At 44.4% G+C, this 72,089-nt stretch overlaps 3 protein-coding genes across 4 annotated transcripts; 1 reads left to right on the forward strand and 2 right to left on the reverse strand.

Annotated features, from left to right (window-relative positions):
- The first annotated feature begins 18,947 nt into the window (after positions 1-18,947).
- Positions 18,948-23,387, forward strand: LOC147975945 (Lung seven transmembrane receptor family protein). Its single transcript, XM_087518463.1, has 5 exons — positions 18,948-19,359; positions 20,219-21,152; positions 21,632-21,727; positions 22,011-22,147; positions 22,975-23,387. Exons 1-5 carry the CDS (start codon positions 19,148-19,150, stop codon positions 23,099-23,101), a joined length of 1,506 nt encoding a protein of 501 aa, XP_087374589.1. The 5' UTR covers positions 18,948-19,147; the 3' UTR covers positions 23,102-23,387.
- Positions 23,388-26,678: 3,291 nt separating this feature from the next.
- LOC147975946 (phospholipid-transporting ATPase 1-like) lies at positions 26,679-34,156 on the reverse strand. Of its 2 annotated transcripts, none has more exons than XM_087518466.1 (9): positions 33,766-34,156; positions 31,409-33,327; positions 30,768-31,098; positions 29,777-30,626; positions 29,431-29,554; positions 28,557-28,776; positions 27,925-28,383; positions 27,555-27,842; positions 26,679-27,175 (listed from the first exon to the last, which is right to left on the reverse strand). In XM_087518466.1, exons 2-8 carry the CDS (start codon positions 33,162-33,164, stop codon positions 27,641-27,643), a joined length of 3,942 nt encoding a protein of 1,313 aa, XP_087374592.1. In that variant the 5' UTR covers positions 33,165-33,327; positions 33,766-34,156; the 3' UTR covers positions 26,679-27,175; positions 27,555-27,640. The 2 variants fall into 2 exon arrangements, with proteins under 2 accessions (XP_087374592.1, XP_087374591.1); XM_087518465.1 differs by having other exon boundaries at positions 31,409-33,330.
- Positions 34,157-35,420: 1,264 nt separating this feature from the next.
- Positions 35,421-35,930, reverse strand: LOC147975947 (uncharacterized). Its single transcript, XM_087520660.1, has one exon. It carries the CDS (start codon positions 35,928-35,930, stop codon positions 35,421-35,423), a length of 510 nt encoding a protein of 169 aa, XP_087376786.1.
- Positions 35,931-72,089: the final 36,159 nt, after the last annotated feature.

Here is a 72,089-nt window from a genome sequence, read left to right on the forward strand (position 1 = left end):
GTGTAAATCCCGTATTCTCATCAATCCACCAAAAAGGGGGAGATTGTAAGGGAATATTTCTCCCTAAGTGGTTTTGGTGATTGATGACAATGCATTTGCGAACTAATCGTGTGCATTGAGCATTTCAGATATCTCATGTCTAGGCACAAGACGATTCGGTGCCCCTCGGAGCTTATCGAAGACGACGTTTCTCTATGTTTCTTTTCGGTGGATTTGAGTCGTAGGAAAGTCGTACTATTAAGAGGGGGTCTACTTCGGAAAGGTTAGGGTGGAATCAACACGTACACATATGTTCCTTTGCACCACCTTTCCTTCGCTTCTTTACAGCACGGATCGTTTCCCTTGTCGTTGCAAAGATGAAGACTTCCAAGTGCTACTTTTCTGTGGAGTGCAGTAGTACCGCTCAAGGGAGCAGTAGTACCGCAGTGGCCCACGGTAGTACTTCCCATGGCAGCGGTAGTACCTCGTGGTGCGGTAGTACCGCTCCTAGCACACGGTAGTGATGTCAGCTAGGACTACGTCGGTATTTCCCCAAAGAGGAAGGGATGATGCAGCACATCGACGGTAGGTATTTCCCTCGGTGAAGAAACCAAGGTTATCGAACCAGTAGGAGAACCAAGCAACACAACGTAAATAGGCCCTGCACACAAATAACAACCACTCGCAACCAGATGTGTTAAAGGGGTTGTCAATCCCTTTCGGGTAGCGGCGCTAGAGATTGGTGCGCGAACGGGATAAAGTTGTAATAGATTGAATAAATAGATCGCAAATAGAATAAAGTGCAGCAAAGTATTTTTGTATTTTTGGATTAATAGATATGAAAATAAATGGCAAATAAAAGTAGATCGCAAAGGCAAATATATGAGAAAGAGACCCGGGGGCCATAGGTTTCACTAGTGGCTTCTCTCGAGAAAAATAGCAAACGGTGGGTAAACAAATTACTGTTGGGCAATTGATATAACTTCAAATAATCATGACGATATCCAGGCAAAGATCATTACATAGGCATCACGTCCAAGATTAGTATACCGACTCCTGCCTGCATCTACTACTATTACTCCACACATCGATCGCTATCCAGCATGCATCTAGTGTATTAAGTTCATGGAGAAACAGAGTAATGCAATAAGAACGATGACATGATGTAGACAAGATCTATCTATGTAGAGATAGACCCCATCATTTTATCCTTAGTAGTAACGATACATACGTGTCGGTTCCCCTTTGTCACTGGGATCAAGCACCGCAAGATCGAACCCACTACAAAGCACCTCTTCCCATTGCAAGATAAATAGATCAAGTTGGCCAAACAAAACCCAAATATTGGAGAAGAAATATGAGGCTATAAGTGATCATGCATAAAAGAGATCAAAGAAACTCAAATACTTTCATGGATATAAAAAGATAGATCTGATCATAAACTCAAAGTTCATCCGATCCCAACAAACACACCGCAAAAAGAGTTACATCATATGGATCTCCAAGAGACCATTTTTGAGAAATCAGCAAGAGAGAGGAAGCCATCTAGCTACTAACTACGGACCCGAAGGTCTACAAAGAACTACTCACGCATCATCAGAGAGGCACCAATGGAGGTGGTGAACCCCATATGAGATGGTGTCTAGATTGGATCTGGTGGTTCTAGACTCTGCGGCGGCTGGATCAATATTTCGTTGACTCCCCTAGAGTATTGGGAATATTGGGGTATTTATAGAGCAAAGAGGCGGTCCGGGGGGTACCCGAGGTGGGCACAACCCACCAGGGCGCGCCTGGGCCTCCTGGCGCGCCCTGGTGGGTTGCGCTCTCCTCGGAGCACCCCCTAGGCGCAGCCAGGGCCCATTAGGTGTCTTCTGGTCCATAAAAAATCTTCGTAAAGTTTCGTGGCATTTGGACTCTGTTTGGTATTGATTTTCTGCTATGTAAAAAACATGGAAAAAATAGCACCTTGCACTTGGCACTGTTTCAATAGGTTAGTACCAAAAAATGATATAAATGGTTATAAAGCATCCAAGATTGATAATATAATAGCATGGAACAATAAAAAATTATAGATATGTTGGAGACGTATCAGCATCCCAAGCTTAACTCCTACTCGTCCTCGAGTAGGTAAGTGATAAAAACAGAATTTTTTATGTGGAATGCTGCCTAACATGTCATATCATATTCTTTTCTTTATAGCATGGACATTTGGACTTTTATATTGTTGAAAGCAATAGTCTAGTTTTAACATGATAATTTAAATACTCAAGCATATCAACAAGCAACCATGTCTTTCAAAATATCAATGCTAAAATAAGTTATCCCTAGTCCATCATGCTCAATCATTGATCCATTCATGAAACACACTCGCATATTAACTACACCCAATACTCAAGTACGATCATATTGCCTCCTAGTTGGTGCTTTTGTAAGAGAAGATGGAGACTCAAATTCAAAAATAAAAATTGCATAAAGTAAAAGAAATGCCCTTCGCAGAGGGAAGTAGGGATTTGTAGAGGTGCCAGACCTCAAAGCGAAAAAATAGAGATAAAAAACATTTTAGGAGGTGTATCCAACCCACCAACGAAAACGACTTAGAGTTCCCAACACTTCCCATGCTAGATATATCATAGGTGGTTCCCAAACAGAAAATAAAGTTTATTCCTTTTTCAACCATAATTTCACTTTCCATGGCTAGCCGTATCCACGGTTGCCCTCCATACCAACACTTTCCAAGGAATTTATTATTTGACAACATAAAGTAAATTCATTTTTCATTTCAGGACTGGGACTCCCTAATACCTTTGCCTTACTCTTGTGCAATGACAAGTGAATAAACACTCATCGTGAGAATAACACATCTAGCATGGAAAATATTAGCCACCCCTCACCGCTCCGCAAGCGAAACAAACACACAAAAGAGAAGTTTATTTTGAAAATTAGATATGGCACATACAAATTTGCTTAGAATGACGAAAGAATACCGCATATAGGTAGATATAGTGGACTCATGTGGCAAAACTGGTTTAAAGGTTTTTGGATGCACAAGTAGAGATCATACTTAGTGCAAAATGAAGGCTAGCAAAAGATTGAGAAGCGACCAACCAAGAAACGACTAATCTCATAAGCAAGCATTAAGCATAATTGACACCAAATAATGCACCACAAGTAGGATATAATTTCGTTGCATAATTATTGACTTTTGTGCTTGCATAGGGAATCACAAACCTTAACACCAATATTCTTACTAAAGCATAATTACTCATCAACATAATTCACATATCACATCATCATATCTCAAAACTATTACTAAGAATCAAGTTTATTTTGTCCAATGATCTTCATGAAAGTTTTTATCATATCCTTCATGGATATCTATCACTTTGGCACTAATTTTCATATGTTGCTTTTGATAAGCTCAAACAAATATAAGTGAAGATCAAGAGCATAATTTTTCTTTCTCTCAAAATAATTTAAGTGAAGCAAGAGAGAATTTCTTGAAAATTTTATTAACTCTCAAATAAATCTAAGTGAAGCAAGAGAGTATTTCTTCAAAAATACTAAAGCACACCATGCTCAAAAAGATATAAGTGGAGCACTAGAGCAAGTCCATAGCTCATAAAAAAATTAAGTGAAGCATAGAGAGCAATTCTAACAAGTCATGACATAATTTTGGCTCTCTCAAATAGGTGTGTCCAGCAAGGAATCAAGACTTAAAACACAAAATAAAACAAGCAAAGACTCATATCATACAAGACGCTCCAAGAAAAACACATAGTATGTGACGAATAAAAATATAGCTTCGAGTAAAATACCGATGGTCGTTAGAAGAAAGAGGGGATGCCACTCAGGGGCATCCCCAAGCTTAGTTGCTTGCTCTCTTTTGGATAATAGCAGGGGATGTCGGGGCATCCCCAAGCTTAGGCTCTTCTTACTCCTTATTCCTTCATCCATCGTAAGATAACCCAAAACTTGAAAACTTCAATCACACAAAACTCAACAAAACCTTCGTGAGATCCGTTAGTATAAGAAAAATAAACCACTACTATAAGTGTTGTATCAAACCAATTCATATTTTGTTCTTGCATTATATCTACTGTATTCCAACTTTTCTATGGCAAAAACTCATCAAAGAAAAACATAGAGCCATCAAAACAAGCACACAACGCAAAGGAAACAGAATCTGTCAAAACAGAACAGTCTGTAGCAATCTGACTATTTAGAATACTTATGTAACTCCAAAAATTCTGAAAAATTATGATGGCCTGAGAAATTTGTATATTGATGTACTGCAAAAGGAATGGGTATTTTATTGCTCTATGGTTAAAAATGAGAATTATTTTCGTGAAAGCAAAAGTTTCTGTTTTTTCAGCAAGATCAAACAACTATCACCCAAGAAGATCCTAAAGGCTTTACTTGGCACAAACACTAATTAAAACATAAAAACACAATCATAACAGTAGAATAATTGTTCTAACACTCAAAAATAGGAATCAAAAAGCAAAAATAAATTTTATTCATTGGGTTGCCTCCCAACAAGTGCTATAGTTTTACGCCCTTAGCTAGGCATAAAGCAATGGTCTAAGTTTTGTCATCCTTGTCGCGAGATCCATAAGATGATCTCATGATTGATTCATATGGTGGCCTAATTATTGATCTAGGAAAGTGTTCCATACCCTTCCTCGAAGGAAATTGGAACTTAATATTGCCTTCTTTCATATCAATCGTGGCACCAATAGTGCGTAAAAACGGTCTACTAAGAATAATTAGACAAGACGGATTGCAATCAATATCAAGAAAAATAAAATCTATGGGCACATAATTCCTATTTGAAAGAATAAGAACATCAGTAATTCTTTCCATAGGCTTTTTAATAGTAGAATCCGCCAAGTGCAAATTTAAAGAACATGATTCAAGATCGGTAAGACCAAGCACATCACATAAAGATTTCAGAATTGTGGAAACACTAGCACCCAACTCACACAAAGCAAAACACTCATAATTTTTAATATTGACTTTGATAGTAGGTTCCCATTCATCATGCAATTTTCTAGGAATTGATACGTCTAATTCCAACTTTTCTTCTAAAGCTTTCATCATAGCATCAACAATATGTTTAGTAAAAGCTTTATTTTGTTCATAAGCATGGGGTGAATTTATCATGGATTGCAAAAAATAAATACAATCAATCAAAGAGCAAATATCATAATTGAAGACTTTGTAATCCAAAAGAGTGGGCACATCACTAGCTAAAGTTTTGACCTCTTCAAACCCACTTTTATCAATTTTCTCAACAAGATTCTCACCCTCCGAAATATTGGGACGCCTTCTAACTAAAGTTGACTCTTCTTCGGTCCCTTTTTCATCAATCTTAACTTTAATAAACAAGGAATAAATAGAAGAAACGCCAATCATTTTAAGATCTTCATCACTTTTGCGAAAGTAATCACTAGAAAATGTTTTTTTCTAAAAATTCTCTTTTAGCTCTAAGCATAGAGATTCTTTTCTTACTTTCATCCATAGAGACATAAAGAGCTTTAATTGATTCATCAACCTTAGGCACAAAAAAATTCATCTTGAGATTTTCCACATCATGAGAAATTCTATCAACACTTATAGACAAATCATCAATCTTACTCAACTTTTCTTCTATGGAAGTGTTGAAAACTTTTTGCGTATTGATAAATTCTTTAATATTATTCTCAAGATCAGAGGTGTTCCTATTATTATTATAAGATTGATTTCCATAGGAATTGCCATAATTATTAGAGGAATTACTAGGAAAAGGCCTAGGATTAAAATCAGGGGCGGAGCTGGAGCAAATGTTACCCGATGCACCACTTTAACAAGGCATAAATTTCTTAAGCTAAGATGTATTACTTCTATCACACATTATTGAATATAATCAAATGCAATTTGTAAACACAAAATGTAGCCATGAAAATGCTTACACTAATGATAAACAAGGGACATAATTACTTGAAAAGGATGTCTTGCATTTCCAAATTCCAACATACATCGTTAGACAACAAGGTTCGGTAACCTACAAGATACAGATAGAATTAAACTTACTAGTTGAACATAATAAACTGCCCAAATAAAAGTACTTAGATGGCTAAAAATCTGAAAATTACCTTTAGTACATTCTATTCCTTCGAGCCATGAAATAATCAACCACTTGAGCATTGGTGACCTTTTTCATTTATTCTTTCACCACACAAAAAATTAAATCATCACCTAAAATTTCATCATCGAGGCGATTGCGCAAGCAAGTTTTGACCAGATTCATAGGTGATAAGCATTTGTGATGGTGCTTTTCTTTTGAGAAGAAACTTGTCCATAGTTTCTACATTACAAATACAAATTACAAATGTGAATTGTACAAATAAAAAAATACACCCTAATTAGAAGTTATAACCCTAGAAAATTCCCCACGCTTTGTCAAACATAGTGATCTCTATTACATTCGCTACAATTTTAGACAAGATTGTTGCAGTTTGTAAACAAATTCAGGAGAAGTAGGACAAAGCCGCTACCTAAATTGTGCCATTTTCTAATCTATATGGACGGAAAACAGGCCTGATGGAGATGAAGATTCAAGACGGAAAGGTTGCCAAATTAGTTACCGAGCACCGGACCGGCCAACGGAGTGCAGCGCTCGCGTGCGTCACATCATCACCGTGCGACTGTTCGAGGAGAGGACCAAGGCTGCGTGACCGGCGGCCAGGGCGCTGCTGCTGCCGCCTGTATATGCGACGGCGACGCGTACGGTAGGATTGCTTCGTACGTGTAAGGCATCTACAGAATCGATCGATGGATGATGGATAGATTAGATTTATAATGGAAATCTGGATCGATTAGGACGCGCACGCATGTGAGGAGTGGATCGGCAGGCTGTTGCTTTGGGCCATTGCGGAGGCCGGACATGAGGACATGCACCCTGATGCACTACTCTTGGGCTACCCTGATGCACTGGGCCTTTTTAATATATAGGTACAACTAGCAAATTTTTCTACCCGTATTCCTATGCATACGGGCCAGCCCAATGGGCTCCGCCCCTGATTAAAATTACCTCTATAAGCATTGTCGTTGAAATTATTTCGAGAAATAAAATTCACATCTATAGCATCACTATTTTTCTCAATCAAAGTAGACAAAGGCATATCACTAAAATCAATAGGAGCACTTTTACTAGCAACCAATTTCATAAGAGCATCAACTTTTTCACTCAAAGAAGAAATTTCTTCAACCGAGTTAATCTTTTTACTAGTAGGAGCTCTTTCGGTATGCCATTGCGAATAATTTGCCATAATATTATCAAGCAATTTGGTGGCTTCACCCAAAGTAATTTACATAAAAGTACCACCCATGGGGAAATCTAAAATATTAAGAGAAACAAAATTCAATCCCGCATAAAAAAATTGTATGATCATCCAAAGATTTAACCCATGAGTTGGGCAATTCCTTAGCATCATTTTCATCCCTTCCCAAGATTGTGCAACATGCTCATGTTCAAGTTGCTTGAAATTCATGATCGGGGTTCTAAGGGAAATAATTTTTGCGGGCGGAAAATACTTAGTGATAAAAGAATCTTTGCACTTATTCCAAGAATCAATACTATTTCGAGGCAAAGAACAGAACCAAATTTTTGCAGAATCACGCAAAGAAAATGGAAATAATTTCATCTTCACCACATCATTGTCCACATATTTTTTCTTTTGCATATCGCATAATTCCACAAAGGTATTAAGATGGGACGCGGCATCCTCATTAGGAGTACCAGAAAATTGATCTTTCATAACAAGATTCAGCAAAGCAGTATTAATATCACAAGACTCCGCACTAGTGGCGGGAGGAGCAATTGGAGTGCCGATAAAATCATTGTTGTTGGTACTTGAGAAATCACATAACTTGGTGTTATCTTCAGTCATGATGACCACACAACAAGATTGCACTCAAAAAACAGATCCGGCAAGAAAACGGCGAACGGAAAAAGACGCGCGAATAAAATGAAAAAATTTTGTGAAGTGGGGAGAGGAAAACGAGAGGAAAATGGCAAATAATGTAGATTGCGAGGAGATGAGATTTGTGATTAGGAACCTTGTACATGTTGAAGATCCTCCCCGGCAACGGCGCCAGAAATTCCTTTTGATGTCGGCTAGGACTACGTTAGTATTTCCCCAAAGAGGAAGGGATGATGCAGCACAACGGCGGTAGGTATTTCCCTCGGTGAAGAAACCAAGGTTATCGAACCAGTAGGAGAACCAAGCAACACAACGTAAACAACCCCTACACACAAATAACAACCACTCACAACCCGACGTGTTAAAGGGGTTGTCAATCCCTTTCGGGTAACGGCGCCAGAGATTGGTGCGCGGACGAGATAAAGTTGTAATAGATTGAATAAATAGATCGCAAATAGAATAAAGTGCAGCAAAGTTATTAATAGATCTGAAAATAAATGGCAAATAAAAGTAGATCTCAAAGGCAAATATATGAGAAAGAGACCCGGGGGCCGTAGGTTCCACTAGTGGCTTCTCTCGATAAAAATAGCAAGCGGTTGGTAAACAAATTACTGTTGGGCAATTGATAGAACTTCAAATAATCATGACGATATCCAGACAATGATCATTACATAGGCATCACGTCCAAGATTAGTAGACCGACTCCTGCCTGCATCTACTACTATTACTCCACACATCGACCGCTATCCAGCATGCATCTAGTGTACTAAGTTCATGGAGAAATGGAGTAATGCAATAAGAACGATGGCATGATGTAGACAAGATCTATCTATGTAGAGATAGACCCCATCGTTTTATCCTTAGTAGCAATGATACATACGTGTCGGTTCCCCTTCTGTCACTGGGATCAAGTACCGTAAGATCGCACCCACTACAAAGCACCTCTTCCCATTGCAAGATAAATAGATCAAGTTGGCCAAACAAAACCCAAATATCGGAGAAGAAATGCAAGGCTATAAGAGATCATGCATAAAAGAGATCAAAGAAACTCAAATACTTTCATGGATATAAAAATATAGATCTGATCATAAACTCAAAGTTCATCCGATCCCAACAAACACACTACAAAAAGAGTTACATCATATGGATCTCCAAGAGACCATTGTATTGAGAATTCAGCGAGAGAGAGGAAGCCATCTAGCTACTAACTACGGACCCGAAGGTCTACAAAGAACTACTCACGCATCATTGGAGAGGCACCAATGGAGGTGGTGAACCCCATCGGAGATGGTGTCTAGATTGGATCTGGTAGTTCTAGACTCTGCGACGGCTGGATCAATATTTCGTCGACTCCCTTAGGGTTTGGGGAATATTGGGGTATTTATAGAGCAAAGAGGCAGTCCGGGGGGCACCCGAGGTGGGCACAACCCACCAGGCGCGCCTGGGCCTCCTGGCACGCCCTGGTGGGTTGTGCTCTCCTCGGAGCACCCCCCAGCCGCAGCCAGGGCCCATTAGGTGTCTTATGGTCCAGAAAAAATCTCTGTAAAGTTTCGTGGAATTTAGACTCCGTTTGGTATTGATTTTCTGCGATGTAAAAAACATGGGGAAAACAGCAACTGGCACTTGGCACTATGTCAATAGATTAGTACCAAAAAATGATGTAAATGACTATAAAATGATTATAAAACATCCAAGATTGATAATATAACAGCATGGAACAATCAAAAATTATAGATACGTTGGAGACGTATCAGGTAGTACCGTGGCCTCTAGCCCGGAACGGTGACATGCGCGGAAGTAGGGGCAGAAGTAATTTTTTACTTCCACACCCTACGCGGTAGTACCGCTCCCTGTGAGTTGTAGTACCGTACCGGTTTTGCACAGACCAAAACTCAACGGAAGTAGCCACATGTGTAATTTTATTAGTCTGTGCCTTTCCAGCCCAGATGCAACCCTGCCTTGCGGTAGTACCACTCTGGCGGTTCTACCGCTCGTTGCTTAACGTGATAGGGCATCGTCTGGCCCCTTCCGCACAAGCGGTAGTACCGCACTGCCCAGTGGTAGTACCGCATGCCATTGCGGTAGTATCATGGGTATGTGTGGTAGTACCGCATGTCGCGGGCTGAACAAGTGGGTAACGGTTGGATCCTTCCTCCCACTTTAAAGGGGGGTCTTCTTCCCCAAGTTGACTACCTCTTCTCTCCTCAAGCTCCATTGTTGCTCAAAGCTCCATTTTTTCCCGATCTCTCTCCCTAGCCAATCAAATTTGTTGATTATCTAGGGATTGGTTGAGAAGGCCCTGATCTACACTTCCACCAAGAGAAATTTGATCCCCCCCACTAATCCCTTGCGGATCTTGTTACTCTTGGGTGTTTGAGAACCCTAGATGGTTGAGGTCACCGCGGAGCCATATTCCATTGTGGTGAAGCTTCGTGTCGTTGGGAGCCTCCAATTAAGTTGTGGAGATTGCCCCAACCTTGTTTGTAAAGGTTCGGACGCCACCTCCAAGGGCACCAATAGTGAAATCATGACATCTTGCATTGTTTGAGGGCGTGAGGAGAATACGGTGGCCCTGGTGGCTTCTTGGGGAGCATTGTGCCTCCACACCGCTCCAACGGAGACGTAATTCCTCTCAAAGGGAAGGAACTTCGGTAACACACCCTCGTCTCTACCGGCTCCACTCATGGTTATCTCTCACCTTTACTTGTGCAAGCTATATTCTGTTGTATCCATTGCTTGCTCTTGTGCTTGTGGTTGTTGCATCATATAGGTTGCTCACTTAGTTGCATATCTAGACAACCTAATTTGATGCAAAGTTTAATTTGGTAAAGAAAAGTTAAAAATTGTTAGTTGCCTATTCACCCCCCCCCCTCAGTCAACTATATTGATCCTTTCAGCATTGTTATTGTTACTACTAGAGGTAGAACCTTCCTTACTCTTGTTACTAGCTTGAGTAGATTTAACTTGTGGCATAAAAGTAGACAGGAGAATATGTTTGGCAATGTAAGAAGAACTCCTCTTTCAAAGATTATCATTGATCTCTTTAAGAAGCTCATGCTCTTTTTCTAAATTTAGCTTCTCAATGCGTAGCTTCTCATGATTTCTTAGAACCTCTCTATGATCTCCTTGAGTTGTTTCATGAGCTAACTTAAAGAGTGTTTAGTTCTTTAGTTAGACACTCAATCTCCTTCTTAGCATTGTCATTTGTTTCATCTTGACTATCATGATTACTAGCAAGTTCATTATAGCTCACATCATTAGTTTTATCAACAAGCAAATCATCATCACCTAGAAAATCATCCTCGTTGCTATTGAAATCAAGATACTCGGGGTGTGATACCTTGGGGCCTTTAGCCATGAAGAATCTTCCAATTCCTTCGTTTGGTGAATCAAATATGGCATGGGAGTTGGAGGATACTAGAGCAAGTCCGGCAACACCTTCATCTTGACTATAGTCGGAGTCGGAGTGACAACTTCTCTTGCAGTTGTTGTCAGAGTCGGATCCAGAAACCCATTCACCAACATGAGCTTGATGTCTTCTTCTAGAGTAGCTCTGGGTTGACTTGTATTTCCCTTCTGATTCCTTGTTTCTTCGATAAGGTCTTCGTTCGTAACGATCATCTCTACTCCTCCTCTCTCTATGAGGTGATTCGTCTCTTCTACTCTTTCTTCTAGGTGAGTCTTCTCTTTTCTTGTGAGGTGTCGTGCACTCATAGGAATAGTATCCGGGTCTTCCACAATTGTAGCAATTATGGTCACGACCTGATGATCTTTGCTCATTGCCTTGAGTTGGAGCTTCTTTCTTTGTTTCTATTCTTGTAGAATTTATTGAATTTCTTCACCATTAGGCTTAATTCCTCATTGGATACTAGATTTTCACTTAAAGTTGTACAAGAATCACTTGAAGTTTGTATGCACCACTTGACTTGTTGTGGAGCTTCTCCATGTCCTTGAGTGGCATCTCATGAGCGACAATTCTTCCAATGACTTCCGTGGGCTTGAGATATTTTTAATTGGGCATCATTTGGATCAAAGTGCATACGGTATCATATTTTCCATCCAAGGCTCTAAGGATCTTCTTGATGATGAATTTGTCAATCATATCTTCACTTCCTAAACCAGCAATCTCATTGGCGATGAGAGCTAGCCTAGAGTACATTTCGGTGACTCCTTCACCATCCTTCATCTTGAACATGTCAAGTTGACTTTGAAGCACATCCAACTTGGATTCCTTGATGGACTCGGTACCTTTGTGCATATCAACCAAAGTATCCCAAATTTCCTTTGCATTCTCGAGGCGGCTAATCTTGTTGAACTCCTTGGGGCACAAACCGTTGAAGAGAATGTTGAAGGAAATATTCCCTAGAGGCAATAACAAAGTTGTTATTTATATTTCCTTATATCATGCTAAATATTTATTATTCATGCTAGAATTGTATTAACCGGAAACTTAGTACATGTGTGGATACATAGACAAACAGAGTGTCCCTAATATGCCTCTACTTGACTAGCTTGTAAATCAAAGATGGTTAAGTTTCCTGACCATGGACATGTGTTTCCATTTGATGAACGGGATCACATCATTAGAGAATGATGTGATGGACAAGACCCATCCATTAGCTTAGCATAATGATCGTTTAGTTTTTCTGCTATTGCTTTCTTCATGACTTATACATGTTCCTCGGACTATGAGATTATGCAACTCCCGAATAGTGGAGGAACACATTGTGTGCTACCAAATGTCACAATGTAACTGGGTGATTATAAAGATGCTCTACAGGTGTCTCCAATGGTGTTTGTTGAGTTGGCATAGATCGAGATTAGGATTTGTCACTCCGTGTATCAGAGAGGTATCTCTGGGCCCTCTCGGTAATACACATCACTATGAGCCTTGCAAGCAATGTGACTAATGAGTTAGTCACGAAATGATGCATTACGGAACGAGTAAAGAGACTTGCCGATGACGAGATTGAACTAGATATGATGATACCGACGATCGAATCTCGGGCAAGTAACATACCGATGACAAAGGGAACAAAGTATGTTGTTATGCGGTTTGACTGATAAAGATCTTCGTAAAATATGTAGGAGCCAATATGAGCATCCATGTTCCGCTATTGGTTATTGACCGGAGATATGTCTCGGTCATGTCTACATAGTTCTCGAACCCGTAGGGTCCGCACGCTTAATGTTTGATGACGATTTGTATTATGAGTTTCGTGTTTTGATGAACCGAAGTTTGTTTGGTGCCCCGAATGAGATCACGGACATGACGAGGAGTCTCGAAATGGTCGAGACATAAAGATTCATATATTGGAATGCTGCATTCAGACACCGGAATGGTTCATGTCGTTTCGGATAAGTTTCGGAGTACCGGGGGTTACCGGACCCCCCCCCCCCGGAGGTTAATGGGCCTTAGTGGAGAAGAGAGAGGGCTGACCAGAGGTGCCCCCCCCCCTTGCCCAGTCCGAATTGGACAAGGGGAGGGGGGCGGCGCCCCCCTCCTTCCTTCTCTTCTTTTCCTCCTTCCCTTCTTCTCCTACTTGGACTAGGAAAGGGGGGACCGAATCCTACTTGGACCGGGAGTCCAAGTAGGACTCCCCCCATGGCGAGCTCCCCTAGGGCCAGCCACCTCTTGAGCATGCGTTGGTTTTCCCTTGAAGAGGAAAGGGTGATGCAGCAAAGTATCGTAAGTATTTCAATCAGTTTTTGAGAACCAAGGTATCAATCCAGTAGGAGACTACACACAAGTCGCCTAGTACCTGCACAAACAATCAAGAACCTTGCAACCAACGCGATAAAGGGGTTGTAAATCCCTTCACGGCCACTTGCAAAAGTGAGATCTGATAAAGATAATAAGATAAATATTTTTGGTATTTTGGTTGTATAGATTGGAAAATAAAGATTGCAAAATATAAACTAGAATTATAGATCGGAAACTTATAAGATGTAAAGTAGACCCAGGGGCCATAGGTTTCACTAGTGGCTTCTCTCATGATAGCATGTATTACGGTGGGTGAACAAATTACTGCCGAGCAATTGATAGAAAAGCACATAGTTATCATGATATCTAAGGCAATGATCATGAATATAGGCATCATGTCCGTGTCAAGTAGACCGAAATGATTCTGCATCTACTACTATTACTCCACACATCGACCGCTATCCAGCATGCATCTAGAGTATTAAGTTCATAAGAACAGAGTAATGCATTAGGCAAGATGACATGATGTCGAGGGATAAACTCAAGCAATATGATATAAATCCCATCTTTTTATCCTGGATGGAAACAATACAATACGTGCCTTGCTGCCCCTGCTGTCACTGGGAAAGGACACCGCAAGATTGAACCCAAAACTAAGCACTTCTCCCATTGCAAGAAAGATCAATCTAGTAGGCCAAACTAAACCGATAATTCGAAGAGACTTGCAAAGATATCAAATCATGCATATAAGAATTCAGAGAAGAACCAAATAATATTCATAGATAATCAAATTCATAAACCCACAATTCATCAGATCTCGGCAAACACACCGCAAAAGAGTATTACATCGAATGGATCTCCAAGAACATGGAGGAGAACTTTGTATTGAGAACCAAAGAGAGAGAAGAAGTCATATAGCTAATAACTATGGACCCGAAAGTCTGTGGTAAACTACTCACACATCATCGGAGAGGCTATGGTGTTGATGTAGAAGCCCTCCGTGATTGAATCCCCCTTCGGCAGATCGCCAGAAAAGGTCCCCAGATGGGATCTCACTGGTACAGAAGGTTGCGGCGGTGGCAAAGTGGTTTCATGGCTCCCCTGGATGTTTTCAGGGTATACGAGTATATATAGGCGAAAGAAGTAGGTTAGTGGAGCTCCATGGGGCCCACGAGGGTGGGGGTGCGCCTACCCCCTAGGCGCACCCCCTGCCTCGTGGAAGCTTCACAGACTTGTACTCCAAGTCTCCTGGGTTGCGTTTGTTCCAAGAAAGATCCTCGCGAAGGTTTCGTTCCGTTTGGATTCCGTTTGATATTCCTTTTCTGTGAAACACTGAAATAGGCAAAAAAACAGCAATTTGCACTGGGCCTTCGGTTAATAGGTTAGTCCCAAAAATAATATAAAAGTGCGTAATAAAGCCCATTAAACATCCAACACAGATAATATAATAGCATGGAACAATCAAAAATTATAGATACGTTGGAGACGTATCACACCCCCAGAGACACACCAAGTCTTCTCTTAGCCATGTGTGGTGCCCCCCTCCACAGTTACACACCTCGGTCATATCGTCGTAGTGCTTAGGCGAAGCCCTGCACCGGTAACTTCATCATCACCGTCATCACGCCATCGTGCTGACGGAAGTCTTCCTTGGCCTCAACTGGATCAAGAGCTCGAGGGACGTCATCGAGCTGAACGTGTGCTGAACGCGGAGGTGCCGTACGTTCGGTACTTGGATTGGTTGGATCGCGAAGACGTTCAACTACATCATCCGCGTTACTAAACGCTTCCGCTTTCGGTCTATGAGGGTACGTGGACACGCTCTTTCCGCTCGTTGCTATGCTTATCCTAGATAGATCTTGCGTGATCGTAGGATTTTTTTTTGAAATACTACGTTCCCCAACAAATGTCACATGCTTGAGTGTTGTATTGCAACATCTTTAATTCTTCTGCGGCTGCTTCATGATCCGGTTCTTTAGCATCCACAAATAATTCACCTTGTAAGCCAACATGAACAATAGCCCAAATGGCGGGGTTATGACCAAGAATATGCATTTTCATCTTATGCTTCCAACTAGCAAAGTTCGTACCATCAAAATATGGACCTCTACGGTGATAGTTTCCCTCACTAGACGCAATACTCTCCTAGGTTGTGAAACCAATGCAATGGAGACCAAAGATCTGATACCACTTGTAGGATCGAAAGTATGTCTAGAGGGGGATGATTAGACTACTTGACCAAATAAAAACTTATCCTTTTCCTAGTTTTAGTTGTGGGCAAGTTTTAGCAATTCTACTGAGTCAAGTACACCCTACACACGCAAGTCTAAAAGTTGTGCAGCGAAAAGTAAAGACTTTGCATATGAACATAAAGGAGGGATTGGAGATTTAAAACACAATTAATGAAGACACAATGATTTTTGGCATGGTTCCAATAGGCGGTGCTATTGTACGTCCACGTTGATGGATACTTCAACCCACAAAGGGTAACGGTTGTGCGAGTCCACGGAGGGCTCCACCCACGAAGGGTCCACGAAGAAGCAACCTTGTTTATTCCACCATGGCTTTCGTCCATGAAGAACTAGCCTCACTCGGGTAGATCTTCACGAAGTAGGCGATCGTCTTGCCCTTACAAACTCCTTGGTTCAACTCCATGTGATCTTGGAGGCTCCTAAGTGACAACCAATCTAGAAGACACCACTCTCCAAAAGGTAATAGATGGTGTTGTTGATGATGAACTCCTTGCTCTTGTGCTTCAAATGATAGTCTCCCAACACTCAAACACTCCCTCATAGGAGAGGGGATTGGATGGAAAGCAACTTGGGAAGGCTAGAAATCAAGGTTCAAATGATTGGATTGGAATATCTTGATCTCAACACATGAGTAGGTGGTTCTCTTCTCAGAAAATGAATGGTGGAAGTTGTGTTTCGTTCTGATGGCTCTCTTAGAGAGTAGGTGGTGGTGGAGGGTATAAATAGGCATCACCAAAAATCTAACCGTTACAAGTCTTTGACCCAACTCGGTGACACCGACATGAGAATCTCGGTGAGACCGACTAGTGCAAAAGACTTGACCTTAGGCTTTTCGGTAGACAGATCATACCAACTCGGTGGGACCGAAGTGCAATGGCTCGGGCAAGACCTCGCTTTGGTAATTCTGATCGGTTCATCTCGGTGATTCGGAAATGAAACAACTTCATTACATAAACTTGGTCAGGTCGTCTCGGTGGGACCGAGAACCATTTCGGTCAAACCGAATTGCTATGGTTTTGGCTGTGGCATAGAATGGGATCATCTCGGTGGGTCCGGATGGGATTGTTTCAATGGGACCGAGATGGATTTTTAGGGTTTTGGATATGATGAAAGTGGCGAAGTATTTGAGGGTTTTGGAGCAATATCACTAAGCACTTGAGCAATTGAGTCATGAACAAAACTTCATCCCTTTTAATAGTATTGGCTTTTCCTATGGACTCAAGTGATCTTAGATCACTCAACCAAAAATGTAGAGTCTTGGGAAGCTTTGCCAATCTTTGTCCTTTGTATTTTGAGGGGTCCACATCCACTAATCCTTGCCATGCCAATCATTGATCTTTTGTGAAATCTATCATCAATGTTCATTAGATCAATGACATATGTGTTGTTATTAATTACCAAAACCACCCAGGGATTAAATGCACTTTCAACCTTACTTACCGTGAAATTGCTACGAAGTCGTGCACTTGTAGGACATCATGGGGCTTCCAAGTACAAGTTATGGTGAAATAGGTTGGTTCTGCTTTGTGGGCCGTTTGGTGGATGTCATACCTAGGGTACTTGAATCCTAGAACTCTTTGGTTTGAAGCCTCTATCAACTTGGATGTAGAATAGCGCCAATTGTCCGACGGGAAAATCCTCTTGCCATGGGTGTTTGCATTCTCTAACTCTACATCCTACTTACTTGTGAGATTGTTATTTTCCACTGCTTATCACTCTTGAATACTTTTCTGTTAAGTGCTTGTGCTTGTCTAATCCTTGTTTTCTCAAGCTAAAAACGGTCAACCTCAAAATTGTAAGTTGTGTTATTTTTATAGGACTATTCACCCCCTAGTTCTTAGAACTCGATCTAAACACTTCCTCGTCAAGAAGCCATGTGAGACTCTACTACAAGAGTGGGAGGAAGAATCGATGGAGAAGATCAACAACTCAGTGAGCTTTGAGCCAACATCAACAACGTCCTCAAAAGCTCTTCAAGCAAACTCAGCAAGTTCAAGCTGAGAGAGAGGGGGGAGGAGAGAGTTCAATGAATACTTTCGTTCAAGAATATTCTACACTCCATCGATCAGGGAATGCCTCCATCACGAAGGAATGGAAATGAGCTTCAATATCGACTTCAAGCATGAGTGCAAGCACGAAGGGCTGTGGACCATGACCCAAATGATGAGCAAGAGGAAGAGAGGTTAAGAGATTGATTGATGCCAAAGGGCACCGCCTACAAGAGGAATCTTACTCAAGACATTGACCTCCTCGGCATGACTATTGAAAGGCACCCCCATCAAGATGAAAAAGAGTACGGGAAGCTCAAGTTCACTATACCCAAGCTCTTTGACAACGTTGACCCGAAGACCATCTTCTTTGCAAAGCTCTAGTCATTATGTCCAAGTTTTGCGGTGTGTTTGTATCTTAGACCCGGTTGCATGTATTGGACTTAGATATCCAACTCTCTAGTAATTACAAATCCAACTTAACCGAACTCCTATATATATTGTACAATTCAAACATACTTACATATACCAAAAACAATACCTTTTTCACGGGTAAACCAAATATCATATTTAAATATGTAAATAGAAAGAATGGATAAAACTCGTCCATCTCAGTGTTCTGGTACTATTGGACCGCCCAAAAAAGAAAAGAAAGAAAATAAATGGCGGGTACAGATCCTCCCAAGCCCATCCATGGTAAAATATGTTTTCTTGACAGTCCACTAGACAAAATAGTACTCTCTGTGTTTTATAACATAGTGTGTTTTTTCAAAAGTCAAACATTACATACTTTGATTAAGTTTATAGATAAAAATATGTGCATTTAAAATATCAAGTGCATATCATTAGATACATCATCAGTTATGTTTTCATGTTGTATATGTTTGGAAGTGTATATATAAATAGTTTTTTCTGTAAACTCACTCAAAGTTCGCTTAGTTTGTTTTTCCAGAAAATCTGTAGGCACTGATCGTGCAACGGATGGGTACGCTACTCCCTATCTAATGATAATAAAAAAAACACGCTACTCCTTTCACCATCTTATCGCGTCCATCTCTCACTGAGAGCAAACCTGAGAGGGAACTGGGCAAGCGATGCTCTGAACTTCTGATTCCTCAATACACCAAACCTTAACCACCGGGCTCACACTTCCAGCAGACGAGAGCCTCGAACCTTCCATCGCCATTCCCGATACGATACGAGAGCAAACATCTGCACGCGACGGCGACAGCGACGGCTTTGTCCTCTCGTACCCTCCCGATGCGGCTGCCGCGGCGAGGCGCCCGCCCGGGTCTCGCCCTTCTCGCGCTCGCCCTCGCCCTCGCCCTCGCGGCCCGCGGCGCGGACGCGTCCATCCACGAGTACTCCGGCGGCGGCTTTGCGCCGCGCGCCAACTCATTCTTCTTCCACGGCGGCAGCGAGGGCCTCTACGCTTCCGAATCCTCCTCAAACTCCTCCAACTCCTTCATCAGGTACGACAGGCGTCCCTTCACTGGAGTACTCCCCTTAGGGTTTTGCGGGGATCGGGCTGCCCCGGATCAGGCGCGCTTTGGTCGGGTGTCCGAGTTAGGATCTGATGCGCTTGTTAACTGTTGCGTGCGCCTTTTGTTCTGTTAAATTTCGCTGGTGTTGCTTTTTGGGCGATGATGTGTACAGCAAGCGTTATGATGGCGTGCTGCTTGATTTTGTCTGCAATGCTTTAAGTCTCCAGTGTCCCCTCCTGGGGTTCTATAGTTGTTTCTGTTCCAATTACGTAGGTGATCAGGTGAGGATTTGTGGAATTTTATGCGCATAGACTTTGATCTGTTGAGATGATTGGATGCAGCTGCTCCAAGTTGCCCGTTCTCTCGACAGAAGTTGCTTCTTTTTATTTGTAATTGTTGTGATCCCATAGACATTAGTGAATTCAATCAGCGAGCTTAGTCCAGTTCTTGCTCTGTTTTGTCATATTCAGGAAATGTCACCATTGTTTTCCGATAGCTCGGTATGATAATCATTGCCATGGACTTAATGTATGTATTAATATTTCACATGCTAATGTGATTGTCGTGCCCTGACATGTGAAAGATAACGTGTGTGCTTTTCATAGACAACAAACACAACATGACAGTGCTCCATTGTTTCTGTATATATTTGCACCGAATCAGCAACTTTTGGGGGGGGGGGGGGGGCATACATTTCATGAAGCATTTGTTTCACAATCCTTTGTGTTGTTAAAATGCATAGATGAATAAACAAACGCAAATAAATTATGGAAATACGAATATCAAGGGCAGATATCCTTCAGTTATTATTGAATTTTCTGCTATCTAAATGGGACTACTCTTTCAGGTTTGACATTGTTACATTTCGACGGTCCCAGGAGTCAGCAGCTAGACATGAAGAAATGCAGCAAAAGACAGGATTAGTAGAGGCTATTATTGTTGAGATCCAGGACAGAGACAAAATCGGGGGTTCTTACTTGCACTCTGATGCAATATGCTGCACGCCTGAGCTTGACAAGGAGAAGTCCTGTAAAGTAGGTGAAGTTATTATACGGCCAAATCCTGATAATCCAGACTGGCCAAAAAGAATTCAGACATTCTTTGATGGTAAAAACGAAGAAACTACCATGGGAACACAGAGCGTCTCTATAAACAAAACAGGGATGTACTATCTCTACTTTATGTTCTGTGATCCTCAACTCCGGGGATTGAAGATTACAGGCAGGACAGTTTGGCGGAATCCTCATGGTTATATCCCTGGAAAAATGGCCCCGATGATGACATTTTTTGGTTTCATGTCACTTGCGTATCTTGCACTTGGGCTTCTATGGTTTCTTCAGTTTGTGAGATGTTGGAAGGATATTTTGCAGCTGCATTACCATATAACAGCTGTTATTGCACTTGGTATGTGCGAAATGGCTTTCTGGTACTTTGAGTATGCTAACTTCAATTCAACTGGGACCAGACCTATGGGCATAACCTTGTGGGCGGTTACATTTACTGCTGTGAAGAAGACCGTGTCTCGCGTTCTTCTTTTAGTAGTTTCAATGGGCTATGGTGTTGTTCGACCCACATTGGGTGGGATTACATACAGAGTTGCTGCTCTTGCTATCATCTATTTTACTGCCTCAGAAGCCCTTGAACTTGTTGAAAATCTGGGAAACATCAATGACTTCTCTGGCAAAACGAGATTATTTCTAGTGTTACCTGTTGCCATACTTGATGCTACCTTCATCATCTGGATATTTTCATCCCTCTCTAGAACTCTAGAGAAACTGCAGGTAGCTGCCTCACTTTCTTGCTAGTCTAAGTAAAAAATATGTTCTAGTTGGATGGGTCCACCATGCTATTATTATGAAGCATGCTTCTCTAAACTGTGTTTTTTCCGTACATCAACATGGCATTTTTTTTGGTATTTCTGAATGGCGATACAAGGGCTCGTGCTACAGCTGTTTACATTCTAGCAAAAGCTGTAGCTAGTTGTATCTTATGCTAAGCATCCAACTTATGCTCCACTGTGGCCATGTCTTTCAACAATCAGTATCTGTGTTGCATGTTATTGAGTTCACATGAGGTGAACATGCCACTCCAAAAAATTGGGTTTATCACCCAACTTGTTTGGGTCCAGGATAAAGTTGGTTGCTCTGCTCTGATACCTATACTGCCTAAAAACAAGTCGATTAATTTATTGTCTATTCTTTCATTTAATATCCTTTTATCATATAGTTTATGTACTAACCTTTCTCTGATTACATGACAGCTGCGGAGAAGCATGGCGAAACTTGAATTGTATCGGAAGTTTACAAATTCTCTAGCTATGTCAGTGGTTATCTCAATTGCTTGGATTGGCTATGAGGTATGTGTTAGGATTCTATCGTTGCAATTTGGGAAAGTAGCCACAAATGGAAAATGAATAAACTCTTAGCATGCAGACTTGTCATACGATCACTAAACATCAATTATTTCATGCAAATTGTTGGAGAACATAGAAGCAAATGCCAAATCAACTTTTTTTCCCTTGTCCGCCTCCTATATGATATTGACTCATGGAGTTGTTTGCCTCTTGGGAATGAGTGATCACCTTTATGCAGGTTCTGTTTCTAAGTATGATTTGACTTATTTGTTTGGTTTTGAATCAGCTATATTTCAATGCAACCGATCCATTGAGTGAGCTTTGGCGAAGGGCTTGGGTCATCCCTGCCTTCTGGAATGTCCTCTCATATGTCCTTCTTGCCATCATATGCGCCCTTTGGTCACCATCTCGTAATCCAACAGGGTATTCCCTCTGCTATGAAGTTCACCGTCTTCTCATTTGAGTATAATTGTTCATTTGGGTTTGCATGTACACAATGTAGTTCATTCAGCTTGAGCACTATTTAAGTCTCTAACTGTCATTATGTTGACTAAGCTGTCAATAACATTATTGTGCAAGGTTTATATCTGTTATGTTCTAACTCAGTCCTGGATTTGTCTCTTTTTGAGACAGTTCATATTGTTGACTAAGCTGTCAAGAACATTATTGTGGAAGGTTTTTATTTATGCCCGGCTGATATGTTGTAACCATCAACACTTCCACGATATTCTGAAGAGATGATTTAACCCTGTTTTTTCTTCTATACATATGTTATTACAAACATGTGCCATACTTATCCAACAATACAATCAGTGCATTTCTAAAACTATTACTCCATTTTCCACGATATTGGTCACCACTGTTATACACTCCCTCCGTTCCTAAATACAAGTCTTTTTAGATATTCCAATGGGGACTACGTATGGAGCAAAATGAGTGAATCTATACTCTAAAATATGTCTACATACATCCGTATGTAGTCCTTATTGAAAACTCTAAAAAAACTTATATTTAGGAACGGAGGGAGTATATTCTAACTCACGTTATGACTTCTAAAACGAATGTATTTACAGTTCCTTCAACATGTTCACTATTTAACATTAGTTGATCACATTGTCTGTAAAAACCCTTATACCTATAGCTTAGCTTAGGTACGGTTGAAAGAATGAGTTGTTTCGCATAGAGTTGTTAGTATGAACCATGTGCACAGATTTAACTTTGTTTTTTTGTGACCTTCTTGCTGTGTACAGATTTGCATATTCAGAGGAGACAGGTGATGAGGCTGACGAGGAAGGACTCTCTCTTGTAGGCAGTGCTGTTAAAGGAACAGGAGATATTGTGAACATGCATGTGTTTACTGAGGATAAACGTGCATGAGAAGTTATTGACTTAGTGCAGCTGTACTCCTTGTGGAATACTATGGAATGTAATCTTGTGTTATCCAAGCATGCAGATAGCACTTTTGACTTTGAGCGCCGGAGGCAACTGCCTCTCAAATATGGTTGGATAACAAGTTAGTACATAGCATAGTGAATTTGGATTAGTTGACTCTAGGTCAGGATTAGGGCTCATAATATTCATGGTCCTAAGCTGTAGCTTTTGACTTGAAATTTCTGCTACGTTTCCCTTCCACTCTAAGCGAGCTCACACCCATCTTCACTTCTTTTTTTGTTTTTGTCTTTTTGCGAATCATCTTCACATGCTTTATCTACATTCTTCTTCTACCCTCCCTCTATCTGTTTGTTTATACTTAAGAGAATATGCTATTCCGTAGCGAGCTAGCATTTGCTTGTCATTTTTCTCAGATCCACATTATATGTATAGTGGGAGGCATTCCTCTTTGACATGCTTCAGTCAGCTTAGCCCTGGGTTGCTATAGAGCAGCTATAGAATGGAACTTCATGTTTATTTACTCCAGCAAAGAGCTACAGACCTGTTTCACAATTGTCTGCTCCCCCTTCTACGAGAAAAGTTTTCTGTGTTTTTGTCTTTGCATGGAAGTTTTTAGATAAAATTATGTTGTAGTTCAGTTCCTGTGGTTTGAGTCATAGTCGAGGCAGTTTTTGCAAAACATTTAGCATAAACACGACGACCATTGTGAAGTTTTTGAATAATGTGAGACTCATTTATTTAACTCGTTATCAATGAAGTAGTAGCACAGGGCCCCAAATTTTACCGGCCCGGCCCTGAGTAGCATGCTAACCAATTCCATTGTGCCCAATTGCAGTGAAGTACCGTACCGTTTCCCTCTGGATTCATGGATAGCTGACATCTGCTGAAGCTTGCGTGCGATTCCAATGTGTAGGTGGTGACTTTGTGTTGAAGGATTTGACTTCCACATGATTTTACCCGTCCAATGATGACTACCCGATACAAAGAAGTTGGCGAAATATACTAGAGTTTGAGAGCATGGAGTGTGGCTTACTGCAGTTGTTGTGGTTGGCGTGTAGACTTGTACAGTAGATTGGTAGAAGCCTACCCTGTCAAACGCTTGACTGCATCGCTCCCGTTCTGCATGGATCGAAATGGTGTTGCGGCAGTTCCTTGTGTATTTATCATATGTACGCTTATAGAATGAACTAGCAACTATATAATCATATATGTTGATGATTTTGCCTTCTTGTTTTTGGCCTTGAAGATATTTATTAAGCTACTACTACCTTCGTCCTGGTTTATTTGTCTCCTTAGTCTTTTGTGCCAGACTTTGACCATAGATTTAACTAAGAGAATAATAATGTATGTCATCAAAAGTTATATTGTTGGATTTGTATTTGAACATAGTTTCTAGTGATATTATTTTTTATTACATGCATTAGCATTTTGTTAGTTAAATATAAGATCAAAATTTAGCATTAAATGAAAAGAGGACCAATAAATCAAGGCGGAGGCGGTATTATGATTTGTGGAAGGTCTAATTGAAACATTCCGTGCAGGTCAACGCATAGAATCTAATGCTTTCGTTTCAGAATTTTTATACATTTTCCTGGATGTTTTCTCTTTCCTTTTTTTCTTTTTACCTCCATTTCACTGATATTCTAGGCTAAGCTGGGCTGCCGCATCCACGAGCATTTCATGTACAGACAGTTAGAGCATCTACAGCGGCCTCCTGGACGTGCCCGGTTGGAAAAAAAATGACGAACCCCTTGTATTATCTGTTCTGTTCCTAAACCCTCATATTGAAACAAAATGTAAATATAGAAAGGATACAAGTCTCGCGCGCTGAAACAAATGTAAATATAGAGAGGATATAAGGGCTCGCGGACGCATCCGGATGTCGGTCCGTGATGTAGGATGTGGCCCACCCCGGACCCCTTTTCTCTTTTCTTTATTTTTTTTGTCTCTTCATCTTCATCAATCATACGCAATTTTTTTAACAGAAAAATCACATCTAAATGAGCGGACATATAAAAAAACAAAATAAGGAGCATGTCTGCATACACATGACACTGACCGGGGGTGTCCACACACTGTTAGGGGATGCGATTTGCTAAGTCTAGTTGTAGATGCTCTTATACCCATTGGAGGTTAGGGTCTCAGGTGAGAGAGGCGGCCGACATGCGAGGGTTAGGCCAACTCCAACACGCCGACCCATTTGGTCTGCCTGTGTCCATTTGGGTACGCACGGCCAAAAACCACGGCCCAACACGCCGACGACAGGGTTCCATGCTGGCGGTGCCGCAGTCTGACCGCGCGGGGGTGGCTGAGATTCGCAACCGTCGTGCTAACCTCCTGCCGGAGCTACACCGCCAGCCTGGCTACGCGACGGATTTGACGTATTGGGACGCGTGGTACGCCACCGAGCACGACGTGCGCGTCGGGGGAGCTTCGGGGGTGCGGCCATCACTCCACCACCGTCGATGATGGTGAAGGACCAGGAGTAGCAGGACGCCTACATCGCGGCCCTCGAGGACGCCACATGGGCGCTTGCGAAGTCCGAGCGTAAGGAACTGCCAGGTGGTCTGGCCTTGTGCAGGCACTGACGGAGCCGGCAGTCGGCATGGAGGCCAAGGCACCCCCACCGCCACCAGCACTACCCTGCACCCGAGCCTGCCTATGCGGGCTATTCTCTGGAGTGGAGGCTATTGGTGGGGCAAACATGGTCATTGCGAGCACGGTGCCGGTGTCCATGTCGTGCGCTCTTGTGTGGTTGGCCCGAGCGACGAGGGCGAGCGACATTTGTACGAGGCCGAGTCGCGGGCGTTGGCGGCCGAGTGGGAGGAGGTGAAGTGCCGGTTGCAGTCCGAGCGGCAGACGGCGGAGCTTGCAGCCTTCCAGTAGACGTTCCCCTAGGCGCAGGCACCAACGTACGCCGACCTCACCAATAAGGACGCCGCCACCTAGATGCACGAACGCCTAGATCCGCCGACCCAACAGATGTTTTATTTTAATGTTTTTATTTTTATTTTTATTTAACATATGAAATGCACTTTCAACCCCTGTTTTGTTTTTTTAATGTGTCGGCCCGCGTTGGGCGCACCTACGGGTTGCCAGACAAAACCGGACAGCGGCGTCCATCTGATCAACCCAAACGAACAAAAACAAATAAAAGGCAGATCAATTTTGCGTCTATTTGGGACAGCGCCTTGGAGTTGGCCTTCAGAGTTTTGGTTCCTCCGCTCCCACCGGCCGAATTTTAGAATGCCTCCCTCGGCATTAGTGCCCTCTGACTCTGAGGTGTCGTAGGCTTCGATTTGGACTTTGGATGGAGTTGTGAGGCGTGTGATGTTTGCCACCGGCAGGCTCCTCCTTCACTGATGGAGCTCTCGACGGTCAAGGACCTTGCCGTCACAGCCAAAGCGTGTTCATCGGTCTCAGAACTAGACAGCCAGGTGGCTTAAGCAGCTTCAAAAACCTCAAAAATAGTACTTTGCGTCAAAAACAGATTAGGGGGCAATAATCAGCAAGGCAAGCAAAAGCACACAAAAAAACACTCTTCGTCAGGGCAATTCAGCAATAAACCACAAAAAAAAGATATAATGAAATTTCCACCCTTTTGTAGGACTTATACATCTTTTCCAATGTTGGACTCAAATTTCTGAAGTTCTGGATCTCACTAGGAAAATTTATCCTGTACCCTTTTAAAGCGTAAAATTCCAACCAGACACACCACTAAGCTACCTAAAACCTCAACGAGGGGGAAGAAAAGGGAAATGGTTAACATATCGTCAGGTAATACAAAAGATTTGGCAAAGTGCAAAAAGAATCTGTATCTATGTACCTCTTTATTTCCTCCTAGACACAACTCTATCTTAAATTACAGAGTATATATCATTCCCCCCTTATCTGTACATTTGTCATCTGATTCATCACTAGTCCCCACCCCCCAAGGATGAAGCTGTTTGATGCCTCGCCGTACAGTTAGTTCTTCGCAACTGCCGCTTCAGTGCATTTTTCAGCCTCTTCTACAGCCAGAATCTCTTGTCCTTGCTAACTTGTGTCCTCATGTATAATCTAGGGCAGTAATTTCACAAAACAACAGGCAGAACCGGCAGGTCAGCACTAGTCCACAATGAAAACTTGCACGCTATGCTACAGGAAGAACAATATCAAATACAGTATAAAAATGCAAGTCACAGACTGGGATGTTTGTGCCTAAAAAATTACTGGAAATAGTTGTTGAATAGCTGAAACTGCAGCTCGTGTGATTTTTCAATCTCATCCTACAGAAACACTGCTAGCTCATGATTGCTTCTTATGATCTACTACAAAGTCATAAATGCATAACTTGACTGCAGTTAAGTAATGCAAATTGTGCTCTTGCGTGTGTCTAAAAACATGATAGTAGAATAAACTAAATAATAATCATATGGCAGTCGTGAATAAAACTCACCTTTTTTTAACAAAAGACCAGCTCAACAAATGAATCAACACAGTTCCCAAACTGGGTGACGAACTAACTGCATGAAACCATTGTTGTTAGCTGATATCACTTTCAGGCCTTGATCGCAACTGTTGAGGCAGCTTCTTTAACAACTCAGCTTCTCTTGCTATTTGAATATCAGATGGCCAGAAGGTCTCATATATTACTTTGCAAAGAAACCGAGGAAGCAACCCCAAGACTATTATAAGGCAAACACTAAGCCAGTAAGTTCTTGAAGCAGCCATATTGTATAGTGTCCTGCCAAATATAAGATTCTTAGGCTTGTCACCTTTGGACAATAAATAAGAGGGATCAAGAGAGCAAATCAGTGAAAACTTACCCGTAATTAGGGAATATAGGTATAGAATCTATTAACACCATGCACAAAAACGTTGCAGCTATAGAGCCCCATATGGCGAGATGGGTTATAAGCACCCAACGTTGAATGTCCATGGCCAGATGAATATTGACCAGTATAACCACCGCAATTGTCCATAAACTTCCCATGCTCCATATGTCCATCGTACTGATATTGTATGTGAAGAAAGGTACATAGAAAAGGACAAGGCTTTGCCACAAGGTATCTAGCATTGTGATCCAGAAGAGTGTCATATTGTAGCCCTCATTTCGAAGCCCTGCCTCATATAGTCTCGGATAATAAAGAAGAGTATTGTGACTCAAGTCCTTGTCTAGAATACCAACCACTACTGTGGGAACTGATGTGTAGATAAGGGAATAGAAAACACTACTCCAATCTGTTAGCGCAAGCGTTGCGGAATATGCAGTGTGCAAGATATACCTACATCAAATCATTAAAACATTAGATCAACCTGCATTACAAGATGCCAAAAAAGGCCAAAAGGGGCAGGAGGATGATGCTTCTGTATATTCTTACATTTGAATAGTCACTAGATGACACAGGTATACTTAGCTTACAGCATAGGAGAAAAGCATAGAGGAGGGGATATGTACCAGAAGAGCATTAGCACAAAGACAGCATTCCGATAGAAGTTGTAGAGAATCATGTATGCCATACGTTGATAATTCCAGTGCCCATGTACAAGAAGCAATCTCTTCAAAAAGCGGAACTGCCCCATAGCAAAATCTGAAGCCATCACCGCTTGACGACCTTCTTGACCACATATACCAACACCAACATCAGCCATCTGTATCATTGAAACATCATTTGCCCCTGCAAATAGAAAACAAGATTAGAAAAACCAAACTGTCAATATGAACGTGAGCAGAGGCCAAATAGTAGGAAACAGTTAGCGTGTCTCCAAGGTGACAAAAAAATTTGACTAGTTTGATGTACAGCGAAAACAGAAATTGGCATCAACCTAGAGTATCGTATTATTTTATCTCAATTGCAACTGACAGAAATGATTTGTGGCTCTGTACTAATTGTCGGGTTAAGCTGACTGGGTGTTTGTTATTGTATAAATCCGTATAAACTCTTACCAGTGTATAGCTGAATTGCACTCTTTACAGATATGCAATGCACGAGATGATGGCCAGGATACAACAACAAAAAAAAACATTCAAACACCTAAGATACAAAACGTAGGTGCAACCATGTGTTACCGGTATTCGCACTATCATTCAGCTGGTGATGTAATAAAATAAAATACTTTAGCACCAACACTCATGATGTGGTTCAACTATAGGAGGAAAACTAAAAAGAAACAAATCACCAAAAAGTTGGCATTCTAGTTCAAGCAAGTTATCATCACTAGTAATTTGCACTACATATTTTACCATTGGACAAGCCAATTGATACAGAAGACTAAGATATACAATATGCTCACTAACAACATAGCAACATGAATCGGATACAGAATCTCACCATCACCGATTGCCAAGGTCATGTCACTCGTCCTGCTTTTAATCAGATCGACGATTCCAGCCTTTTGCAGAGGAGCAACACGGCAGCAGATGACAACTTTACAGGAGGTTGCCAAGTCAAATAACTGTCAAACAGAAAGTTGGCAAATATGAAATTATTGCTTAAGTATGACCGGTATTTTTGTACGTCAACTTGTATTAGTTACATGTGCAGCCATGGTGTGTGCACTAAAATAGCAACTAATATTGCTGAACTAAAGCTATTGACTATATGTTTGACCAATTGAAACAGAACACAAAGATATGTATTATTATTATTAATAGATAAACAGAATATGATCACAAACCTCTGATTCAAGATCTTTCTCTAGAATATACACAAGGGAGTTCCCATCAATTATCAGTGCTAACTCAGCATCATCAAAATTTGGTGATTCCTCGATGTTTACTGACTTGTCATTAGCAATAACCCCAGTCAACTGGAAGTTTTGTATTCCACTTTCAGATGCTTGACCATTAGAGGACCTTAATTTTGAAACATCGCCGTTGTGCAGATCTTCCACATCTTGCTTTCCAAGGTCAGCCGACTTGATTCCAAATTTGGCTTTAGCGTCAGCTAGAAGGCTCCTGCATTCAATCTCGGAGGAACCATTTATGATAATTGAATGCATACCTTGAGTTAATAATCGACATGATAAACCAATCGATATAGCAGTTTCTTGCTTATCCCCTGTGAGAACCCAGACCTTGATTCCAGCCTGACGGAGGGACTCAATGGCCTCAGGCACACCATCCTGCAACTTATCTTCAATTCCAGTTGCACCCAGAAGAGTCAAATCACACTCTACAAGGGCTGCCGCCTGACGGAGCTTTGCCGATCTCTCTGTCATGGAGGTGCTAGCTTCTTCGTACCTTTCCTGCCATTCACTGAATTCTTCATTGCTCAGGTACTTCGAACCAATTACTAAGGTTCGTAGACCCTCTGAGGAATAACTTGACAAATGATTTTCTGTAGTTTCTATAGTTTTGGCGTGCAAAGAATCAAAAAGTCCATCATGGTTCCTGGTCCTCAAAATACTAAGCATTGAAGTATCAGCACCCTTGACAAGAACTTTCACAGTGTCGTCTGGAAATCTTACAACAACAGACATTCTTTTTCTCACACTATCAAATTCATGCAGACCAAGAACATCCAACCTGTTTGTGACAATGAAATTGTTCCGTGAAATACATGTAGAAGATTGTCAACAGGTACAAAATGCATTTCATGGTCAACTCGGGAAGAAATTAAAGGTAGCTTAAATGTTCTCATAAAACAAAGAATGTTCTAGTATTTACCTTATCCTCTCGCCCTGAACATCTATAACAATGTGGCCAGTTGTTCTTTCAACAAGCTTGTATCCGTAAGCAGAAGCTGCAATTACTAAGGCCTGCTCATCAGGTGATTCGCCCTGGTAATCAATTGCACCAACCTCACTTACTTCATTGGTCAAATCGGGAGAACCTCCTGTGCTAACTGGAATGACAGTATTGCATGCAGCCAAAGTAAGGAAAAAATCATGGGCTGCGAGTCTTTCCTCCCCAAACAATGGTTGTTTCAGAAGTGCCAAGAGTAGTGCATCAACATTGATTTCTGACTTGGGCTTCCTGTCATGTTGGCTCGATGACTCTGTAGAAGGATAGAAACTTAATCATTTATAGGTACACGACCAAATACCAGCTGTACTTGTGTCTTTACTAGTTTCAAAATTCCATTTTCGTTCATCGGAACTAGAAACTTGAACTTTCACTACTTTGAGCTAATTAAATTAAGTACAACGGGTAGTAATTCAGCCTGGAGAAAGGTGGGTCTAGTTGCACGTGCCAATCGATCACCAATCATCTAGGTTTTTATTATTACTATAGGAATGAAAGAGTGATCTAAAACAGAAAAAAAAGGGCTGCAAAATAGATTTATAGAGAAAAAGTAGTTAACTTGCCTGCAATGGTTATTTCATGTGATGAGTCACTAGTGACCTGCAAGGAGCTCCCATAATTCCTCCCATAGATGCTCGCTTGCTGAAATTCCATCTTATTTTGAGTCAAGGTACCTGTTTTGTCAGAAAATATATACCGTATTTGGCCTAGGTCTTCATTGATATTCAATGACCGGCACTGAAATCTTGAACCTGAACTACTGTCATACATCCGAGTATCTCCAATCATGAAGTATGACTGCCCCACTCTAACTAGCTCCATGGTGATGTATAATGATATTGGTATCATTATCTGAAAGATAATCACAGAACTCAAGAAGGAGAAAAATATCTCCAATGCAAGGCCATAGAACTCAAAATCCTTTCTGTTTTCCCGGCCAAAGGTGAAGTACTTTCTCCTGTAGTATGGTAGTGCGTCAAGGTTTTTAGTATTTTTAAATAACCATACACCCATCCCTGTAGCAACAACTGAGCATGTGATCAAGAGGAAAGCTGATAACCAAAGGGTTTCCCTGTTCATGTAACTCTCTAGATTGCTGCTCTTTGAACGAGATATTGTACTGTTTAACATAGCTTTTGTCTCCTGGCCAGCATAGACGACGACCCCGATAATCCATTCTGTGTTTTTGAGCTGGCACCCACGCAATACAATGTTAGATTGGCCAAGCGGAATCCTCTGATTATTCAGCTCCATGGTAGCTGTAAACTCATAGATATTTCTGTTAGGCTGCTCACATTTGATCAACCCCAAATATGAGCTGTGGCTTATCATGGTAACAGTTTCCTGGCGAGCATACCTTGTTTTCAGGTTTGACTCGCCATCCAAATTCATTGTTTGGATGTAAGCTATACCATTTGGATCACTTGTACCCAGCAGGACCATATCACATGGCATTGTTTCATTGGAATGAATTTTGACAACCTCCCCCACACAAATGTGTTTCCATTTTTTTGACCGAAAATCACCATGCTGAAGAACAAGTGCCTCTCGGTTATTTTCATTCCTGTCAGATCTGTGACGACGCCAGTCTTCATAACCATCTTTTATAGCAGTCACAAACAACACAAAAAGTAGCGGGAACAATGAAGCAGTCCTTCCAAACACAGCTAAAGGAGGTAGCTGGTTAAGAGCAGCAATAACTAGGAAGTATACATAAGCCAGCCGATGGAACTGGATGAAGAGGTTCTTAGGCAGGAAAGTAATCAAAGTATACTTGCTTGTCCGAATCTCATTTCCTGTAAATTCATATCGGTCGTTTGTTCTGCAGGGATCATTGATGTAAATTAGCCTTGGGTCATGCTCTTGCTCAGATGAAAACAGGTCTTCAAAATGTGAGCTCTTGTTCCTGCCCCTCGGGGGTCGATTTGGTTTCTCCTGGGAGGAAGATACTACTCCGACCTCTAGGGATGATGGAGAGCGCTGCATCTCCATTACACCACCCCAAGAAATCTTCTGCTGCCTCTCCTTCTGAGAGCATTCCACCGAGAGACGATGGAAGAAATGCGAATCAGCAGACTGGAAACGCTCTGCCACCCTGCTCACATCAGACTCCTCCGGACAATGCCTTGGTATGGCATCCCCTTCATCCGCAAAATTAACAGAAGCAGTATCGCAATCCTCATACACTGAGGAAGAGCATGAATCAGCACGGCAGAGGCAGTTCAATGAGCCCACCGATGGCCGAGCAGGAGCCGTATGCTTTGAAGGCGAGTCTGCACTTCCGGATGATGACAGGAGCAAGGGGTCAACGGTACTCATATATAACTGCCGTGTCCCAGCCCATGCATCACCCCAGTAAGCAACCAAGTTACCAGAAGGGCAAGTTCACACCGGACTTCAGCACACCATGTGCCGCACACATCTCATACTTGACGATTCTGCACCATGGACACCTCCAAGACCACAGATTTCTTCAGTCAGCCTGCTGAAGAAAAGAGAGAGTTGGAGCAGCTCATGATTATTGTGAGATCGACAGCTGAAAAAAGAATTGGAGCATGATAAAACAAGCTAATATTACTGAAAGCTGGATTAAACATTTCAACGAGCTTGACTTGAATGCAGGTAACTAACTTAAAATAGAGCAGCTAAATTAGCACGAACTAAACTTCATTAAACCCCACAAAAAGCATGGCACCGCTTGCCCCCTCAACAACTAATACGAAACAGAACAGACTTTGGTCGCGGAGCTAGTAAATCCCTCACTCAAACTCCTTAATCTCTGAGCTATGCCTCGAAGCTGGATCAAACAATCAACGCCGCTTCCAGAAAAAAAAAATATCCAAAAAAACACAAGAAAAAAAGATCTCAGATCGTGCCAAAGGGAGACAGCCGGGGGACCAGACAGAAACAGGACACGCACCAAAAAGGAGGCCTCCGGATCGGACCAAGCCAATGCCGAGCTGAAAGGCTCGGCCCTCGCGGCGCGGGTTGCGGGGCGGCGGATCCGCGGCGCGCTTCCGCGGATCTGACGGCGGCGGCGGCGACGGCGGAAGCGGGGAGCTTCCGCGGTCGGATCCGGCGGCGGTCCGCCTAGGGGCTGAAGCCGCCGACGGCGAGGAGCAGGAGGAGGATGAGATGGAGGAGACGGCGGGGGTGTGTGGTGTGGGAACTCTTTTTTCCTTTTTTTCTTTTTCGGCGCTCGCTGGCTGGCTGGCGAGATCGGGGAGGAGAGGAGGAGAAGGTGGTACGGCGCGTAGGCGTAGGCGTAGTGGTAGACGGGTGGAGGAGCGCGAATTATTCGCCCAATCTACCTCTCATTTCTACGTACGATTGTGTACATTGCATTTCTCGGGTATTCCCGTTCTGCCCCTGGGTGGGTTCTTGTTTGGCGGTTAAAATCTGAAGCTGCTCAACCGTTTTCATCTGAACCAATTTTCGGAAATTCTAAAAAAAAACAATTTTCCGAAAACAACTCGCTTTTACCGTATAATTAGATCAACTCCACCGTACGACTCCAAACGGACGTCCGCTTTGCCCAGATTCGGTCCGTTTGGATAGGGCAATGGGGTCGTGTCCGGTCCTGTCCTGGGATGCGGCGACCGTGCGTCCAGCGCGCGGTCGCATCCTTTGGCCCCATCATGTCCGCCACGGCCAAAAATGCCCATATTTGCATATCAAAACAAGTTTGCACGTCCAAATATTAATTGTCTGAAAATAAAAATAGTTTTACAACTCAATCGGATGTCTGTAATAAAATAGTTTTACAACCAAATCGAAATTGTCTTGAATGAACATGATGAACCAATACATCTATTGGTTGACAATGTGACTCCACACGTGTTCAACCAAGTCATTTTGAAGATTCAAATGAGTGTGCCAATCACGCAGTTCATGATGAAATTGGACAAACTGTTCAAATGTGGCCGGTTCTTGGTGCAGGGGCTCAATATTTTCACCTTGATAATCAAATCCTTGGTCGAAGATCATGTCATCACGCTCGTCCTCGACGATCATATTGTGCATGATCACACAAGCAGTCATCACCTCCCAAAACTTCCCTTCATCCCATGTCAGTGCAGGGTTTCGAACGATACCCCATCGGGATTGAAGCATACCAAAAGCACGTTCCACATCCTTTCTAGTACTCTCTTGCATTTGGGCAAATCTCTTTCACTTCTCACCTTGGGGGTTCGATGTCTTCATAAAAGTTGACCACTGAGGATATATACCATCAACTAGATAGTATCCCTTGTTGTATTGGTGGCCGTTGATCTCAAAGTTGACAGATGGGGAGTGGCCTTCTGCAAGCCTTGCGAAGACTGGAGAACGCTGCAACACGTTGATATCATTGTGAGAACCTGCCGTAACGAAGAAAGAATGTCATATCCAAAGATCCTGCGAAGCCACCGCTTCTAATATGACAGTGCACGCTTTGACATGCCCCCTGTACTGATCGTGCCAAGCAAATAGACAGTTCTTCCACTCCTAATGCATACAATCGATACTGCCAAGCATGCCTGGAAAGCCTCTAGCTGCGTTGGTCGACAACAATCTCTCTGTATTAGCAGCAGTTGGCTACCTCAAGTACTCAGGGACAAACACTGCCACCACGGCCTTGCAGAACTTGTACAGTGACAGCAGACATGTGGACTCACTCATACGCACATACTCATCCACCAGATCACCTGAAATTCCATATGCAAGCATGCGGATGGTCGCGGTGCATTTCTGGTAAGAGGAGAATCCAAGCTTGCCAAGGGCATCCGTCTTGCACTCGAAGTATGGGTCATGAGCAACCACTCCCTCTCGGATACGATTGAACACATGCCTTGCCATACAGAAACGGCGACAGAATTTATCCGGCTTGAAGAGCGGGGTGTTCGCAAAGTAATCGGCATAGAGCAGGGGGTGGCCTCTCTCCCTGTTGCAGTTCAGGTTGGGAGCACGGCCAGGGAGTGACCCCCTGTACTGAGGAAACTGTCGTTCAATGTGGTCGTGAACGACCAGTGCAGCCACCACAAGATCTTCACCATCCGACAACGAATCATCCGATGAATAAAATGAAGTGGTGGAAGAAAAATTCATCTCCACTGTCCATACCTTTATGGGCAAAGTGTCGAACACCTTGCGGTCGTGGTGGCAAAGAGGCCGCGATGATCACCTCGATGCAGCAAGGGTGGTTGGCGGCCGGCTATTGGCCGCTCTGAAGCACTCGTCGGAAGCTGTCGTGGCTGACGATGACATGTACCTAGGGTAGGGTCATAGGCCTAACCTGGATGCCTTACCCAAATTCACTGCCCTAGAGTCAAGGACATTCAAGATATAACAGAAGAAACCGACTGAGATCACCAAGGGATGCAATCCACTCGACCTCAAACCTCACTCGGTAACCCCAATTCCATTCGAACCAAAATGAAGTCACTCGGCCATACAAGAAATCACTCGGAATACAGGAGGCCTAAAGTCACTCAGGATGGCAACGATCAGGCATTCAATCTGTAGTCTTAAAGACCATTTATAGCTCTTTATAGCTGACGCTACCAGTAACGTCCAGTCTTAATGTACATTGAACCATGTGTAACGTGGGATGGCCGGGGTCCTAGCGCACTCTATACAAGCCACCCCCTTCCTCTGGCACAAGGGTTCGCACCCCCTGTGACTCTCACGCATAGTCCAGTCGACCAGCCTCCAGGCACCGAGACGTAGGGCTGTTACTTCCTCTGAGAAGGACCTGAACTCGTAAACCTTGCGTGCACAATCTCGCCGTAGCTAAGTTCTTGCCTCCTCTTACATACCCCCTATATTATTGTCAGACTTACTCCCACAACAGTTGGTGCCCACCGTGGGGCAGGTGTCTTAGCGACTTCTGGTGAGGTTGCAATTTTCCCGATCCCCGTCATCATGGTTTCCGACGGGGGTCTAGCTGTAGGCCGCGAGATCCGTCTCGGCGTGCTCGTTTTCATCGTCGATGACTCCGCCTGGCTCCAGGAGGTCCCCCTCGACGTCGAGGCCCTTCCCGTCCGCGGGGCGGCGCATTTCCGCGTGAGTGCTTGCGGTGTCCTCCTACGACAGCCGTCGACCCAGTATCGGTCGGCTCCCACAACATCTTCGCTCCCCGCCGCTCGCCGTCACACGCGGTCTAATCGACCGCGGCTTCAGTGGTGGGTGAAGCATGCGGTGGCCGGTCAGTTGGCCACCCCTCAAGTCGCGGCAATCAAGCCCGACGAATCTCTCTACAGACTATTCGACCTGTCGACTGGTTCCGCCAAGACTCTGTCCGAGTGCGACAGCAGTGACCCTGCGGCAGAAGTCCTGATGGTCAACACACCGCGCAGCCCTCTTGGTTTCCGTCGCGGTGGCGGCGGCGATGGCGATGGGGGCTCGGTGCATGGTCACGAGGAATATCTTCCCGAAGCCCTCACGTCGCAGCAGAGGGATGAGCTGCACCGTCGCAACATGGAGGCACTCCACACTCCCATCATCGGAGAGACCTCCGAGGCTCGGGCCTTGGAGGCCGCGTGCCTGGCCACTTTGGCCGAGCGCGCATGTCTGGAGAACCTTCAACATTCACTTGACGAGCGCGCTCGGTGACAGATCCCTGAATCCAGTCGACAGCAACGACAGTTGTTCCTGCTTGAACCTCAGGTATACTACACTCTGATCCAAAATCTTACAACTGCAGCCCGTATAGCAGAGTCGATCCATCCATCTCAATCAGAAGCTGAAAGAGGTTTGATGCAGATCCGAGCACTGCTCTGGGCAGCAGGAGAGCAAAACACAACCGTTCCTCAGTCGTGCAACAGGATCCACAACAGGTCTGTGGTGGCGGACACAGTATAGTCGGCTCACAACCCAAGATCGCCTCTGCGGCATGAGGGTCGTGGGCACCGCCAGGAATAATATGTGGGTCGGAACCATGAGCGGTATGATCATCGGCTCGGCCGAGATGACCGTCGTCGAGTGCCTACGCCTCCTCCGAGAGGCGGATCATACGTGCCCCGGCGGTATGATGACAGACGCCCGTATAGCGATGAGCGAAGGGTCCCTGTCGACCCAAGAGAGCCCGGGTTTGATGCACGGTCAATTCTTGTTCAAGGTCTAGTTGACAGTAACCGAGCACACGGAGAAGGACTAGACAGAGATTGTCCGACTGGTAGCAGAGTGCATGTCTCAGGGCCTGAGTGTTTTAGCAGAGCCATCAGGGTTGCTGAGATTCCCCCCAACTTCAGGTTGGCGACTGGAGTAAGCAAGCTCACCGGTGAGTTGAAGCCTGACACTTGCCTAGAGGATTACCGAGTGGCTGTGCAGATTGGCGGCGGCAATGATGATGTGGCCATGAAGCACCTCCCCCTAATGCTGGAAGGTCCAGCCAGAGCTTGGTTGAATCAGTTGACTCCTAGAAGTATCTTCAGTTGGGAAGAGTTGGCCTGAGTTTTTGTCAGGACATTTGACGACACTTGCAAACCGCCTGCAAGGCTAACTGAAGTACAACATTGTGTTCAGAAACCAAATGAAATTTTGAGCGATTACATCCAGAGATGGACCACTCTTCATCATACAGTCGAAAATGTATCACAACACCAAGCAGTTTGCGCCTTCAAGGAGGGCGTTCGGTACAAAGAGCTTAACCTGAAATTCGGTCGGACAAGAGATATGACCTTGGCCCGAATGATGGAAATAGCCACTCGGTACGCTAACAGCAAAGAAGAAGACCGACTTTGCAGTGGCAAGAACAAACCAGTCGCCCAGGACACCAGAGGAGGGAATTCTAGTCGGAAGCAGAAGCGCAAAGCCGAACCCGAAGGCCCTGGTAAGGCCGCAGTTGTTACCCAAGGAAAGTTCAAAGGAAAACCCAAGGGGTCGTGGATCCCCAAGAAAGTGAAGGATCAAGCAGGAAATGATGTGCTAGATTTGCCGTGTCATATACACACTAAGAAGGATGAAGAGGGAAACCTGATTTATCCCAAGCATACCACTCGATAGTGTCGACTCCTGATTCAGAGCTTCCGAGTGAAGGAAATATGCCCTAGAGGCAATAATAAAGTTATTATTTATTTCCTTATATCATGATAAATGTTTATTATTCATGCTAGAATTGTATTAACCGGAAACATAATACATGTGTGAATACATAGACAAAAACAGAGAGTCACTAGTATGCCTCTACTTGACTAGCTCGTTAATCAAAGATGGTTATGTTTCCTAACCATAGACATGAGTTGTCATTTGATTAACGGGATCACATCATTAGGAGAATGATGTGATTGACTTGACCCATTCCGTTAGCTTAGCACTTGATCATTTAGTTTGTTGCTATTGCTTTCTTCATAACTTATACATGTCCCTATGACTATGAGATTATGCAACTCCCGTTTACCGCAGGAACACTTTGTGTGCTACCAAACGTCACAACGTAACTGGGTGATTATAAAGGTGCTCTACAGGTGTCTCCGAAGGTACTTGTTGGGTTGGCGTATTTCGAGATTAGGATTTGTCACTTCGATTGTCGGAGAGGTATCTCTGGGCCCTCTCGGTAATGCACATCACTCAAGCCTTGCAAGCATTGCAACTAATAAGTTAGTTGCAGGATGATGTATTACGGAACGAGTAAAGAGACTTGCCGGTAACGAGATTGAACTAGGTATTGAGATACCGACGATCGAATCTCGGGCAAGTAACATACCGATGACAAAGGGACCAACGTATGTTGTTATGCGGTCTGACCGATAAAGATCTTCGTAGAATATGTAGGAGCCAATATGAGCATCCAGGTTCCGCTATTGGTTATTGACCGGAGACATGTCTCGGTCATGTCTACATAGTTCTCGAACCCGTAGGGTCCGCACACTTAAAGTTCGGTGACGATCGTAATTAGGGTTTTTGTGTTTTGATGTACCGAAGGTTGTTCGGAGTCCCGAATGTGATCACGGACATGACGAGGAGTATCGAAATGGTCGAGACATAAAGATTGATATATTGGAACCCTATATTTGGATATCAGAAACGTTCCGGGTGAAATCGGGATTTTACCGGAGTACCAGGGGGTTACCGGAACCCCCCCGGGGGTTATTGGGCCTACATGGGCCATAAGGGAGAAGAGGAGGGCCGGCCAGGGCAGGCCGCGCGCCCCCTCCCCCCTAGTCCGAATAGGACAAGGAAAGGGGAGGCGGCGCCCCCCTTTCCTCTTTCTCCCTTCCTCCTTCCTTTTCCAACAAGGCAAGAGGGGGGAGTCCTACTCCCGGTTGGAGTAGGACTCCTCCAGGCGCACCCATAGGGCCAGCCGCACCTCCCCCTCTCCCTCCTTTATATACTGAGGCAAGGGGGCACCCCATGACACACAAGTTGATCCTTGTGATCGTTCCTTAGCCGTGTGCGGTGCCCCCTTCCACCATATTCACCTCGGTCATATCGTAGCGGTGCTTAGGCGAAGCCCTGTGTCGGTAGAACATCATCACCGTCATCACGCCGTCGTGCTGACGAAGCTCTCCCTCAATGTTTTGCTGGATCGGAACTCGAGGGACATCATCGAGTTGAACGTGTGCAGAACTCGGAGGTGCCGTACGTTCGGTACTTGGATCGGTCGGATCGGGAAGACGTACGACTACTTCCTCTATGTTGTGTCAACACTTCCGTTGCCGGTCTACGAGGGTACGTAGACAACACTCTCCCCTCTCGTTGCAATGCATCACCATGATCTTGCGTGTGCGTAGGAATTTTTTTTTGAAATTACTACGTTCCCCAACAGTGGCATCCAAGCCTAGGTTTTATGCGTTGATGTTGTGCACGAGTAGAACACAAGTGAGTTGTGGGCGATATAAGTCATACTGCTTACCAGCATGTCATACTTTGGTTCGGCGGTATTGTTGGATGAAGCGGCCCGGACCGACATTACGCGTACGCTTACGCGAGACTGGTTCTACCGACGTGCTTTGCACACAGGTGGCTGGCGGATGTCAGTTTCTCCAACTTTAGTTGAACCAAGTGTGGCTACATCTGGTCCTTGCGAAGGTTAAAACAGCACCAACTTGACAAACTATCGTTGTGGTTTTGATGCGTAGGTAAGAACGGTTCTTGCTAAGCCCGTAGCAGCCACGTAAAACTTGCAACAACAAAGTAGAGGACGTCTAACTTGTTTTTGCAGGGCATGTTGTGATGTGATATGGTCAAGACATGATGCTAAATTTTATTGTATGAGATGATCATGTTTTGTAACCGAGTTATCGGCAACTGGCAGGAGCCATATGGTTGTCGCTTTATTGTATGCAATGCAATTGCGCTGTAATGCTTTACTTTATCACTAAGCGGTAGCGATAGTCGTGGAAGCATAAGATTGGCGAGACGACAACGATGCTATGATGGTGATCAAGGTGTCACGCCGGTGACGATGGTGATCATGAAGGTGCTTCAGAGATGGAGATCACAAGCACAAGATGATGATGGCCATATCATATCACTTATATTGATTGCATGTGATGTTTATCTTTTATGCATCTTATCTTGCTTTGATTGACGATAGCATTATAAGATGATCCCCCACTAAATTATCAAAGTATAAGTGTTCTCCCTGAGTATGCACCGTTGCGAAAGTTCTTCATGCTGAGACACCACGTGATGATCGGGTGTGATAGGCTCTACGTTCAAATACAACGGGTGCAAAATAGTTGCACACGCGGAATACTCAGGTTTAACTTGACGAGCCTAGCATATAACAGATATGGCCTCGGAACACGGAGACCGAAAGGTCGAGCGTGAATTATATAGTAGATATGATCAACATATTGATGTTCACCATTGATACTACTCCATCTCACGTGATGATCAGACATGGTTTAGTTGATTTGGATCACGTGATCACTTAGAGGATTAGAGGGATATCTTTCTAAGTGGGAGTTCTTAAGTAATATGATTAATTGAACTTAAATTTATCATGAACTTAGTACCTGATAGTATCTTGCTTGTCTATGTTTGATTGTAGATAGATGGCTCGTGCTGTTGTTCCGTTGAATTTTAATGCGTTCCTTGAGAAAGCAAAGTTGAAAGATGATGGTAGCAATTACACGGACTGGGTCTGTAACTTGAGGATTATCCTCATTGCTGCACAGAAGAATTACGTCCTGGAAGCACCGCTAAGTCCCAAGCCTGCTGCAGGAGCGACACCAGATGTTATGAACGTCTGGTAGAGCGAAGCTGATGACTACTCGATAGTTCAGTGTGCCATGCTTTACGGCTTAGAACCGGGTCTTCAACGACGTTTTGAACGTCATGGAGCATATGAGATGTACCAGGAGTTGAAGTTAATATTTCAAGCAAATGCCCGGATTGAGAGATATGAAGTCTCCAATAAGTTCTATAGCTGCAAGATGGAGGAGAATAGTTCTGTCAGTGAACATATACTCAAAATGTCTGGGTATCATAATCACTTGACTCAACTGGGGGTTAATCTTCCTGTTGATAGTGTCATTGACAGAGTTCTTAATCACTGCCACCAAGCTACAAAAGCTTCATAATGAACTATAATATGCAAGGGATGAATAAAACTATTCCTGAGATCTTCGCGATGCTAAAAGCCGCGGAGGTAGAAATCAAGAAGGAGCATCAAGTATTGATGGTTAATAAGACCACCAGTTTCAAGAAAAAGGGCAAAGGGAAGAAGAAAGGGAACTTCAAGAAGAACAGCAAACATGTTGCTGCTCAGGAGAAGAAACCCAAGTCTGGACCTAAGCCTGAGACTGAGTGCTTCTACTGCAAGCAGACTTGTCACTGGAAGCGGAACTGCCCCAAGTATTTGGCGGATAAGAAGGATGGCAAAGTGAACAAAGGTATATGTGATATACATGTTATTGATGTGTACCTTACTAATGCTTGCAGTAGCACCTGGGTATTTGATACTGGTTCTATTGCTAACATTTGCAACTCGAAACAGGGGCTACGGATTAAGCGAAGACTGGCTAAGGACGAGGTGACGATGCGCGTGGGAAATGGTTCCAAAGTCGATGTGATCGCGGTCGGCATGCTACCTCTACATCTACCTTCGGGATTAGTATTAGACCTAAATAATTGTTATTTGGTGCCAGCGTTGAGCATGAACATTATATCTGGATCTTGTTTGCTGCGAGACGGTTATTCATTTAAATCAGAGAATAATGGTTGTTCTATTTATATGAGTAATATCTTTTATGGTCATGCACCCTTGAAGAGTGGTCTATTTTTGATGAATCTCGATAGTAGTGATACACATATTCATAATGTTGAAATCAAAAGATGCAGAGTTGATAATGATAGTGCAACTTATTTGTGGCACTGCCGTTTAGGTCATATATGTGTAAAGCGCATGAAGAAACTCCATACTGATGGACTTTTGGAACTACTTGATTATGAATCACTTGGTACTTGCGAACCGTGCCTTATGGGTAAGATGACTAAAACGCCGTTCTCCGGTACTATGGAGAAAGCAACGGATTTGTTGGAAATCATACATACAGATGTATGTGGTCCAATGAATGTTGAGGCTCGTGGCGGATATCATTATTTTCTCACCTTCACAGATGATTTAAGCAGATATGGGTATATCTACTTAATGAAACATAAGTCTGGAACATTTGAAAAGTTCAAAGAATTTCAGAGTGAAGTTGAAAATCATCGTAACAGGAAAATAAAGTTTCTACGATCTGATCGTGGAGGATAATATTTGAGTTACGAGTTTGGTCTACATTTGAGACAATGCGGAATAGTTTCACAACTCACGCCACCCGGAACAGCACAACGTAATGGTGTGTCTGAACATCGTAATCGTACTTTATTAGATATGGTGTGATCTATGATGTCACTTACTGATTTACCGTTATCGTTTTGGGGTTATGCTTTAGAGACGGCTGCATTCACGTTAAATAGGACACCATCGAAATCCGTTGAGACGACGCCTTATGAACTGTGGTTTGGCAAGAAACCAAAGTTGTCGTTTCTGAAAGTTTGGGGCTGCGATGCTTATGTGAAAAAGCTTCAACCTGATAAGCTAGAACCCAAATCGGAGAAATGTGTCTTCATAGGATACCCAAAGGAGACTGTTGGGTACACCTTCTATCACAGATCCGAAGGCAAAACTTTTGTTGCTAAATTAGGAGTTTTTCTAGAGAAGGAGTTTCTCTCGAAAGAAGTGAGTGGGAGAAAAGTAGAACTTGATGAGGTAACTGTACATGCTCCCTTATTGGAAAGTAGTACATCACAGAAACCAGTTTCTGTGACACCTACACCAATTAGTGATGAAGCTAATGATAATGATCATGAAACTTCAGATCAAGTTACTACCGAACCTCGTAGATCAACCAGAGTAAGATCCGCACCAGAGTGGTACTGTAATCCTGTTCTGGAAGTCATGCTACTAGATCATGATGAACCTACGAACTATGAAGAAGCGATGGTGAGCCCAGATTCCGCAAAATGGCTAGAATCCATGAAATCTGAGATGGGATCCATGTATGAGAACAAAGTGTGGACTTTGGTTGACTTGCCCGTTGATCGGCAAGCAATTGAGAATAAATGGATCTTCAAGAATAAGACTGACGCTGACGGTAATGTTACTGTCTACAAAGCTCGACTTGTTGCAAAAGGTTTTCGACAAGTTCAAGGGATTGACTACGATGAGACCTTCTCACCCGTAGCGATGCTTAAGTCTGTCCGAATCATGTTAGCAATTGCCGCATTTTATGATTATGAAATTTGGCAAATGGATGTCAAAACTGCATTCCTGAATGGATTTCTGGAAGAAGAGTTGTATATGATGCAACCAGAAGGTTTTGTCGATCCAAAGGGAGCTAACAAAGTGTGCAAGCTCCAGCGATCCATTTATGGACTGGTGCAAGCCTCTCGGAGTTGGAATAAACGCTTTGATAGTGTGATCAAAGCATTTGGTTTTGTACAGACTTTTGGAGAAGCCTGTATTTACAAGAAAGTGAGTGGGAGCTCTGTAGCATTTCTGATATTATATGTGGATGACATATTATTGATTGGAAATGATATAAAATTTCTGGATAGCATAAAGGGATACTTGAATAAGAGTTTTTCAATGAAAGACCTCGGTGAAGCTGCTTACATATTGGGCATTAAGATCTATAGAGATAGATCAAGACGCTTAATTGGACTTTCACAAAGCACATAGCTTGACAAGGTTTTGAAGAAGTTCAAAATGGATCAAGCAAAGAAAGGTTCTTGCCTGTGTTACAAGGTGTGAAGTTGAGTAAGACTCAATGTCCGACCACCGCAGAAGATAGAGAGAAAATGAAAGATGTTCCCTATGCTTCAGCCATAGGCTCTATCACGTATGCAATGCTGTGCACCAGACCTGATGTGTGCCTTGCTATAAGTCTAGCAGGGAGGTACCAAAGTAATCCAGGAGTGGATCACTGGACAGTGGTCAAGAACATCCTGAAATACCTGAAAAGGACTAAGGATATGTTTCTCGTATATGGAGGTGACAAAGAGCTCATCGTAAGTGGTTACGTTGATGCAAGCTTTGACACTGATCCGGACGATTCTAAAAGGCAAACCGGATACGTGTTTTTACTGAACGGTGGAGCTGTCAGTTGGTGCAGTTCTAAACAAAGTGTCGTGGCGGGATCTACATGTGAAGCGGAGTACATAGCTGCTTTGGAAGCAACAAATGAAGGAGTCTGGATGAAGGAGTTCATATCCGATCTAGGTGTCATACCTAGTGCATCGGGTCCAATGAAAATCTTTTGTGACAATACTGGTGCAATTGCCTTGGCGAAGGAATCCAGATTTCACAAGAGAACCAAACACATCATGAGACGCTTCAATTCCATTCGGGATTTAGTCCAAGTGGGAGACATAGAAATTTGCAAGATACATACGGATCTGAATGTTGCAGACCCGCTGACTAAGCCTCTTCCACGAGCAAAACATGATCAGCACCAAGGCTCCATGGGTGTTAGAATCATTACTGTGTAATCTAGATTATTGAATCTAGTGCAAGTGGGAGACTGAAGGAAATATGCCCTAGAGGCAATAATAAAGTTATTATTTATTTCCTTATATCATGATAAATGTTTATTATTCATGCTAGAATTGTATTAACCGGAAACATAATACATGTGTGAATACATAGACAAAAACAGAGAGTCACTAGTATGCCTCTACTTGACTAGCTCGTTAATCAAAGATGGTTATGTTTCTTAACCATAGACATGAGTTGTCATTTGATTAATGGGATCACATCATTAGGAGAATGATGTGATTGACTTGACCCATTCCGTTAGCTTAGCACTTGATCGTTTAGTTTGTTGCTATTGCTTTCTTCATAATTTATACATGTTCCTATGACTATCAGATTATGCAACTCCCGTTTACTGGAGGAACACTTTGTGTGCTACCAAATGTCACAACGTAACTGGGTGATTATAAAGGTGCTCTATAGGTGTCTCCGAAGGTACTTGTTGGGTTGGCGTATTTCGAGATTAGGATTTGTCACTCCGATTGTCGGAGAGGTATCTCTGGGCCCTCTCGGTAATGCACATCACTCAAGCCTTGCAAGCATTGCAACTAATAAGTTAGTTGCAGGATGATGTATTACGGAATGAGTAAAGAGACTTGCCGGTAACGAGATTGAACTAGGTATGAGATATCGACGATCGAATCTCGGGCAAGTAACATACCGATGACAAAGGGAACAACGTATGTTGTTATGCGGTCTGACCGATAAAGATCTTCATAGAATATGTAGGAGCCAATATGAGCATCCAGGTTCCACTATTGGTTATTGACCGGAGACGTGTCTCGGTCATGTCTACATAGTTCTCGAACCCGTAGGGTCCGCACGCTTAAAGTTCGGTGACGATCGTAATTAGGGTTTTTGTGTTTTGATGTACCGAAGGTTGTTCGGAGTCCCGGATGTGATCACGGACACGACGAGGAGTCTCAAAATGGTCGAGACATAAATATTGATATATTGGAAGCCTATATTTGGATATCGGAAATGTTCCGGGTGAAATCGGGATTTTACCGGAGTACCGGGGGGTTACCGGAACCCCCCCGGGGGTTATTAGGCCTACATGGGCCATAAGGGAGAAGAGGAGGGTCGGCCAGGGCAGGCCGCGTGCCCCCTCCCCCTAGTCCGAATAGGACAAGGAAAGGGGGGGCAGCGCCCCCCTTTCCTCTTTCTCCCTTCCTCCTTCCTTTTCCAACAAGGCAAGAGGGGGGAGTCCTACTCCCGGTTGGAGTAGGACTCCTCCAGGCGCACCCATAGGGCCGGCCGCACCTCCCCCTCTCCCTCCTTTATATACTGAGGCAAGGGGGCACCCCATGACACACAAGTTGATCCTCGTGATTATTCCTTAGCCGTGTGCGGTGCCCCCTTCCACCATATTCACCTCGGTCATGTCATAGCGGTGCTTAGGCGAAGCCCTGTGTCGGTAGAACATCATCACCGTCATCACACCGTCATGCTGACGAGACTCTCCCTCAACATTTTGCTGGATCGGAACTCGAGGGACGTCACCGAGTTGAACGTGTGCAGAACTCAGAGGTGCCGTACGTTCGGTACTTGGATCGGTCGGATCGGGAAGACGTACGACTACTTCCTCTATGTTGTGTCAACACTTCCATTGCCGGTCTACGAGGGTACATAGACAACACTCTCCCCTCTCGTTGCAATGCATCACCATGATCTTGCGTGTGCGTAGGAATTTTTTTTTGAAATTACTATGTTCCCCAACACCGAGAGGGTCAACCCAGTGAGAAAGAAAAAGAATCTGATAAAGATGAGGACAAAGAGGAGGATGATGGTTACCCCAATGACAATGCCACTTTAGCGATTTTGCTGACATCGAGAGCAAAAGTCGACTGAAAGTTATCAACAGAGAAGTGAACATGGTTGCTCCGGCAACAACGACATATCTGAATTGGTCAAAAACTCCCATTATATTTGACCAGTCCGATCACCCAACGCACGTTGCTACCCCCGCGCGACGAGCGTTGGTGGTCGACCCAGTCGTTGGGGGAACCCGATTGACCAAGGTTTTGATGGACGGTGGCAGCGGTTTGAACATTTTATATGCCGAGACCCTCCGAGGAATGGGCATTCCGATGTCCAAACTCACCGAGAGCAACATGCGGTTCCACGGAGTCATTCCGGGGAAGAAAGCCGATTCACTCGGCCAGATCACTCTTGATGTGGTTTTTGGTGATTCCAAGAATTACCGCAAGGAAAAGTTGACATTTGAGGTCGTGGACTTTCAAAGTGCCTACCATGCTATTCTGGGCAGGCCTGCATATGCTCGTTTCATGGCTTGACCATGTTACATGTACCTCAAATTGAAGATGCCTGGTCCCAGAGGTGTGATAACAGTCACTGGTAATCGGCAGAGAGCAGAAGAATGCCTCCAGAAAGGCTCAAAAATTGCCGATGAGCAGATGGCAGCGGTAGAAATGGAAGAGTACAAGAAGATTGCCGATCCGAGTGATTTGTTGCGTGCTAAGAAGCCTGCTTCAGAGTCTGCATTTCAGTCGTCCGGTGAGACAAATACCGTGCACATTCATCTGACCGATCCTAATGTTGCTCCGACTCATATATCAACAACACTCGACAGCAAATAGGAAGAAGCGCTCATCCAGTTCCTCTGTGAGAACTGGGACATCTTCGCATGGAAACCATCTAACATGCCGGGTGTACCCAGGGGACTGGCTGAGCACTGTTTGCGAGTCGACCCAAAAGTAAAACCTGTCAAAGAGTATCTTCGTCGGTCCGCCGTAGAGAAAAGGAAGGCCATTGGTGAGGAAGTGGCTCGGCTTCTAGCAGCTGAGTTCATCGGAGAGATATACCACTTAGAGTGGCTCGCCAATGTCGTCATGGTCCCCAAGAAAGATGATTCACTTTGTATGTGCATCAATTTCAAGCACATCAATCGGGCCTGCCCGAAAGATCATTATCCTCTCCCCCGAATCGACCAGATTGTCGACTCAACTACAGGGTGTGAGCCTTTATCCTTTTTGGATGCGTATTTCGGGTACCATCAGATCCGACTGTATGGACCCATCGAAATAAAAACAGCCTTCATCACCCCATTCGGGTGTTTGCTATGTTACCATGCCTTTTGGTCTCAAAAATGCTGGTGCCACATTCATGCACATGATTCAGAAGTGTTTGCTCACTCAAATCAGTCGGAATGTGGAAGCATACATGGATGACATCGTGGTCAAGTCACGTAAAGGTTTCGACCTACTGACTGACCTCACTGAAACCTTTGCCAACTTGAGAAGATATGATATCAAGCTTAATCCGTCAAAGTGCACATTCGGAGTCCCAGGTGGAAAGTTACTCGGTTTCCTCGTTTCCGAACGAGGGATTGATGCGAACACAGAGAAGGTTGGAGCAATCCTATGAATGAAATGCCCCGTGCGTGTGCACGACGTTCAGAAGCTCACTGGTTGTTTGGTTGTGTTGAGCCGATTCATCTCTCGTCCCGGTGAAAAGGCATTGCCTATTTACCGATTGATGAAAAAGTCTGACAAGTTCGAGTGGACTTCCGAAGCTGAAGCAGCATTTGTAGAGATCAAAGCCCTGCTTTCCACCCAGTCGGTGCTTGTTGCTCCGGTCAGCAAAGAACCTCTATTACTGTACATTGCAGCAACTGGACAAGTCGTCAGCACAGTGCTCACAGTCGAGCGGGAAGAAGAAGGCAAAGCTTACAAAGTTCAGCGCCCAGTATATTATATTTCTGAAGTCTTGACTCCGTCCAAGCAGAGATATCCGCATTATCAGAAGCTTGTCTATGGAATTTACTTGACCGCGAAGAAAGTTGCACACTACTTTTCAGATCACTCAATTTCAGTTATCAGCGACGCTCCATTGTCAGAAATTCTGAACAACATAGTGCAACTGGTCGAGTGGCAAAATGGGCGATTGAACTCCTTCCATTGAATATCAAGTTCGAGGCAAAGAAAGCAATCAAGTCCCAGGCAATGGCAGATTTCCTCGCCGAGTGGATCGAACAGCAGCAACCGACTCAGATTCACTTGGAGCATTGGACTATGTACTTCGATGGGTCCAAGATGTTTAATGGCTCTGGTGCTGGGGTAGTCCTAGTTTCTCCCAGAGGCGACAAGCTCAGTTATGTCCTTCAAATTCACTTTGATTCCTCAAACAATGAAGCTGAGTATGAGGCACTATTGTATGGGTTGCGTATGGCTATCTCACTCGGCGTCCGGCGCCTGATGGTCTATGGTGACTCAGACTTAGTGGTCAATCAAGTAATGAAGGAATGGTATATTAGAGTCCATCCATGACTAGTTATTGCAATGCAGTAAGGAAGTTAGAAAATAAGTTTGAGGGGTTAGAACTCCACCACATACCCCGAATCAAGAATCAAGCCGCTGATGATCTGGCAAAGTTGGGTTCCACTTGGAAACCTATACACAACAATGTGTTCTTGGAGCATCTCCATACCCCGTCAGTCCAAGAAGATCCTTTCACAGAGGAGCCCCTGCAACCAAAAAGTTATATCGATCCGACTGAGATTGAAGTCCCAGCCGTGGTCGACCTAATGATGGAAGTTTTGGTAATCACCCCGACTGGACAGTACCATATATTGCGTATTTGCTTAGGAAATAGCTTTTGGAAGATGAAGATGAGGCCCGTCAGATTGTCCGTCAATCCAAAGCATTCACGGTGATAGGTGGTTAGCTTTACAGATAAAGTGTCACCGGGGTCGCTCAACGATGTATTACACCAGAGGAAGGTCGAATGATTCTAAATGATATCCACTCGGGGACCTGTGGTCACCATGCGTCCTCTCGGACCATCGTGGCCAAAGCTTACCGAGCAGGATTCTATTGGCCACGTGCAAATGAGATGGCAAAAGATATAGTCGACAAGTGCGAAGGCTGCCAGTTCTACTCAAACATGTCTCACAAGCCTACATCTGCCTTGAAGACTATTCCACTTGTCTGGCCGTTTGCTGTCTGGGGTTTGGATATGGTTGGACCGTTCAAGACGACAGAAGTGGTTTCACTCATTTGCTTGTGGCAGTCGACAAATTCACCAAGTGGATCGAGGCCAAGCCTATCAAGAATCTTGATTCAAGCACTGCCATCAGTTTCATCAGAGAGTTGATATTCAGATATGGAGTCCCTCACAGTATTATCACAGATAATGGGTCCAACTTTGATTCTGATGAGTTCAGGGCATTCTGTGCTTCCCAAGGCACTCGGGTCGACTACGCATCCGTTGCGCACCCATAGTCGAATGGGCAAGCGGAAAGGGCGAATGGTTTGATCCTTCAAGGGCTGAAACCCTGACTGATGCGTGATCTCAAGCATGCTGCTGGAGTTTGGGTGACTGAATTACCATCTGTCCTATGGGGATTAAGAACAACTCCAAACCGGTCGACGGACCGAACCCCTTTCTTCATGGTGTATGGCGCTGAAGCTGTACTTCCGAGTGATTTGCTACACAACGCTCCCCGAGTGGAACTTTTCTCAGAAGCCGAAGCTGAACAGGCACACCAAGATGCAGTTGATCTCTTGGAGGAAGAACGTGAAATGGCTCTAATCCGGTCGACCATCTACCAACAAGACTTGCATCGATTCCATGCCCGTAATGTTAGAGGTCGAGCATTCCAGGAAGGAGACCTTGTGCTCCGAGTGCATCAGAAGCGGCCTCATAAGCTCGCTCCGGCCTGCGAGGGCCCCTTCATCGTCACCAAGGTGCTCCACAACAGGGTTGTAGGATCTAGAAGTAGATGTGTCTAGAGGGGGGGGGTGATTAGACACTTAATGCTAAAGTTGCAATTTTTTAAGCCTTTCAGGTTTAAGTGGAGTTTAGGCACAATTTCAACACACACAATACATATCAAGCAAGCATGCAAAGAGTATACGAGCAGCGGAATGTAAAGCATGCAACTTGCAAGAATGTAAAGAGAAGGGTTTGGAGAAATCAAACGCAATTGGAGACACGGATGTTTTTCCCGTGGTTCGGATAGGTGGTGCTATCCTACATCCACGTTGATGGAGACTTCAACCCACAAAGGGTAACGGTTGCGAGAGTCCACACAGGGCTCCACCCGCAAAGGGTAACGGTTGCGCGAGTCCACACAGGGCTCCACTCACGAAGGGTCCACGAAGAAGCAACCACCCACAAAGGGTCCACGAAGAAGCAACCTTGTCTATCCCACCATGGCCATCGCCCACACAGGACTTGCCTCACTAGCGGTAGATCTTCACGAAGTAGGCGATCTCCTTGCCCTTACAAACTCCTTGGTTCAACTCCACAATCTTGTCGGAGGCTCCCAAGTGACACCTAGCCAATCTAGGAGACACCACTCTCCAAGAAGTAACAAATGGTGTGTAGGTAATGAACTCCTTGCTCTTGTGCTTCAAATGGTAGTCTCCCCAACACTCAACTCGCTCTCATAGGATTTGAATTTTGTGGAAAGAAGATTTGAGTGGAAATCAACTTGGGGAAGGCTAGAGATCAAGATTCATATGGTAGGAATGGAATATCTTGGTCTCAACACATGAGTAGGTGGTTCTCTCTCAGAACATATGAGTTGGAATGGTGTATGCGTTCTGATGGCTCTCTCATCGAATGAAGAGGAGGTGGAGGGGTATATATAGCCTCCACACAAAATCCAATCGTTACACACAGTTTTCCAATCTCGGTGGGACCGAATCAACAAACTCGGTCGGACCGAAAATGTAAACCTAGTGACCGTTAGAGATTTCGGTGGGACCGACTGGATCAACTCGGTGGGACCGATGTGCTAGGGTTAGGGTAAATCCAAAACTCGGTTTGACCGATTACTCAAACTCGGTGGGACCGATTTGGGTAATAAGTGAAACTGAGATTTGGCCAAGCAAACTCGGTGGGACCGATTGCATATCTCGGTGGGATCGAGAATATTGCAATGGGTAACAGAGAGTTTGCAAGCCCATCTCGGTGAGACCGAGATCCCATCGGTGAGACCGAACTGATTAGGGTTTGGCAGTGGCTTATGCCAAGTGAAACTCGGTGACGCCGGATAGGAAGAATCGGTAGGACCGAGTTTGGCTTAGGGTTTAGGTCATATGTGGATATGGGAAAGTAGATGAGGGTTTTGGAGCATATCACTAAGCACATGAAGCAAGAGGCTCATTAAGCAACACCTCATCCCTCCTTGATAGTATTGGCTTTTCCTATGGACTCAATGTGATCTTGGATCACTAAAATGTAAAATGAAGAGTCTTGAGCTTGAAGCTTTAGCCAATCCTTTGTCCTTAGCATCTTGAAGGAGTTCCCACAACCTTTAGTCCATGCCACTCCATTGTTGAACTTATCTGAAACATGCTAGATAGAAATGTTAGTCCAACAAGAGATATGTTGTCATCAATTATCAAAACCACCTAGGGAGCACTTGTGCTTTCAATCTCCCCCTTTTTGGTAATTGATGGCAACATACATCAAAGCTTTAGATAAAGATATAAAGAACATCAAGTAAAGCTTTGGAAGGACATGTAACAAGCATAGGCTCCCCCTACATGTATGCACTCATGTAAATATGAAATATAGAGGCATGTGAGAGCATAACCATGACAGAGTAGGCAATGTGTTACATGTATCTTGGCCATATGCATCAGAGCAAAAGATTATCAAGGAAAATACCTTCATGCTCATGAGTCCTTCTTGCAAACTGTATGTACATAAGCAAGAACTCCTCATACTCATGATTTTGATGCATATACTTACCTTGTGGTCTTGAGTTGGCTTAGGATGGAATGAACCTGCACAAACAAAGTTAGATAACACATGTACATCCACTAGCCAAAGCAAACAAAAGAAACCACAAGAATACCAAGACTGGGATGACATGTAGAGAGTGAGTACAAGGTACCACATTGGATTCAACATGTCCCCAAGAATAAAGATATGCAATGAATTTGACTGATTTCTTTTCCTTAGGTGTCTTGCTCCCCCAGAATCTTACATGGGATATTGGGAGAAGATAAGGAGCAGCAAATCAGAGCTGAAAGATACAAATGAACATGTCTTTCCCCCTAAAAAGACATGTGACATCTCTCCTCTTGAACATCAAGCATCAAGCATCTGGGACATCTGGGATCCTTGAGTATTCTCTCCCCCTAGAAGTCTCTCTCTCCCCCTTAATACTATCTGGGATCCTTGAGACTTTCTCTCCCCCTTGAGCTTTGATGTGATCTCTTTCTCCCCCTTTGACATCAATTTCCAAGAAGGTTTTTCCTGGAATCCGTCGACTAGGTTTGGTCCTTGAGATTCAGCACAAAGCAGAGGATAAAATTGTGATGCTTGTAGAGGACAAGATTCATTGAGTGGAGCTGGATCAGAAGAAATGTAGAACAAGTGGCAATCTTGTTTTTCTGATTGCAAAGTCGGTGGCACCGAGTGGCACATTTCGGTGGTACCGAAAAGATTCGGTTGGACCGAAAATTGCAAGTCGGTGAAACCGAGTTTACACAGATAAAAACACTTGTCACCTCAGCTCACTAGACATGTAGGATCTCACAAAGATTTGCAATGAATTTCCCGAAGGATTTGCAAGGAATTAAGTGCAGAAAATGCAGAATAAAAACAAAGAGAAAAAGAGAAGAAACTGAAAGATCTAGATGAAGTTTTTTTTGAAAAAGGAGAGAGAAAATAAACATGCATGAGACAAATGCAATAACACAAAGAAAGAACACAAAAGAGCTTCATCTAGAGTTGGGCGGTGACATAGTCACCTATGTTAGAGTATATTGACTTAGGAGTCAAGTGGGAACACTTGATCATAGGTCATACTCATCGTTTAAGCTCAAAATGGGGTTACCATCTTTCATTTAAGCATCTTGATGTATTCATATCTTGTTGAGTTGCTTTGACTCATGTCTTGGAGTAAAGCTTCTCTAAGATGGAATAACATACCTTGGGTGGTGGTGTGGTTCTTGCTCATGTAGTTGAACTTGTGTGGGTGCTCAAGGTTGATGTAGCTCATCAAGAGTTGGGAGCACCACTTGGAGTTTGAGTTCATCTTCCTACATGGGTTAGTTCTTGCAAGGAAGAGCACTTGTGTATCCAAAAATGACAATCATGAGGCTTAACGTAGAATTTGTCAAAGGATATGTTTGAATGGTTTTGTGCTTCCTTGTCTTCAACCACTATTGTGTAGAGTCTTGGTCTTGTAGAGATTGCTCAAGATGTGAGTGAGTCGCAATCTCATGGAATTAGATTCAACCAAGCACCTATATGGGTTAGACAACATGCAAGGTGCAAATATATCCAAGACATAAGATAGTTATCATAAGAGATATATCATGGATTAGTCATAAGCTCATGTCTTGCATGTATCCAATGGAGTTTCTACTCCAAGTTCGAAGCATCAATGATGTTCAATTCTCCTCTCAACCTGCAAAACACTTTCTCATCAAGTGGTTTAGTGAATATATCCGCTAATTGCTTATCGGTGCGAACATGCTTAAGATTGATGTCACCCTTAGCAACATGATCTCGAATGAAATGATGACGAACTTCAATATGCTTAGTTCGAGAATGTTGTACAGGATTATGACCAATTTTGATAGCACTTTCATTGTCACAAAGCAGTGGAACATGTTTCACATAAATCCCATAATCTTTAAGAGTTTGGGTCATCCAAAGTAATTGAGCACAACATGAACCAGCGGCAATGTATTCCGCTTCGGCGGTGGATAAGGATACCGAGTTTTGTTTCTTGGAAGACCAAGACACAAGAGATCTACCAAGAAATTGACAAGTACCCGAAGTAGACTTTCTATCAACCTTGTCTCCGGCATAATCCGAGTCAGAATAGCCAACAAGATCAAAAGAAGACCTCTTAGGATACCAAATGCCAAAATTTGGTGTATGGATTAAATATCTCACTATCCTTTTCACAGCCTTAAGATGACAATCTTTAGGAGCAGCTTGATATCGTGCACACATGCACACACTTAGCATAATATCGGGACGTGAAGCACATAGGTATAACAATGAACCAATCATAGAGCGATAAACCTTTTGATCAACCGGTTCACCATCTTTGGTTAAATCATTATGTCCACTAGTAGGCATGGGTGTAGACATACCTTTGCATTCTTGCATATTGAACTTCTTGAATAAGTCCTTGGTGTACTTTGTTTGAGAGACAAATGTACCTTCCTTAGTTTGCTTGATTTGCAACCCGAGAAAGAATTTGAGTTCACTCATCATAGACATCTCAAACTTCTCTGACATTAGCTTTCCAAACTTTTCACTAAAGAGAGGGTTAGTTGAACCAAATATGATATCATCAACATAAATTTGGCATACAGATAGTTCTCCATTAACCCTTTTAGTAAAAAGAGTAGAATCAATTTTACCAATTTCAAAACCACTTGTAGTAAGGAACTTGGTCAAGCATTTATACCATGCTCGAGGAGCTTGTTTAAGACCATAAAGAGCTTTGTGAAGTTTGTAAACATGATTTGTTTTCTTAGGGTTGATAAAGCCGGGAGGTTGTTTGACATAAACTTCCTCCTCTATTTCACCATTTAGAAAAGCACTTTTAATGTCCATTTGGTATAAGGTGATATTATGGTGATTAGCATAGGCAAGTAAGATGCGAATGGACTCAAGTCTAGCAACGGGAGCATACGTCTCACCATAGTCCATACCTTCGACTTGTGTGTACCCTTGGGCGACGAGACGTGCTTTGTTGCAAACCACTTGTCCATCTTCATCTTGCTTGTTGCGAAACACCCATTTGGTACCAATGATGTTGTGGTTGTTGTCGGGCTTCTCGACCAATGTCCAAACTTAGTTTCTCTCAAAATTATGTAGCTCTTCATGCATAGCATTTATCCAATTCAGATCTTCCAATGCTTCTTCAACCTTCATAGGTTCAATGCTAGAGATGAATGAATAGTTTTCACAAAAGTTAACTAAACGAGTTTTTGAGCGAGTGATTCTCCCGGTTTGTATATCATTGAGGATTTGCTCGACGGGATGATCTTTGGCAATTCTTGCTCGAACTCGTGAGAGCTTTTGCTTGGGTCTTCGTTGAACATCTTCTTCATCTTGTTCTTCTTCTTGGCCTTCTTCATTGTTGACGTCATCGTTCTCTTGTCGTGGTGGAGAAGGAGGCTGTTGATGTTCGTCTTGACGTATTTCCTCGTTTTCTTCATCTTGGTGTGTCCCACTTGTGGATGCTTCCGTGTCGATTCTTGGTTCACCTTGTTGTGAAGTAGAAGCTTCCACTTGGACGGATGAAGTACTCTCCTTCACCTCCGTTGGACGAATTTTGCCAATGGACAAGTCTTGAATTGCTTCTGAAGGGTCTTTGTCTCCTACATCAATTGGCAATTGCTCTACTTGCGAGCCATTAGATTCATCAAACTTCACATCTACCGTCTCTTCAACCTTTCGGGTGAAATTGTTGTAGACACGGTAAGTGTGAGAGTTTGAGCCATAACCAAGTAGAAAACCTTCATGAGATTTAGGAGCAAACTTTGAACGACGATGCTTATCAAGAATGTAGCACTTTGAGCCGAATACTCGAAAGTATCCAACTTGGGGTTTGTTACCGGTGAGAAGCTTGTATGCCGTCTTGCCGAGTAGCTTGTGAAGATATAAGCGATTTGTTGCGTGACAAGCTGTCTCAACCGCTTCTGCCCAAAAGTGCTTTGGCGTCTTGTATTCATCAAGCATCGTTCTTGCCATTTCGATGAGCGTCCGGTTCTTCCTCTCAACAACTCCATTTTGTTGAGGTGTGTACGTAGCCGAGAACTCGTGTGAAATCCCTTCTTCGTCAAGAAAGGTGTCCACATTTGCGTTCTTGAACTCCGTTCCATTGTCACTCCGAACCTTCTTGATCTTCACATCAAACTGATTTTGGGCCTTCCTAGCGAAGTTTCTGAAGATCTTCTGGACCTGCGACTTGTCATTAAGAAAGAACACCCACGTAAATCTTGAAAAATCATCAACTATAACTAGACCAAAAGAATTTCCACCAAGACTCTTGTAGGCGTTGGGACCAAAAAGATCCATGTGAAGTAGCTCGAGTGGCCTCCTTGTGGTCATGATGTTCTTCACGGGATGTCTCCCTCCAACCTGTTTACCTGCTTGACAAGCACTGCAAAGTCTATCCTTATCAAATATGACATCGTTGACTCCAAGGATATGATTTCCTTTAATAAGCTTGTCAAGGTTTCTCATGCCAACGTGACCTAGTCGTCTATGCCACAACCAACCTTTTGAGGATTTAGCAACAAAGCAAGTTTTAGGTTGTGCCTTTTTAGAGAAATCGACAATGTAAAGATCACCTCTACGCATACCCGTAAAGACCATTTTATGATTGTCTCGACGAAATACTTGGCAATCTACCTCAGTAAATAGGACATTCAAACCGAAATCAGCAAGTCTAGATACTGAAAGTAAGTTGTAGCCAAGAGATTCAACGAGCATGACATTTTGAATGGAACTATCATGTGAGATGGCCACCTTACCAAGGCCAACCACTTTACCCTTTGAATTATCACCAAAGGTGACATATTTTCGAGGGCCGTCATTTTCAGCAAGCTCACGAAACATCTCTTCATCTCCGGTCATATGATCAGTACATCCACTATCAAGAACCCATTCCTTTCCTCTGATTCATATCCCCGAAGATTTGCCATAAGACCAAAATGTCTCATTGCATTATCAAGATCGAAGTCACTATCATCATCATCATAATATTCATGTTCATCATGATCTTGTGACTCATCATTTCCTAGAGAGGGTAATTCATTAGATAAATGATCATCAAAGTGGTCACTTTTATGAATTCTTATAGCTTTGAATATGATATCATTAATGATTCCAACATCTCCTTTAGCATGCTTAAGATTGGTAAGTTCAAGTAGACATTTACCAAAACTAGGATCACTAGAGTTCATCTTACTCAAGGCAATAGATTCATGGAGAATTTCATCCAAAGTTTTCAAGGAATGATCGGGAAATCGTTCCTCAAGAAATTTCCATATAGTATAGGCACAATTTTGAGTAGGCAAACTAGCAATCAAATTTTTGGGCAATCCTCTAATGATGAGCTCAATAGTTCTAAGATTGCGAATCATGTCAATATCTTCATCTAGGGTAGGATGCAAAGGATCAATATGAGATGCACAAGGGCTAGCAATATACTTGTTCAAATGATATTGATTGAAGATTACAAGCATCTCATTTTTCCACTCATGAAAATACTCTCCATCAAGAATAGGCACTCTATGTCTAAGACTCCCTAATGTAGACACATCCATCTTCCTCCAATGGTGATTAAACCAAGGCAATGGAGACCAAAGCTCTGATACCACTTGTAGGATCTAGAAGTAGATGTGTTTAGAGGGGGGGGGTGATTAGACACTTAATGCTAAAGTTGCAATTTTTCAAGCCTTTTAGGTTTAAGTGGAGTTTAGGCACAATTTCAACACACACAATACATATCAAGCAAGCATGCAAAAAGTATATGAGCAGCGGAATGTAAAGCATGCAACTTGCAAGAATGTAAAGGGAAGGGTTTGGAGAAATCAAACGCAATTGGAGACACGGATGTTTTTCCCGTGGTTCGGATAGGTGGTGCTATCCTACATCCACGTTGATGGAGACTTCAACCCACAAAGGGTAACGGTTGCGAGAGTCCACACAGGGCTCCAACCACAAAGGGTAACGGTTGCACGAGTCCACACAGGGCTCCACCCACGAAGGGTCCACGAAGAAGCAACCACCCACAAAGGGTCCACGAAGAAGCAACCTTGTCTATCCCACCATGGCCATCGCCCACACAGGACTTGCCTCACTAGCGGTAGATCTTCACGAAGTAGGCGATCTCCTTGCCCTTACAAACTCCTTGGTTCAACTCCACAATCTTGTCGGAGGCTCCCAAGTGACACCTAGCCAATCTAGGAGACACCACTCTCCAAGAAGTAACAAATGGTGTGTAGGTAATGAACTCCTTGCTCTTGTGCTTCAAATGGTAGTCTCCCCAACACTCAACTCTCTCTCATAGGATTTGAATTTTGTGGAAAGAAGATTTGAGTGGAAAGCAACTTGGGGAAGGCTAGAGATCAAGATTCATATGGTAGGAATGGAATATCTTGGTCTCAACACATGAGTAGGTGGTTCTCTCTCAGAACATATGAGTTGGAATGGTGTATGCGTTCTGATGGCTCTCTCATCGAATGAAGAGGAGGTGGAGGGGTATATATAGCCTCCACACAAAATCCAATCGTTACACACAGTTTTCCAATCTCGGTGGGACCGAATCAACAAACTCGGTCGGACCTAAAATGTAAACCTAGTGACCGTTAGAGATTTCGGTGGGACCGATTGGATCAACTCGGTGGGACCGATGTGCTAGGGTTAGGGTAAATCCAAAACTCGGTTTGACCGATTACTCAAACTCGGTGGGACTGATTTGGGTAATAAGTGAAACTGAGATTTGGCCAAGCAAACTCGGTGGGACTGATTGCATATCTCGGTGGGACCGAGAATATTGCAATGGGTAACAGAGAGTTTGCAAGCCCATCTCAGTGAGACCGAGATCCCATCGGTGAGACCGAACTGATTAGGGTTTGGCAGTGGCTTATGCCAAGTGAAACTCGGTGACGCCGGATAGGAAGAATCGGTAGGACCGAGTTTGGCTTAGGGTTTAGGTCATATGTGGATATGGGAAAGTAGATGAGGGTTTTGGAGCATATCACTAAGCACATGAAGCAAGAGGCTCATTAAGCAACACCTCATCCCTCCTTGATAGTATTGGCTTTTCCTATGGACTCAATGTGATCTTGGATCACTAAAATGTAAAATGAAGAGTCTTGAGCTTGAAGCTTTAGCCAATCCTTTGTCCTTAGCATCTTGAAGGAGTTCCCACAACCTTTAGTCCATGCCATTCCATTGTTGAACTTATCTGAAACATGCTAGATAGAAATGTTAGTCCAACAAGAGATATGTTGTCATCAATTATCAAAACCACCTAGGGAGCACTTGTGCTTTCAAGGGTGTATCACCTCTACAACATAGCCACGAAGAAAGATTAGCCACGCTCATGGAATGCGGAGCTGCTCCGCCGTTTCTACACCTAAACACTCGGATCAACGAGTTGTAATAAGAATTCTTCAGTTTGCTTTTCAAAGACAAGATTTTTGCAGTATCTAATAATTGTCATCCCGTAAGCACATTTGTTCAAATCCCCCGGTGGGTGGCTTAGTTGCGAACCCGATTCGCCTAAATTTCAAAACCCACTTCGAGTGGAGAGCAATCCTCCCACTCGGGGGCTTAGCTGCGACCCAGTAATCGCCTAAGTTAAAAAACCACTCCAAGTGGAGAGCAATCCTCCCACTCGGGGGCTTAGCTGCGACCCTGTAATCGCCTAAGTTAAAAAACCACTCCGAGTGGAGAGCAATCCTCCCACTCGGAGGCTTAGCTGCGACCCCATAATCGCCTAAGTTAAGAAAACCACTCTGAGTGGAGAGCAATCCTCCCACTCGGGGGCTTAGCTGCGACCCCGTAATCGCCTAAGTTAAAAAACCACTTTGAGTGGAGAGCAATCCTCCCACTCGGAGGCTTAGCTGCGACCCTGTAATTGCCTAAGTTAAAAAACCACTTTGAGTGGAGAGCAATCCTCCCACTCAGAGGCTTAGCTGCGACCCCGTAATCGCCTAGGTTAAAAAACTACTCCAAGTGGAGAGCAATCCTCCCACTAAGGGGCTTAGCTGCGACCCCGTAATCGCCTAAGTTAAAAAACAACTCGGAGTGGAGAGCAATCCTCCCACTCGGGGCTTAGCTGCGACCCCGTAATCCCCTAAGTTAAAAAACCACTCTGAGTGGAGAGCAATCCTTCCACTCGGGGGCTTAGCCGTGACCTCGTAATCGCCTAAGTTAAAAAACCACTCCGAGTGGAGAGCAATCCTCCCACTCGGGGGCTTAGCCGCGACCCCGTAATCGCCTAAGTAAAAAACCACTCCGAGTGGAGAGCAATCCTCCCACTCGGGGGCTTAGCTGCGACCCTGTAATCGCCTAAGTTAAAAACCCACTCTGAGTGGAGAGCAATCCTCCCACTCGGGGGCTTAGCTGTGACCCCGTAATCGCCTAGGTTAAAAAACCACTTCGAGTGGAGAGCAATCCTCCCACTCGGGGCTTAGCTGCGACCCCGTAATCGCCTAAGTTAAAAACTACTCCGAGTGGAGAGCAATCCTCCCACTCGGGGGCTTAGCCGCGACCCCGTAATCGCCTAAGTTAAAAAAACTACTCCGAGTGGAGAGCAATCCTCCCACTCGGGGGCTTAGCTATGACCCCGTAATCGCCTAAGTTAAAAAACTACTCCGAGTGGAGAGCAATCCTCCTACTCGAGGGCTTCGCTGTGACCCAGTAATCGCCTAAGTTAAAAAACCACTCCGAGTGGAGAGCAATCCTCCCACTCGGGGGCTTAGCTGTGACCCCATTATCACCTAAGTTAAAAAACCACTCCGAGTGAAGAGCAATCCTCCCACTCGTCAGAGCTGCGCCACAAGTACAATGTCCGCTCCACCCCGATCCGTCAGGACGACGAGGTGCATGTCATGTGCGGCACCTAGTGCTCACGTCGCGATCCTCTCGTCGGAGCTGCGCCACAAGTACAATGTCCACTCCATCCCGATCCGTCAGGATGACGAGGTGCAGGTCGTGTGCGACACCTGGTGCTCACGTCCACGACCCTCTCGTCGGAGCTACACCACAAGTACAACGTCCGCTCCATCCCAATCTGCAAGGGCGACGAGGTGCAGGTCGTGTGCACCACTTGGCGTTCATGCCCGCGACCCTCTCGTCAGAGCTGCAAGTATAATGGCCTTGAGGTCGATTCAGCAAGTGGTAAAAACAAAGCAACCATATTCGAGAGAAAATCAAGTTCAGAAAAATCTAGCAAGGTTCAAGACCGCGAACGGAAGTACTCGGGCATCAAGCCCGAAGGAGTTTAATGGTTACAAAATCACTCGGCATTCCGAGGCAAATAAAAGTGTAGCATCAAGTTTGTTCACTCCTCAGCAGGAGGGGGGCTGGCTGGCTTGACGAATTCATCCATGTCGATCTCATCGGCGATGCAGGTGGCAGCCTCGATGAAGGTCTCCATAAAAGACTGGAATTGAAGCCTCTTGGTATTGGCGACCTTGATAGCTGCCAGCTTCTCTTCCTTAGATTCTTTGCAATGGACGCGGACCAAAGACAGAGCCACATCAGCACCACACCGGGCAGAGGATTTCTTCCACGCTTGCACTCGACCAGGGATTTCATTGAGTCGAGTCATCAGAGGCTCAAGGTCGTTTTGGAACGTCACTTTTGGCCAGAGTTCTGTGTCGATCCATGACATCGCCACTTTCAGTCGGGCGAGATACTCCACAACGTTGGCGAGGTGGGATTCCAGTTGCAGCACATTCATAGCAGCTTCATCTTTGATGAGGGAGTTTATGGGGTCCAGGATCGTCTCAATCTGCCCCGTCTCTTCCTCGAAGTTTTGATAGATTTCTGCACACACACACATAGGAAAAAATGAGTCGTCGATCACATGACGAGTCAATAGTTACAAATCAGTCGAATAGGAGAAAGTACCTTCGAGCATAAGGAACATCTTCTTGGTGAGCCCTCCCAGATAAGCCTCCAGGTCGTTTCTCTTCTAAGTGAGATCTCCAACTTTGTCAGTCAGAGTCACCTTGTCCTTCTCCAGCTGCATGACTTCTTTGTTCGCTTCATTGATGGCAGTCTTCAGTTTGGCGTTTTCCTCCTCCAACTTGCCGACTGAAGCTAGCTTCTTGTCAGCAAGTTCAGTTTTCTCGCGCTGTCTTCTGCGCCGCTACAAGGTCGAGGTCCTTCTGCTCCAAAGCTTGCTTCATTTTATCTGAAGAAATAACATTCTTCAGACAAGCTTGGACTTGTCTGTTTTCACTACGCACATCTGTTCGAGTAGAGTCACTCGATTCAAAGAATGAAAGGAAAAGAAGACAAGGCAAACAGTCGACCGTTTATTACCTCCCATGGCAGCCGCTTCATCCCTAACCTTCTGCAAGTTCTCTTTGGCTAACTTCAAGTCAAGATCGAGCTGGATCTGCTTCTGCTCCAAGTCAGCAAATTGAACCACAAGATCACAAGATTTCTACAATCAACAAGTAAGATGAAGTCAGTCGACAGGAACAAAGGTCAATTGCTTCCGAGCGATAAGATACAAGTTCAAGTCATTTCGGCAAAAAGAATTTTAAGACTACTGTCGAATCAAACATTCAACAGTAGTCTCGGGGACTACACCCAGTGGGTGCACTTGGCGTGCCCCCACTGGTTCAACTTTCCACTCGACATGGTCCGTCCAGTCGGAGTGCCAACAAAAGAAGAGAGACATCAATCATTCTCAGACCATCGCCGACTGCCCGCAGTCGACGGCGATCTCGGGGACTACACCCAGTGGGTGCACTTGGGTGCCCCCACTGGTCCGGATACCACTTGGTACGACCTGTCTGGACCGAGTGGAAGATTACAAACAAACATTCGACAAAGACCCCCGCCGAATCAAACATTCGACGGCGGTCTCGGGGACTACACCCAGTGGGTGCACTCTGCGTGCCCCCACTGATCCAAGGATACACTAGACACGATCTAGTCGACTCAAGTGGAAGAACTATTCAGCAAAAGTGAAAGCACCCAGTGGGTGAACAGATGCAAGGTGCAGACTCATGGAAAATGTTCATCCACAGACATCTTACGAATAATAAAGGAGCATTTTTCAAGTACCGTATCCTAACAGAGCAAAGATCAAGCTGAAAGATCAGTCGAAATCAACTCACCTGGACATTAGTTTGAAGTGCAGAGCTGGCATCATAGGCAGCCTTGCTAGCCTCATGCACCACCTTCACTCGCTCCATCATAAGGCCTGCTTGGCGTATAGCTTCCTTAGTAGCGCTCACTGGGTCCTCTAGGACATGATGGGTAACAAAAAGTGGAGTGGGTGGAACAGTCGAAGCAGCCAGGGGATCTGAGGTATGGAGTTGCATGGACAGAGAAAGGTCTTGGGCAGTCGACGCCGAAGGACGATCAATCGACACGGGATCGGCAAAAGAAACAGAAGCCTGAATTGGATCTCCTGATTGTTGAATGACTGGTTATGGCGCTGGTGTCGACTGAGATACCTTGCTTGCACATCTTCATCATCATCTGGAAGATCAATGACATTCGATGGTGCTACAAAGGACTCGACCGTCAGAGTTCAGTCGACCGACAGTACAAATTGGCAAAATGAGAGTAAAATGATGGAGTTGTACCTGCTTTAGAAGTGGCCGCATCCTTAGTCTCCTCATCGTCTTGGTCCTTGTCGATATCCATGGAGGTCACATAAGTAGTAGCGCTGGAAGTTTCAGAACTCACTCGGTTAAGCAACAAAATGAGTTGACAAACACGCAACAGCTTCCAAACAACACAAGAGAGAGAAAATATATACAATACTTACGTAGAAGTGACGGGAACGTCCACTTTGATCTTGGGCAAGGCCTTCCGAGGCTTCGAAGGGGCAGTCTTGAGCTACTTGGCGGCCTTTTCAGTCGGCACCGGAGACAAAGTCCGAGCGCGTTTGTGATCTTGTGCTATGGGAGGCACTGCCTTGCCACGCTCGCCCATAGGGTCCTCGGACTGCTTGGATCGACGCTCTGAGCGAGGTGGTGATTCAACCTCCTCACTTCTGCCCGAGTCGTCACTATCGTCTTCGTGGTCGTCAAGAGACTACCACTCGCTGCTCTCGTCAGTGCTCTCCGTTCCCTCCTGGACTTGCTCCCCATTCGGCATCGAGTACATCTCAGTATAAATCTGCAAGGCAAAGAGTCAAACAGGCATCAATCAGACTCAAAGACTGTCGCAAATCAGGATAAAAATACACTCGGTGATAAAGGTTAGACCTTTTCCGGCTCATTTTCGGCGTCAAAGGGGGCGACTCTCCTGGACCCCCTGGGGCTGTCTTTATTTCCAGTGATGCTGCTCAGCCACTGCTCCATCGTCTCCTCGGAGACTTCCTCTTGGTCGACCCGAGCGGTGTCATTGGGCCCCGAATACATCCACATCGGATGATCGCAGGCTTGAAGGGGCTGGATGCGTCTACTGAGAAACACTTCCAACAAATCCATGCCAGTCATGCCACCATGAACCAGTTGGACTACCCGGTCGACTAGCATGGACACCTCTCCCTTCTCTGTTGGAGTCATGATAAGCGAAGAGGGTTGGCTAACTCGGTCCATGGTGAAGGGGGAAGGCGGGTCGACTGACTGGGAGTCGGAACGTCTCAGTAGTAGAACCAGGTTGACTGCCACCCTATAACTGAGTCGGGAGGGTCATGGCTGGAAAAGTGCTTCTACCCCTAGTCTGAATCCCTAAACCCCGCACATTTGGATCACGTGCGTCTTCTCGTCAGTCGGATTTTCCTTCTTCACAGACTGAGAACGGCAAGTAAAGATGTGCTTGAACAAGCCCCAATGCGGTCGATAGCCCAAGAAGTTTTCACACAGAGAAATGTATGCAACGAGGTATGTGATTGTGTTGGGGGAGAAATGATGAAGTTGGGCACCAAAAAAGTTCAAGAATCCCCAAAAAAGGATGAGGAGGCATACTGAAACCGCGGTCGATGTGGGTAGCAAGGAGAACGCACTCACCCTCTAGTGGTTGAGGCTCGGTCTCGTTCCCCGGCAGCCTCCAAGATCCATGGGCGATCAGGCCTCCGCTGGCCATGTCCTCCAAGTCCTCCTTCCGGATTGTGGAGCGGATCCAGTCCCCCTGGATCCAACCAGGCGGCATACCAGACCTTAACAATGATCCCCGACTCGTCTTCTTGCCCTTCACCGGCGCCGCCTTCTTGCGCTCCAGGGCCGCCGTCTTGTCCTTGCTTGTGGCGATGGATTGCTCAGGGTGAGCGGAGATGGCGAAGAGGGCGGAGAGTGCGATAGAGAAGCAAGGGAGAAAGGGGACGATTGGAGCGCACTGTGCTTTGCCTTGGTCTGGACGCTATTTATGAGGCTGCTTCCGACTGGCTGATGAGTGGGCCCGAGTGATCTAATCATATCCCACAGCAGACGCTCGCCCGATACATGGCGGAAAAGGTGGGGCGAAGATCAAGGCGTCCTTGTTTATCCACTCCATTTACTGCGGCGCACCCCGTCCCACGCGCTTCCCCGAAATTTCGAATCCCGTGAGATCTGGAAACCACAAAGTAACCAATCATGCCGAAGATTTCGCTCCATATCAACACTCGAAGACTATCAGTCGAGTTCACTCGACGACCTCTAAATCGATCGAGGCAACTGAAATAACATCGAAGCTTCAACATGATTCACAGACTCAGATGAGATACCTCCACAATAAGGAATCGGGTCGGAATCAACTTCAACTCTTTCTTCACCCAGACCTCAATCCATTCGGGGGCTAATGACGATGACATGTACCTAGGGTATGGTCATAGGCATGACCTAGATGCCTTATCCAAGGACACTGCCCTAGAGTCAAGGACATTCAAGATACAACATAAGAAACCGACTGAGATCGCCAAGGGATGCAATCCACTCGACCTCAAACCTCACTCGGTAACCCCAATTCCATTCGACCCAAAATGAAGTCACTTGACCATATAAGAAATCACTCGGAATACTGAAGGCCTAAAGTCACTCAGGATGGCAACGGTCAGGCATTCAATATGTAGTCTTAAAGATTTTTTTATAGCTCTTTATAGCTGATGTTACCAGTAACGTCCAGTCTTAATGTACATTGAACCCTATGTAACGTGGGATGGCTAGGGTTCTAGCGCACTCTATATAAGCAACCCCCTCCTCTGGCACAAGGGTTCGCACCCCCTGTAACTCTCACGCATAATCCAGTCGACCAGCCTCCGGGCACCGAGTTGTAGGGCTGTTACTTCCTCCAAGAAGGGCCTGAACTCGTAAACCTTGCATGCACAATCTCGCCGTAGCTAAGATCTTGCCTCCTCTTACATACCCCCTATATTATTTTCAGACTTACTCCCACGGCAGTGGCTGCCGTAGTACGTCACCAGTGGTCGTATCCCCTCTGCCACCGGTTACGATGGTGACGGCCAAATCTCCTCCAATCGACGGCCAAAACTATGGCGAAAGCGCAGGTGTGGTGGCGGCCATGTCGACACGTGGTTTGGTATGGACGGCCGGGGGGTGCGCAGTGAGGAGGCGGCCAGAGAATAGTGGCGGCATCTGCGGCGGGGTGGGGCAGGGAGAGGGGGTGGAGGCGTTGGAAGCGAAGGGACTACTAGTGTCCTCGATAGGCGGGCCAGGGGGGGGCAAGGGTGTGCGTCGAGCCCGTCCGTGCGATGTCCGTTTCACCCCAAACTCGGCGCAAGTTTGGGCTGGGGATGGGTCGAAAATGGATGGAATCGGGACATTTGTCCGTTTGGGGTCATGCGTTCGGCCGTGCTATTCGTCCGTTCTACCCCAAACGGACGCACCCGGACGGGATGGGGTCGCGCGCTGGAGTTGGCCTTACCGCATGTTGTAAATGGTCAGCTTATAGTCTCACAATAGCCAATACGAAGAGTAGAGACCCGGATAAAATAGAGCTCTCACATAGTCTAGGCATCCGATCGAAACCTGTCTGCGATAATGATCGTTCGATCTCTGGCCGATCTCGCATGAGTCATTGGATATTCATCGTGATTGAACTAGGTTGCTGGATAAAATTTCAATTGCATTCCTTTGTAGTAATTTACATGCCCCATTAGGGAAGATTCGTCATTTCACCTAGCGGTATATAAAGGGCAATATCGTGCTCGATCCACCCTGCTTGCTCCTTCTCCACCCTCCCACTACCAGAGCCAACCCCGCGTCGCCGCCATCTCCTTCAATCAGTTGCCCATCGCCTTCTTCGGCTCTTACATTGAACGCAGCCATCCGCGTCCATGACATTCTCCCTATCTTCCTCGCGTGCACACAGCAAGGGGAGAACGACCATTCTCTCACTTTGCCGGTTGGCGACCACCGGCGCATCCAATGGGCTAAAGTGGCCCTCCCTAGCTCTCGGGTCTGTTCGTTGATGGGCACCCGACACATGGAACATCTGATATGATGACCTATAAGTTCATCTCTCTCTCTCTCTCTCACACACACACACACTCACACACACACACAAAGAGAGAGACATTCCTATTCTCTGATCCCCTCTCGATGTCAACTCCTGAGCCGACCATGGTGTCCATTCGTCGCCGACTCCTCATGTGTTCCCATCTCCTCTAGGTTGGCTAGTGATGGTGTCCTCGACTAGAACATGCTCGCCACATTGTCTCCCAACTAGGAGGGTCGGGACGATGACTCCGAGGATGATTTATTGGTGGGCCATGTTCGTCGAAGCCTACAACGCCAAGATGGGATGTTTCCAGAGACTTGGTGCCTACTCCAAAACTTATAGGTCGTTTACCCTAGATTACCCTAGAGGCCTAGATGTAACTGATCTATGTGTAAACCCTAGACCCCTCCCGGTATATGGAAAATTCATCCTACCACCCGGGGGTAGTTACCCCACATGTCCCATTATCATTGTAAGTATGTTCGTATATTATATATAAGATATTTCAAAGTGAGTTTCATTTGGCCCTTGATTTTTATTATATTTGTGAAATACGTATATATTTGTACGTAAAACAAGTATACTCAAAATACGATACATAATATCTAAAATTAGTATATATATACTACCTAAACATTCTTATGTACTACATACTACGCGTACATACTCTCCGATTTGATAGATACTACATACAATATACACAACTCAAGTAATGATTACCATCACTGGAGTTTCGTATGTTGTATTGGGATAACTCATTCATCCTACTTCTTGTCCCATACCTGAGGCGGCTAATGCAAAGATATTAAAGTCCTCGTGGTTTGAGGACCGGACAAAGGCATTAGGTTCTATGGACAACCGTGATTCCTAGAGTAATTGTGTTCACCTCAAGATGTCTGCACCTGTCAAGTCACAGTTCCATCGGTTTGCACAATCCTCTATTTGATGAAAATATGACCTAGAGGCAATAATAAAATGGTTATTATTATATTTCCTTAATCATGATAATGGTTTATTATTCATGCTAGAATTGTATTGACCGAAAACTTAAATACATGTGTGGAGTAGGGAATTATTATAAATGCTAGAATAATAGAGGTTTATTATTCATGCCCATCAATTGATGTCAATGCGAGGAGTAGGGATTGCCATGCAACAGATGCACTAAGAGCTATAAGTGTATGAAAGCTCGAACTGAAAACTAAGTGAGTGTGTGTGACGCCCGGATAATTAAACTACAGTAACCCCTTGCTAATGATGCCATGTCGCCATGTTTGTTAAGCTAAATTGTCACTAAATTAAAACTCAAGTCAAGCTCAAACATATAATGCAAGTCAAATTTTCGTTTCTTCAAAACAGTAAATCGAAAATGTTTGTTAGGTTGCAAATATTCATTAACTAATTATCATGAATGAACCAACATTATTTGAATACTTAAAATGCCCTTAACCTAATTAAGTTTGGACCATGTGCATTTATTTGAGCCAATTTGAAATCATACAATAAGTAAACAATTCAAAGTAAATTGTAACCCGCGGTGCTAGCTCCACACATTGCTTAGTATTTATGTACTAAATATTGGTTTAAACTAAATACATTTAATAGCAAAAGAATACAAAAAAACAAGAACTGTGCACTTGGCCCAGTCAAGGCTACAGTGCGGTCTGGCCCATTTACCCTGGCCTTTCTTCCATCTCCTGTGAGGGAGGAGGCAGCGCCATGGCGTGGCAGTCGGCCGCCCGTCCACGCTCGGATGTTGCTCGTGTTGACCATCCGAGGCAACCTGGAGACAGTTAAGGCCACTCTCGACCGCGTAGTAAAACCCTAATCCTCACTTATCCCCTCGCTTGCTCTCTCTCTCTCGAAGGTTGACTCGTGCCCGAGATCTGGTCGTCGCTGCCGCGTCGATCTCGCGGCCATCGGCCTCTCCTCGTCGCACCGGGTTGTCCAGGAGCTTCCCCACCTTCGACTCCTTCATCCATGGGCGTTGAAACAAGTCGGGTGGCCCGTACACTCTCCAGCGCCATCGTCTTCATCACGGACCTCGTCGTCGTCCGCCGTCGAGTACCACTACTTCGGTCAACCCCCGGCCTCACCGTCGCCTCCTTTAGATACGCGGTGAGCTCCAGCTCCCCTCCACGCCCCTACTACTCCCCGTCCCTCAAGTCGTCGTAGTTTGGCACCCCCACCGCGACGGCCGCCATGGCAGGGGGCCCGAGCTCTGCTCATCGCGCCTAGGTCCGTGCCTGCAAGCCCCCGGCCGCGCCCTGCCTTACCCCGCGTAAGCACTCGCCGTGCTCGCCCACACCTTCGCTGCAATCGCTGCCCCATGCCGCAGCCACCACGCCTCGCCGCTGCCTTCGGCTCGCCCGACGGAGCTCCCGCTGATGCAACCGCTCCCCCCGGGTGCTGCTCCCGACCGCCCCTGCGTGTCGTGCCTGCCCCTGCCAGCGCCACACCGCGCCAGCCACCGCCCACTGCCGTTGCTGCTTTCTACTGCTGCCTAGCTGCTGCCCCTGATGCTCTGCACTGCTGTAGCTACTGGCCATGGCCGTGGTGTTGTGCAGCGTGGTGTGTGCGTGAGTGTGTGTGCACTGTAGCGCGAGCTAGCTTTTGCAAATCTCCATTGCATGCCAATTTATACAGCAGCAAAACTACAACCAAACTTTTCCCAACATGGGTAAAAATTATACGGATATGTAGTACACTTGACAAGGTTCAAAACATTTCATTGGACCAATTTCAAAAGGTGTGAGGTTTAAATGCTATGAAAATGACAAAAGTCTAAGTTCTGTTAAGTGAAAGACTGACAACAAATTTATTTTCATGACTACTTTTGAGTTGTTGATGATCAAGCTAATGGGCTCTAATATGGATAAAAGTGATACTAACATGTAGATCGCAGCAAAATGCTCACAATTGATATAAGGCACAAAATTAGAGGATGTACAGATCAATAGCAATAGGCTCCGGAAAACGGCTAAGTGGTGTTTAAAACTGAGGGCTTCTCAGACTTAGTAGAATTCCATATATTTTCAAAAAACTTTGGAAATTCATAGGAATTCAACCGTATACCGGATCGGAAAACTTTCTACATGAAAGTTGCTGAGAAAAACACGACAGTTCTGAATACG

The sequence above is a fragment of the Triticum urartu genome, chromosome 4A, assembly GCF_056163025.1.
Source record: "Triticum urartu cultivar PI428250 chromosome 4A, HENAU_Tu73, whole genome shotgun sequence".
In the NCBI taxonomy this organism is placed as follows: Eukaryota; Viridiplantae; Streptophyta; class Magnoliopsida; order Poales; family Poaceae; genus Triticum; species Triticum urartu.

Excerpts from the sequence above, each read along its gene's own strand:
- LOC147975945 (XM_087518463.1), top strand. The coding sequence starts at position 19,148 with ATGCGGCTGCCGCGGCGAGGCGCCCGCCCGGGTCTCGCCCTTCTCGCG. Across the intron at positions 19,360-20,218 it reads TCCTCCAACTCCTTCATCAG|GTTTGACATTGTTACATTTC; the intron begins GTACGACAGGCG and ends CTACTCTTTCAG. Across the intron at positions 21,728-22,010 it reads TTGCTTGGATTGGCTATGAG|CTATATTTCAATGCAACCGA; the intron begins GTATGTGTTAGG and ends GTTTTGAATCAG.
- LOC147975946 (XM_087518466.1), bottom strand. The coding sequence starts at position 33,164 with ATGAGTACCGTTGACCCCTTGCTCCTGTCATCATCCGGAAGTGCAGAC. Across the intron at positions 28,777-29,430 it reads GACCTTGGCAATCGGTGATG|GGGCAAATGATGTTTCAATG; the intron begins GTGAGATTCTGT and ends TTCTATTTGCAG. Across the intron at positions 27,843-27,924 it reads CCTATATTCCCTAATTACGG|GACACTATACAATATGGCTG; the intron begins GTAAGTTTTCAC and ends TATATTTGGCAG.
- LOC147975947 (XM_087520660.1), bottom strand. The coding sequence starts at position 35,930 with ATGAATTTTTCTTCCACCACTTCATTTTATTCATCGGATGATTCGTTG.